Below are 72,089 nucleotides of genomic sequence, written 5' to 3' on the forward strand. Positions count from 1 at the left end.
GTGCAAATATATATATATATATACACATGTACATAAAATATACACTAATATAATAATAGTTATAATAATACTAGCAATAGTAATAATTTGTAATAATAATATATACACAATATGGTATTTAAAATATATATATATATATATATATATATATATATAATAGTATTTAAGAATATATACATAAGAAATATATAACTAATGATATTAAAAATATATACATAATATATATAAAATACCTAAAAAAGAAGGGAAAGAAGAGAGAAGGAGGGGGAAGGAAATCCGCCAAGGGGGCGGTCATCGGTTGATCGTCGGTCACTGCCAAGTCAATCGACCACCATGACCACCGCCTCTGATGGCGGAAAAATAAATTTTTTAACAATATATGTATATATAAAGAAAGAAAAAACAACATAAAAAAAAGAAAAAATTCAAAGAAGAGGAAAAAGAAAAGATGCAACCTTTTATTGATGTTTCTTTTGTGTTCAAAATTTGAAGGATTTTTGTGTTTTTTCAATCTTTGTAAAATCCCCTCCTCTCTTTTTACATGATTTTTGAATGGCTTTTATAGCCATTTTTTACATGATTTTCTATTATTTTTTTTCTATTTTGTAGGTGGTGGTGGTAGACAATGGGAGGAAAAATAGGGCAAGTGGGAAAGTGGTTAGGTGGCTAGGTTTTTTTATTTTTATTTTTTGGTTAGGTTTTTCTTTTTTCTTCTTTTTTTTTTTGGTTAGGTTTTTCTTTTTTTTTTTTTTGGATTAGGTTTTTTTTTGGGGGCTTAATGGGCTTTTGAATTGGGTTTAATGTTTAGGTTTTGTAATGGGTTTGGGTAGATGTAAATGGGTCATGAGTTAAGGGTTTTAGTGGGTTTAGAGGTTTGGTTGGGTTTTGATGAAATCGGTCCGCAATTTGGGCTTCTACAATGCCCTCTTTGCTCATTGTCGTACAACAGGAATAGAGCAAAGACTTTCAAGGAAGACAAATTTGCCCGGTCTTGCTAGGTCTTGACTTGCTTTAGAACTCTTCTTATTTAGTTAGTCCCTTTTCAGTCCACCGCATCTTGTAGCTTTGGTTCACTCCACGCATCTTGTGATATCGCCTTGTAGCTTCAATTTATTCGATGTAACTTTAAGGATATGAAATGTATGGCTTGATCTACTTACTGTAACCCGGAAAGGTGAGATCTACAACTTCAATCTACTCTTCTATCGCTTCAAGGAGATAAGGTCTGTGGTCTTTTCTTCTACGACTTCAGAAAGGCAAGATCTTATATCCTCGATCAGCTTCACTGCAACTTCAGGGAGATCAAACTTGCAGCTTTGACCTGCTTCACTGCACTTCAGGGTATCTAAATCTGGTGTCTTCCATCAGCTCCAATCTTTATTCTTTGCTTGGCATGTGCTCTCTGAGCTCAACTCATTTTCGCAATATGAATTGACTCTCTAAAATAGACATTGAAAATAGCTCATTAGCGTGAGCCAAGGCTCAACTCACCTCTCATAATATGAGTTGATTTTTGAAACTTAACTTGAAAAGCAAATTTTGAAAATACCTCAATAAGTGACTCAAGGCTCAACTCACCTCTCGCAATATGAGTTGATTTTTGAAAAATATAAATTGAAAAAAAAAATACCTCAGTGTGTGATCTGAAGTTCAACTCATTTTCGCAATATGAATTGACTCTCTAAAAATAGACATTAAAAATAGACATTGAAAATAGCTCAGCGCGTGAGCCAAGGCTCAACTCACCTCTCGCAATATGAGTTTATTTTTGAAACTTAACTTGAAAAACAGATTTTGAAAATACCTCGATATGTAACTCAAGGCTCAACTCACCTCTCGCAATATGAGTTTATTTTTGAAACTTAACTTGAAAAACAGATTTTGAAAATACCTCGATATGTAACTCAAGGCTCAACTCACCTCTCGCAATATGAGTTGAAATTAAAACACAAAAATTGAAAATACCTCAGCGTGACCTGAGGCTCGACTCACCTCTAGCAATATGAGTTGATTTTGAAAAACAAAAATAAAAAGGCTTAACTCACCTCTCGCAATATGAGTCAATTTAAAACTAAAAATACCTCAGCGTGCCCCGAGGCTCAACTCACTTCTCGCAATATGAGTTGATTTTGAAAAAGTAGAAATTAAAAGGTTCAACCCACCTCTCGCAATATGAGTTGATTCTTGACAAACAGAAATTGAAATTACCTCATCGTGTCCTGAGGCTCAACTCACCTCTCGCAATATGAGTTAAAATTAAAACACAAAAATTGAAAATACCTCAGCGTGCCCCGAGGCTCAACTCATTTCTCGCAATATGAGTTGATTTTTTTAAAGACAAAAATTGAAAATACCTCAGCATGTCTTGAGGCTCAACTCATTTCTCGCAATATGAGTTGATTTTTTTAAAACAGAAATTGAAATTACCTCAGCATGTCCCGAGGCTCAACTCACCTCTCGCAATATGAGTTGAAATTAAAACACAAAAATTGAAAATACCTCAGCGTGCCCCGAGGCTCAACTCAACTCTAGCAATATGAGTTGATTTTTTGAAAGACAAAAATTGAAAATACCTCAGCATGTCTTGAGGCTCAACTCATTTCTCGCAATATGAGTTGATTTTTGAAAACAGAAATTGAAATTACCTCAGCGTGTCCCGAGGCTCAACTCACGTCTCGCAATATGAGTTGATTTTTTTAAAAAACAAAAATTGAAAAACGGAAATTGAAAATACCTCGGCGTGTGACCTGAGGCTCAACTCGCCGCTTCATAATCTGAGTTGATTTTTTTGACAACAGAAATTGAAATTACCTCGGCGTGTCACGAGGCTCAACTCACCTCTCGCAATATGAGTTGATTTTTTTTGAAAAACAGAATTAAAAGGCTCAACTCACCTCTCATAATATGAGTTGAATTTTTGAAAAAAAGCAAATTGAAAATACCTCAACGTGTCTTGAGGCTCAACTCATTTCTCGCAATATGAGTTGAGTTTCCTTGAAAAGCATGAATTAAAAACATCAAAATACCAAAACCATCCTTTGGTAGAATTCGTGTCTTTTCCTTTGATTCAAGTCGACTCTCATTCAAGATTTCTTGCTCTGTTGGAGTACTGTATATGCCATGTATGATGTTATCATGATATGCACATGTTTGTCTTAAATGCTTTTATGCCTACATGATTATCTGGTCGCCTTATATGCATGTTTGTCGTATGTCCCTTTCCGTCATGATTTTTGATGATCTGTGTTCATTGCTTTGACTCTTGACTTTCTCTTGAGCCCATGCAGATCCTCTAGCTTCACGAGTAATCTGCGTTTCTCGATTATCGCTCTCTTGCCCTGGTTGAACTTTGTCCTTGCGTTGAGGCTCTTGTACTTATCAAATTCTCATCCGGGTAATGCTCAACATTTCTTTTGTTTGGAACATGTCATTTCAAAATACTCTAGATCTTCAACGCATGAACTCTTCCACATTTCTTAATCAAGAATCTTTTGAGTTTGTCTTTTTGCGTATAAATTTTGAGTCTGAAAATCTTTCAAATCTGTAGTCTTGCTTTGCTTGACTCACTTCTTGAATCTTTTTACTCATTGGGCCCAAACCTGCTTCATTAGGACGCCCTTTCGGGTTTTCATCCTAATTTTTGTTTATCAAGACGCCCTTTTCAGGTTTTCATCTCGATCTTCTTCTTTTTTTTTAAGGCGTCATCACTCATTGCCCATCAGGGCTCTATTACTGACGTAGTACGCTGCCCTAATGCTCGGTTGGTATTTTGACCCAAAATCCGAAGAAATAATCGCGTTTTGCTCAACCAGTTTGCCCCACCATAACTTCAAGGTCCATTCCACTGTAATTTGGGGACACAAGGTTGGCACTATCCTTAAACCATTTCACTGCAATTCCTGGCTATAGGATCTGTATCCTACTGTAACTCAAGGGTGTATGATCTGTAACTTGTTCCATCGACTGATATTTTTTTGACAGAAAATCTGAGGAGATAAACTCAATTTGAGCTCAAATATTTCCAACCCTTACACTTGGTAAGCTCTTGAACAACCGACTGGTTTCAGGTTCCTGTACTATTTAGAAGCTTTCAGAGTGATATGCAAAATTCTTTTTATAAAAGTATGATTAGTCCATTAATCATTATTTCAATGCGAAATGCTTGAAAAGGATCGAACTAATGGACAAGAAGAAAATCGGTTAAGAGCATAGCTCGAAACAAACAAGTTGAACAATGAGAGTAAATGCAAGTTTATTGGAAGCTTATTTTGAAAAGAATAAGATAATCAAAGATAAATTTAGAAATGGGTAAAATGGAAAGCTAAGTGCCCCAAATATCGCCGCCTGAGCTTCTCTGTACAAACTCCTTTTGAGATAATTTTGAGTTCAACATGTGTTTAGGGATTGATTACTTTGTCAATGCCCCAAGACGTAGCATACTTCTCCTTGTCAATTCAAGTATAGCAAGACTACCATATGCCCCACCTTTGAACAAGATTTGAGCTGCCTTTTTCAGGTTTTCAACTCAAAACCCCTTTGGTCTCAAGGTGCCCTTTGCGGGTTTTCACCTTGACCTCTCCATTTTCTTTTCTTTTTCTTTTTTGCTTTTGAATGAATGAAGGTCACAAGGCGCCTTTGCGGTTTTCACCTTGGCCAATCCTTTTCAAGTATTTTTGGACTGAATCCGAATTTAGAATTGGATCAGTATTCTTTCGGGGAAAGCCTCCTTTACCTCATAAAGTTCTTAAGCATCCATTTCCCTTTGAAATCCTTTCGTATAGAAAGGACCTTCTGCAATACCAAGTTCCTACTATGAAATTCCTTTGGGTGAACCATTTTCGTCATAACTCAGCATCATACGCGTTTGACCTTCAAACCCTTTTCTGCAGTCAAGTTTAATGAAGACATTTTACTTCATCCAATTCTTGATTCAATCAAAGCTTGGAGAAAAAGAATCTTAATTTCCATGCAAAGAACCACCTCTAATACCCCAGTGAAGGTCCTGGTCAACTTTAATAAGCACAAAGAGTAAAAGGTAGCTTCTTATGCCAATATTTACAAGTCTCGGTCACCTTCTATAACTTTTCTTGATTTTTGTATCTTTCTTTTGGCAGCCTTTGTTGCATTGTGATACGACATTGTACAGTTACGCATTAAAACATGATTCTTTCTGGCATTTGATTTCTTTTTTTTTTCTTGTCCTTTTTTTTTCTTTTGTTTTTTTGTTTTTTTTTCTTTTCATGACTGTCGACTTTATAATATTGGCATATGAAGCTACATTCATCTTCTTAGTGAAGCAATTGACGGCCACGACGATGATGTCGACTGGAAGCTTTTGACGAGATCATCCCCAGAACATCTATGCCCCACGTATTGAAAAGTTTGTGAAGAGATGAAAGAAGCACGTGAGTCTTGACGTCATAACTGATGCTATTCCCTTCCCATGGTGGACCAACAACATCCGATCCTCATTGATTAGCTTGGCTATTGCAGAACCATTGTCATGTGTTCTCTAGACACCCTTATGAACCTCTTTCCAGATGTTCCTAAATGCGTCTTAATATGATCGTGCAAAAACATCCTTAAATTCTTAGAAATAACTTGATAGTCTTGCCTTATTTTTGCGGTGAGCTAGGTTTCGATCTTCATCACTTTCCCAAGCTCACAATGTCAGCTGACCCTTTGTAAGTTAGGGTCTGTTTTTCATCTCATTCTGTTATCCTTCATGAATCAGAAGATGGACACAGTCTCTGTCATCTTCGAAGTCTTGAGATTCCTTTAGACACACATCTTGCTCCAAAGGGAGTTAGTAACAGCGTCGCTCGTGACATTGATATCTAGGGACCTACTGTGGGTATGAAGGAAAATTCTAAAGAATAAATGATTCTAAGGATGATTATTTGTATAGGATGATCATGAATGTAAAATAAAAGAATGAAAGTCCAAATAATAAAAGAATCTATAGAAGAAAATTTACTCAGAAAGATGCATTTCATTGAAATAAAAATCTTGGACCGAAACCTATTTCTCAAAAGAAATCTTATCACCTCTAGGTCTTAAGGCAATAAGTATGTTTTGAATATTACTCTAGATTAGCTTTAAAAGTACACGGATCTCTTCCACTGTCCCATTGTTCAAAACAATCCCAAGTATGTGAAATTCGGAGGTGGGTGATATCGAGGTCTTGGTTGAGTTGGGTACGAATTAGAAGCGTAGTGGCTTCCTATTCCCACCACATGGGTTTCTGGCTATTTTTTCTTCATGGGTGCTGCCCTTTTGAGCTCTCAGGGCATTCTATCCTTCCATTTTTGATGGCATTCTCTATAAGTTCCCCGGATATCACAATGTTCGCAAAGTCTTTCGTAGCACTTCCTACCAACTTGTCATAGAATGGTGCTCTCAGAGTATTGATGAAAAGGACTGTTATCTCAGTCTTAGTCAATGGTGGTTCCACTTGAGCCGAGATATCTCTCCACCTTTGAGCATATTGCCTAAAGGTTTCTGCTGGTTTCTTTTCCATCCTTTGTAGAGTCATTCGATCAGGCACCATGTTAGACACATGCTTGTACTGTTCGCAAAATGCTGATGCTAAGTCTTTCCATGATCGGATCCTTTCTCTACTAAGTTGATTATACCATCGAAGAGCCGATCCGACCAAGTCATCTTGGAAACGATGTATTAGCAACTTATCTTTATTCACGTGACTCGTCATTTTTCGGCAAAACATGACAAGATGCGTTCTTGGACATCTCGTTCCGTCGTATTTTTCAAAATCTGGTGCTTTAAACTTCGGAGGCAGAACTAGATCAGGCACCAGACTGAGCTCCTTGGCACTTAATGCAGAGAAGACTTCAGCGCCTTCGATTGCCTTGAGCCTTTCTTCAAAACTCCTATACTTGCCCCAAACATCATGATCGTCTAATTTCAACTTGGCTATTTCTGCTGGATCGTCCAAATCTGGAACAATTGGATTGGCAGGATTAGCCCCAGAATTTGATATGAATATTCCTTGCCCTAAATGAGTACGTGGTACCGGCCGTTGCTCTGGGTCTGTGGGTTCTCCTTGGTGTACCCTCTTTGTCTTCTTATTGGCGTGTGGTGGAGTGAATCTGGGGGGATAGAGCGGATCTTGATTGTGATTAGCTCTTGATCGAGATTCCTCGATGTCAGGGCTCTGCATGGGTCCCTTTCCTTTAACTAAAGCTGACATCATCTCCATCATCTTGGCCATTTGATCCTTCTGTTCGAGCGATTCTTCTCGTGATTTCACCATTAAGTCTCTCTTCTCTTGCTGTGACCTAGCCAATTGTTCTTGCAATTCTCTTTGGGCCTTTTCCATTCTTTCAATTCTCTCATTGAATTCGGCTTCCATAGTTCTAGCTCTTATCCGCGTCTTATCTGAATGGCGTGATTCCGGACTCAGTAGCGTCTGGCCGTAGATCATACGGTTTCACCTCGATGAATGATTAAGGGACATGTATATGCAATGAATGGATGAATGAATAAATGGCAGATGAATGTCAGTCATGAATGAATATGCAAAAATTTGGTGTTAATTTCAAGATAGCCCCTATTTAGGCATTTCCTTAATCAAAAGAGTCTATTACACAACATTTCAGTCACTCGTATAATTGACTCCTCCATCAGAAACCCGTTTTTTGGCAACCAATCTCTAATCAACACCTTCCTAACAAGATGCCTATAATGCATGATGTAAAATAAGAATAAAAACAAACAAACTTGGTTAGCACAACACATATGAACAGAGAAAAATTGTAGAGAATCTAACAAATTAAGCTACTTGGTCCAATGGACTCGATTCCCTTGCATAAAAAGTGTAAATGTAAAAGAAAGAAGGTAAGATGTGTTTTCCCATGTACTTATTTCGGTGACCATAACAGACGGAGGTTCGCACGACTCTAGTTGGATGGCTCGTATGGTTTACTATATGCGGTTTTGGTTCTAGATGGGTACTCAAATTATCATCTTGTCATCTACTAAGATTAGTCTGAGCCTCGGTCATGGCCCATCATAGGCTTACGAGATCAATTCGAGGATTACATTTACTTATGCCTATGCGGAGGGGCGAGTTAACTCACGAAAGCATAAGTCATATGTAACCCGAAAGTATTCACTAGCTTTGTGCGGAGGGACGAGTTAACTCACGAAGCGTGGCGTTTACTTTCACTTAAGCGGACGGAGCCCGGTAGAGAGCTCATGTTATGCAACAAAATGCACGTGCGGTGTGTGGGGAGAAACTTGCAAACCTTTACGTTTTACTTAAAGAAACTAAACCAAAATTAAAACCATAAAATTGAAAACGAAAAACAACCAAATAACAAGTTAGAAGAAATATTTACAACACGATACAAATGCATGAATTTTGAAAGCGAGATTTTCGGATCACGACCAAATATTTACTTTGAACAAGGAAATTTGAAAATTTTGACAAAACGTGTTTAATTCAACTCGACTCGCAAGTTTTGTCCCAAATTAGGAGTCGCCACCGTAGCGACTTAAAAAAAAATAGTTTAAGCTTGGTCGCTAATTGTGGCGATTTATTAAACATTTGAAAACCAACTTTCGATTTTATTAAGAAAGGAGTCGCCACCGATCCTTTTTATAGGTGTGATCGGACACCTAATAAAATTATTTTAAAACAAAAAGAAGGCCAAATTTAGGTCTACGTGAAAGTCCGGAGAAAAATTGGGGTTCGAGTCGATTCTGTGAGGAAGGTATTAGCACCTCATGACGCCCAAAATTGGTATCTCATAAACATTTGTTGACTTGATTTTCAAAAATACGAGTTCAATATAATATTTAATCGTGATCCGATTGAAAATGAGAATTTTAGTTTTCGATTTTTTTTAGAAAGGGTGTCCTGTTTTTAACACAAGTGATTTAATTTCACCCAACATAGCGATGAAATCGATGGCTTAATATTAAATCGGTACATTACCTTATTTATGAAATTAATTAAAACATGAGAAAAATATTCCTAAAGTGAGAAATTAAAAATAGATAAAGGACTTAAAAAAATGATATCATTAATGAAAAATATTAATATGGAATACTAGAATATTAGAATAACAATAATAATGATATTTACAAAATAAAAACAAATCATGTACTAATAATAAAATAGGAAAAATGATATATTTGGTAATAATAATATAAAATAATAATATGTACATAAAATACATATATATATATATATATGCATATAATAAAAGTATGTAATAATAATAATAATAATATTTACAATAAAAGAAAATATTAGGAAACGTACCTAAAAAATATATACATAAAAATTTACAACAATAATATAAAATAATGATATGTGCAAATATATATATATATATATATATATATATATACATAAAATATACACTAATATAATAATAGTTATAATAATACTAGCAATAGTAATAATTTGTAATAAAATATATACACAATATGGTATTTAAAATATATATATATATATATATATATATATATATATATATATATAATAGTATTTAAGAATATATACATAAGAAATATATAACTAATGACATTAAAAATATATACATAATATATATAAAATACCTAAAAAAGAAGGGGAAAGAAGAGAGAGAGGAGGGGGAAAGGAAATCCGGCCAAGGGGGGCGGTCATGGTTGATCGTCGGTCGCCGCCGTCGTCAACCACCACCACCGCCTCTGTGGCAGAAAAGGTAAATTTTTTAACAATATATGTATATATAAAGAAAGAAAAAAACAACACAAAAAAAGAAAAAAATTGAAAGAAGAGGAAAAAAGAAAAGATGCAACCTTTTGTTGATTTTTTTGTGTTCAAAATTTGAAGGATTTTGTGTTTTTTCAATCTTTGTAAAATCCCCCTCCTCTCTTTTTACATGATTTTTGAATGGCTTTTTATAGCCATTTTTTACATGATTTTCTATTATTTTTTTTCTATTTTGTAGGTGGTGGTGGTAGACAATGGGAGGAAAAATGGGGCAAGTGGGAAAGTGGTTAGGTGGCTAGGTTTTTTTATTTTTATTTTTTGGTTAGGTTTTTCTTTTTTCTTCTTTTTTTTTTTTTGGTTAGGTTTTTTTTTTTTTTTTTTTGGATTAGGTTTTTTTTTGGGGGCTTAATGGGCTTTTGAATTGGGTTTAATGTTTAGGTTTTGTAATGGGTTTGGGTAGATGTAAATGGGTCATGAGTTAAGGGTTTTAGTGGGTTTTGATGAAATCGGGTCCGGGCAATTTGGGCTTCTACAAACTCTATCAGAAGTCATCACCATAACCTAAAGCTTCCTTCAAACTTCTCTAGTAAAATGAAGTTCCAACCAAACCTACTCCATGCATGTTTAATTATCATTATTATTTAATATTAGATAGTTTTACTATTATTTTAATTTAATAATATTTGTATTTGTTGGTAAATATTATCTTAAAGACAATGTAATATTAAAGTAATGATTTCTTGTAGATAAAATTTTGACTTATATTTGAATGATAAATTATTTTATTTAATTATTTAATATTTTATTATAAGTTATTTCTAATAGTTTATTCTCTAAATCATTTTATAAAATTAATAAACTTTTACTATAAATTAGATTAATTCTTATTTATTTTTAAAAATTATAAAAATATATTATTTAATAGATTTTAAAGTAAATATGTAAAATTATGTGTAACCCACATAATACAAAAAATAATTTCATATAAAGATTTTTTATCACTTTATCTTGGACTTGATCATAGGCCGAACCGTCTGAAAAGTGAAAGAGTTTGGATAAAAATTTAAGTCCAAAAAATAAATTTGGACAAAAAATGAGGCCCATTTTCAAAATGGACTAAACTTAGGGTACGATTTTTTTGCCCTGGCCAGGGCCCGACTTGGCCTGGATTTGTAATACTGAATATTTAATGTTATTTTTAATTTTTATACTAATTTACTTATACTAACCTCTCGTGTCCCATCTTCTCCCCTTAGCCTTCCCAAATCTCAAATCAATTGCTTCTTCTGTCATTGGCGTTCTTCCACCACACAGTCACGCACCCATTGGTCCATCGTTGTTCATCACAGTCGCAGCAGGACTAAGAACCTGAACCCAACTCAAGTTGGGTTTCTCCCTTTCTCTCTCAATCTTTACATTTATAACTTCAAGCCCATTTTTAACATTTTTGAGGCCCTAGACAAAATAATAAAATGAGGTTTTAAATTCCTTAAAAATTTAAAAAAAAAAAGAATTTTAAGTCCCTTAAAAGTTGATAAAAAAATTTTAGGCCAAAATTAAAATTTTTTTAAACTCCTTAAAAATAAAAAATAATATTTTAGACCCTTTCAACTTTAAACCCTGAAAAATCTCACCTCATGAGCGCAGGGCAGGCATGCATAACTTTTTATGGGATTGGGTTATGTCGTTAGATATTATATTATTTTGTTGTAGTCTTTCTATTGTTGGGTATCAAAACAATGAGTATACTACCCGAGCACCCCCCCCATATTCATTTTCGACAATGCGAATTAGAATAGTGAATTATCTATTTTTATTTTCTTGAGTATTGCCATGTCAGCAGCAATAGCATGACTGAAGACTCGAAGTGCAAAGGCTCCCGATACTGTTGTTGCGCAATTTGACAGGAAGAGAATATTGTTATATGAGAGTGAGGGAGCCATGATTTGAATGTTAGGTTGATGAATTGATTGTAGGCAGTAGCTAGTTTTGGGAGCCAAAATGCTTGTCTAAACAAATAGAAATACGGGTCGGGTCAGATTGACTTCAAAAGTTTAGATATATTTTTAAACTATTTTTTTAGTTAAGTTTGGGTATAAAAATGAAAATTGTGACCTGAGACCTTACCGGATGACCTCAACTCTACCCATAATAATTTGTCAAAATAATTTTATAATGAAAGTAGAAATTTTATGGGTTCATCGTTCCAAGCGAGAAAGGTATCTCTTTGCAGAAAAAACGTGTGGTTTTGATTGAGTATGTGAAAGGTAAGGGTTTAAATTGTTGGTACTGTAATTTTTTTTATGACTTATAAATTCTATACTGAACTTTCTAACAGTTAATTTTTCAATTTTTTAAAAAACACTAAATTTTTTTAGGATAGATAACTAAATATAAAAATTAAGAAAGAAAAAGCTTATGCCCCAACTCTAGAAAAAAAAATTACAATTAAAAATATTACGGACATTTAACATTCATAGTTGTTATGATTTTTCTTAATGATTATAATTATTAATTTTCATGTCTGTTTTTATTTTTATACAATGCCTATAATTATTCATAGTCCCCATTTAACTTATAAATAGGAGGATAATACGCTTCAGCGTACTCGAACATATACTCATACCAATCGAATTAAGACTCAATTGTTATTTATTATTGAATTTTAAGTAGATGGAATAAGAAAAATATTGCTTGAGCAAAAATGAAATTAGACACTGGATTGGTTTGAAGTGTTGGAGCAATGGATATGTTTTGATTATGAGAAATTCAAGTCTAATGATGAGACTTCGTGACACTTGAAATTAACATGTTGTAAACATTGATGATTTAAGATGGTGTGTAGGACTACAATTTGCATGGTATCGTCTCTTATTCCTTTGTACATTATAAAATGTAATGTATATTGTTAATAGAAAGTAGGTTGAAAGGCAAAGATTGAGGTGATTGGTTAAATATAAAACTAGTTCACCAGCTTTGAACCTGAGCCATGATCCTCAAAATTATTCCTTTCTGAACAACTATTTATAAGTTGTTCCATTGCTGCTGCTGCTTTAGATGATCCATCCCCACTGTTGCTCAAATCAAAACATGCATTCCTTGGACTCCTCTTTATGTCCAATGATCTTTGCCACACTTGTATCTTTTTTTCTTACACTTTCTCATTCATTAACGTTACAATCAGACATTGAAGCTCTTCAAGCCTTGAAACTTTCTGTTGATCCAAACATGATTCCACCATCATCGTACCTCACTACTTGGGATTTCTCCGTTGATCCATGCGACAATATAGGTCCCAAATTTCTAGGAATCTTATGTTCTTCCCCTTCAAACAATTCGAAAAGCCGAATAACAACACTTGAACTTGATGGCGCCGGATATGATGGCTTTTTACCACCCAGAATAGGAACCCTCACTGAACTAACCTCCCTTGATCTTAGCAGAAATAGATTCAGAGGGCCATTGCCTGATGCCTTAAAGAATCTCAACAAGCTAACTAAACTTTCTCTTTCAGGCAATTTTTTCACCGGCGGTATCTGGACATGGATATACAGATTGAAGAAGGTTGAAAGGATAGACTTGTCGGAAAACTGCCTCTCCGGCCGGATCCCTGCTCGGATTTCCAAACTACGAAGATTAACTCAGTTAAGCTTGTCAAAAAATGAATTTTCAGAAAGGATTCCCAACATATATGCATTACAAAAGCTCCAGATATTGGACCTTGACTCCAATATGTTGATTGGAAGCTTGCCAAAGCTTCCACCTAGACTAAGAACTTTGAGACTGTCCCACAACAAGCTTACAGGGCATATCACATCATTAGTTAATCTTGATCATCTAATATCCGTAGATGTGAGTGATAACTGGTTTACAGGACCCATTAATAGGGGGGTTCTTGCATTACCTCGATTGAGTCACCTTAATGTGTCCTTCAACCAGTTCACAAAAATGGAGGTGAACAACTATTTCGGAAGTGGATCCCGGCTTCGAACACTAGATGCGCAAAGGAACCACTTGCGAGGTCATTTACCAGTTAAATTAGTGAATTTTGAGAGATTAGAAGTAATTAATTTAGCCCACAATCAATTTACAGGTCAAATCCCCATGGCATATGGGCAGAGATTGGGGAGACCATGGAGAACCCTGTTTTTAGATTATAACTTCTTATCAGGTCGTATTCCACCGGAGTTTGGCCCCGTCGCCGTGAGGATCAGAGGCAGCCTTGCAAATAATTGCTTGAGCTGCCCTTTAAGGATCCCACTTTGTAGGGGACAGCAGAGGCATGCTTCGGCATGCCATGGTGTGACTGATGGATAATTCACAAATAGTGAGATGAGATAAAAAAATACAAAGTGAGTTTTTACTGATTCCTTTATTTCTCTGATTTTAGATGTTACAAATGAATTATTATTTACATAGGATTAATATACTAAACATGTCGATTTTAATTTAAATTTAAAAATTTAATTTGATCAATCTAATTTTATAATGAGAAATTAATAATTTGAACTCGGAACAATCAAAACAAGTAACTTAAAACTTAAATTAAATAAATATTTTTAAAAATTAATAAAAATAATGCTTATAAACTAAATTATTATTTCACTTTAAGTATAACTTGTAAATGTAACTGTCATTGTCTATTATCATAAAATATGCAGTTTCGGCTTCTATCGATTGATAGAAAATTCCAAATAATAAATACGTAATAGAAAATTATATTTTATCTATTTATTTCCAAGTAAAATTAATAAGTGAAGAGAAATTATCAAATTACGATGCAAAGTTTCAAAAAAATTGATATATTTCAAAATCTAAATATCTTTTATTTTTATTTTATTTGGCTATAAAATTGAAATTTATTTTATTCTAATTTATTTAAAATTTATAAAAATATTTTAAAATTTTTTTCTTTTAGTTTGTACATATCTTTTAAATTCTAAAAATCTAATCCCACAAATTTTTAATTAAAATATTGTTATTAACGAAAAAATTAAAATTTGAGATTAAAAATATTATTAACAATAAAATATTTATAACATTTAAAAATAATGTAAATAAAAATAATTATTTTCACCTATCCAAAGATTCAACTTTTATCGTTTTATATATTATGGACTAATTAATTTAAATTTATTATATTTTATTTCAAACTTATTTCTGATAATTATTAATTTTTATAATAAATTTAAATCGATTTAATTTTATTTTAAAATTAACAAATTAAAATTTATCGACTTTAATAATCAAATCTAAATCTTGCAAGTAACTTGATTTTAAACTTATTTGATTTAATGAATCATTGTATTAAATTAAAATTAAATGATTAAACATGAAATGATCATAACCCGAACTTATAATGATCTAATGAGAATTACTCACTCACCACAGTGTTATTACATTTATACATTGGCCTATTCCATTAAATCAAATGATTGTTTGATTAATTGTATGATTTTATTAGTTATAATTCATTAAATTGGATTAATGATTATATAATTAATGTCATAATTATTCAATAACATTAGTAGACGGAAGGGTTTATAATTGATCAATACGGTTAAATTGATCAAAATTTAAAATTAAACATTAGTGGTCCAAAGTTTTGATATATTTTACTATATGATAATAAATTCCACATATGTATGCTCAAAGTTGTGTTTACATTGACCAATTTAATTGGATCAATAATTGTACAATTAGTTATACAATTTATTTAATTGGATCAATGGCTGTACGATTAATGTCATAATTCCTTTGATTACACTAGTATTTAGAGGAATATACAATGGATCAATACCTTTAAAAATACTTATACACTACAATGCCATTAACTTCATAAATAGATTCATTCAATTAGAAAATGATTGTACAATTAATATCATACCTTAAACTACGTTAAAAATTAGAAAATGTAAAATTGATTATTACTTTTCAAGTTACTTGTACATCACAATGTTAGTACATTTGTACATAGATCCGATTCAATTGGTTCAATGTCATAAGCGTTCAATTACATTTGTAGTAAGGAGTGCATAATTGATAAGTACTCTTAAATTGATCAAAAACTTAAAATTAAACATCGATGGTCCAAAATTTTGATATATTTCACTATATGATAATGAATTCCAAAATGTATATTCAATGTTGTGCTTGCATGGACCAATTTAATTGGATCAATCATTGTACGATTAATTATACAATTTATTCAATTAGATCAATAGTTGTACGATTAATGTCACAATTCATTCGATATTATTATTATTATTATTATTATTATTATTATTATTAGTGAAAGGAAACAAAGAAACAACTAATTAATTACGCTCATACAATCAAATAGAAAACCTCTAGATTGGTCCACCTCTAAGAGATTCCGAACCATATCAAGAGGAAAATAAAAAAATTGCAAATCAGCTCTAGAAGATAAAGCTCTTTTTGCCAAGCGATCTGCAATTGCATTTTGCTCCCTAGGATTATAACGCAATAGCCAAAAGTTCCTTTAAGAAAGAATACTCTAGATTCACTTAATCAGAGTAAAAGTTGTCGTAGTTAAAAAACTTCCTTGAATGGCCCGGATAACGTCCAGACTATCCAAAAGGATTATTAAGCAATCATGACCTCTTGGTTGAACGAGCTTTAGTCCTTCTAAAATGCCCCAAAGTTCAGTTTCAAAAATTGAGAGCACTTTCCAAGATATCGATTAAAACCAAATAGCTACTGTCCATTCCTATCTCTCGCAACCCCCCAAGCAAATGCATTTCCAGTGTCCAGTTGTACAGCCCCATCTGTGTTGAGGATGATCTTAGACCCATAAGCTTGTTTTTCCAATAGAGAACCAAGTTCGCCACTGGGAGTAACTCTAGAAGGTGAATACCATTGAGTAGCCCAACACAATGAATTATTGACAATCTCTCTCGAACTCCATGGTTGATCTTGAAAAATGAAAAGATTACGACTCTTCCAAGGTCACTAAATCAATATCCCAAAGAGACCAGCCCAGCTAGTTCCTCCCTTCGGAATCACTGAGACATCCTACACATTCAAAAGAATCCAATCTTGTAAATTAAAAGAGAAAAAAATTGTTAAACGATTACCTGGTATGATTGGGCTCTACACATCCTTAGCTACATTACAATCTCTAAGAATATGAAGAATATTTTCTGTAGGAGAGCCACATATAAAGCATGAATGATCAGCTGCTAAACCTCTTTTAACCCTTTCAACATTGCTGAGGATACGTTGCTTAAGAACCAACCAAATAAAGAACCAAACTCTTTGTGGGCTTAGAGTCTTTTAAACGTACTTTCATTTTTCCTCCTTCGCATTCCACTCATCGCCCTTACAAATCTTGTAAGCACTTTTAGCCTAGAAATTTCCAGATGAAGTATGGCACCAAGTGATTCTGTCTGGCCCCTCAGATGGAAGAGGGGGAGGAATACCCATAATCAACTTGATCACCTCCTATGGAAGCCAAATTCTAAACAAATTAAGGTTCCACGAGCCGTCCTCATTGACCATATCTTTAAGACAGCACCCTGAGTCAAAATTAACACTAGCCGGAGTAAACTTGATCACTGTCCCCACACAAGGAATCCAAACATCTTCCCAACATCGAATTTGACACCTTTTCCCAATAGACCAACATAAATTTTCTCAAAGTAACAACCAAATTTTAGTAAGAGACTTCCAAAGAAAAGAACTCCTATCCCTCCCAATAGAATTAGGAAAGATACCTTCCATACGGTATTTAGCTCTGATAACCCGAACACAAAGAGCATTTTACAAATTTATTTCACATTTCAACCCCTCAATTTACAAATTTCATAATTTAATCCTATTTAAGCATTTTCATCAAAAATCACTTTACAAAACATGATAATCTATCACTTATCTTTCATTTTTCATCATCATCAACCACAAAGCTCAAGCATTCATCAATGTCATTTCACAAAATCATCAATACTTTCAAAAATTAAAGCATGGGCTAGCTAGAATACAAAGCAATGATCACAAAAATGTAGAAATCATAAAAAATTGAGCTAGCAACATACCTCAATCAAGAACAACAAGAGCCGAACCCTAAAATGCTTCCAAAGCTTTATTTTCTTTTGTTATTCGGTTAAGATGAAGAGAAATAAAAATAATATGACTTTTGTTTTGTTAATTTCTTCATTAATAACCAAATTACTATTTTAACCTTATTATAAAACATTTAATATCATTTATTTAATGCCCATTTGTAACAGTCTGGTTTAGACCCTAGTGGAACAGTGGTTTCAGGACCACATATTCGAGTTAGAAAAATATTTAAATAATATTTTTCGTGCTTATGATATGTGAATGAGCATGTGTGAAAATCTCGTATGAAAATTTGAATGTTTGAAAAATGACCTAATCGCGTAAAATATGAAAGTTACTTGCTACTTGTTAAAAGTGCTTAATCGATTTGGATTTATGATTGAGAGGTCTTATGATGCAATTCGACCATTGAACATATGAGTAGACATTTATGACCTTATAAGTTAATGTTTTAAATACTTATAATACAAGGGTAAAATGGTAATTGAAGAATTAATATATGTTTAATAAAATTAAATGCATGAAATTAGCCATTTTATTCATGTTGTTGCCGAATTCATCAAAAGAAAAAGAAAAAAAATAAAAGCTAGGGTTCGGCTTTGATTTTCTTTGATTAAGGTATGGTTTTGACTCAGTTTTTGATAATTTTTACGTTTTTGTAATTGTTGCTTCGTATACTATCAAGCCCATGTCTCAATTTTTGATTTTTATGATGATTTTGAAATGTTCCATAGATGAATTCATGAGATTTATGTTGTTAATTGATGAAATATGAAAGTTTGATGTTGGGTTTATATGTTTTGTCTTTGGATTTTTGATGATTTTGAGTAAAATGGGCTAAATTGTAAAATTTGTAATTTGAGGGACTAAAATGTAAAATAAATGAAATGTGTGAACTTGAATAAGAGCTATGAATATTTGGCCAAACATAAGTATATGCAAATTATGTGTATTTTGTGATTTTGTGAATTAGGGACTAAAATGTCAAAATATGAAAAGGTGAGGGCTAGTTTGCAAATTCCCTAAATATGTATCTATGGATTGTTTTGAATGAATTTGTGATTGAATAAGTTAAATTTAAATTTATATAGATCAAGAATTAAAGAAAACCAGAATTAGATCGGGGGAAGTCGAAAGTTATCGAGTAACCGTTTTCATCCATCCGAATCCGTACGAGGTAAGTCAATATACAATAAACGTGTTTGAATTGAATTATTATTGTTCATATGATATTGAATTATGATGAATGAATATTCAAGCTCAATATGTGCTATTCGAGAAAATATCGACAAAGTTCCGACGTTTGAAAAGTCCCGTATTAACTCTAGGAATAGTTAGGATACATATGTCATGACATAGGATTGCGTTATGTGATTTCCTGTAAAACCACGTCTGGGACATTGGTATCGACTTCTGTTTTAAGTGTAAAACCATATTTGGGACATCGGCATCGTATCTGATTTCGTGTAAGACCCTATTTGGGACAGTGGCATCGATGTTTGATTACATGTAAGACCACGTCTGAGACATTGGCATTGTATATGTTCTCTGAGCTATCTGCGTATCCTTATGTTTCCGAACGGTTCAACGGGCATTCCAAGAAAATGAATGAATAAGTGAACATGTATTCGATTCAGGTACGTTTGAATTGTGTACTATATTTGAAATGAAAGGTAAGTATATGTGCAAATGATGATCTATGATCCAAGTATATGAATATGAGGTTTATGTTGGTAGTTGGATCCAAAGTATAAGTAATTTGATGATGTTTATATGCTTTAAATGATAAGTTTATTTGTATATGGCTTACTAAGATTTTGAAAGCTTACTTTGTGTGTGTTTACATTGTTTTATAGATATCGAAGCTACTGTGAGCTTGGGGATTGTCGAGGATCATCACCACACTATCGAATCTCATTTTGGTACCTTTTGAAAATGTATATAGTAAAGTATGGCATGTATAGGCTAGAAGTACTTTGGATAGGATTTGTAATGTTTATATTTAGATATGTGATATGGCTTGATATAGTTGTGTTTATGTTTTGATTTTGGTATATGAAATGTGATGCAAAATTATATATTTGATGTGTTCATGAATGGCTAAGAGAAATGGTAAGTTTGGCAAGTTTTGGTATGATATTTGGTCATGAGTTTAGAGATTATGAAACCATATGTTTTGATATGATTTAATCTTATGTTTTGGCACAATTGAGTTGAGTTTATAAGCATGTAAATGGTTGAAAATGTTATGGTATGAATGATGTATGGTTTGGTTTAGAAATTGGCTGAAATTGTTGTGTAAATATGCTTGGTTTGGTACTTATAGGTTTGACCCAATTGGGGTGGCAAGTTTGCTATTCAAATAGCCTATTTTTGTCCAAACGGGCAGAGGCACAGGTGTATATCTTAGCCGTGTGTGACACACTGCTATGTTGCACAGCCGTGTGTCCCCTGGGTACCCTACAATGGTAAGTCAGGCTCGAGCATGGTCAAGGCACACGAGCGTGTGGCTAGTCGTGTGGCCTAAGTCAGATTCAACCACGACTAAGGCACACGGGTGTGTCTTGTGGTCGTGTGAGCAAGTCAGTATGTACGCCCTATTTCGACATTGCTTAGAAACACGAGCGTGTCTAATACCGTGTAAGGCACACAGCCTGTTTACACGGGCGTGTGACCTGTACTTTTTTGAAAATGTTTAAGTTTTAGAAAAATTTGTATGTGTTCAATTTAGTCCTGACTCATTTCTGATGTATGTTTAAGGTTTCGATGACCTATATAAAGGACTTTATATTGATATTTGATCTCTGATGCTTTGATGATTATGAAATGTATGTTAATTGTTTCGATTCGTCTGGTAATGCCTTTAACCCTAGTCCAGCGACGGATACGGGTTAAGGGTGATACATTTGATTAGTATTAGAGCTATGGTTTAGTTGGTTCTAGGACTATCATAGTGTATGTGAGTCTAGCTATACATGTCATATTTATGAACTATGATAGTGTGATGAATCCTGACACTGAAATTTGCTTTTATATAGCAAATGGATCCTGATCGAGCTGTAGCGGATGATGTTGAAAGTAATGTGCTTGCTCCTGTGCAAGGGACGGCGCCATCCGATTCTAGACCGGCTACTAGTAGCCGTGATGGTGAGGCTAGACAAGCTTTTTATCAGATGATGAACGATTGGTTTAGCCAATATATTAGAACCAATCTGGCTGTTCAACAACCTCCACCCCCAGTTAATTCGCCACAATCTCCTGTTATGCCATCAGTGAATCCAGTTCAATTAAGGAAGCCTCCGGTAGATAAGATTAGAAAGTATGGGGCTAAAGAGTTCCGAGCTATAACGAATGATGATGCTGAAAAGGCCGAGTTCTGGTTAGAGAACATGATCAGAGTATTTGATGAATTGTCTTTGAATCCTAAGGAATGTGTAAAATGTACCGTTTCACTTCTAAGAGATACAGCGTACCAATGGTGGAAGACTTTGACATTTGTAGTTCCGAGTGAACGGGTTATTTGGGATTTCTTTCAAGCCGAATTTTGGAAGAAATATATCAGTCAGAGATTCATCGATCAAAAATGTAAAGAGTTTATTGAGATGTCTATCACAGAATACGAACGAGAATTCGTAAAATTAAGTCAGTATGCTCATGAATGTGTATCTTCCGAGGCAATAATGTGCAAAAGATTTGAGGATGGCTTAGACGAAGATATTCGTTTGCTGGTTGGGATTCTTGAGATTAAAGAATTTATTGTGCTTGTTGAACGACCATGTAAAGCTAAAGATCTTGGGAATGAGAAAAGAAAAGTTGATTATGAAGCTAGAGAAATGCGAAAGAGATCATCGGGCAAGTCATTTCAACCTGCATCAAAGAAGTTTCGAGATGATAATAGCTGCTCAAAGGCTAACGTGGGATATTCGAATAGAGATCGTGCTAGATCGCATTCAAACTTCAAAACTCTAGCTACATCTGTTGCCAGTGTCGGAAATACTAAATCCAATAGCCCTAAGTGTAAGTATTGTGGTAAAAGACATCTCGGTAATTGTAGACTGTATGATTGGGCTTGTTTCCGATATGAATCCTTAGAACATTTTATTCATGATTTCCCTGAATCTGTCGAGCAAGAAATTGTACAAAATCCGAGGCCAAGTGGCAATGCATCTCGTGGTAGACTTTCCAGAAATACGAGAAATGTGAGTGGCAATCAGAGGGGAACAAAATATGCAGCTATTAGATCCGAGGCTTGTGCACCTGCCAAAGCCTATACAATTCGAGCTCGTGAGGAAGCTTCATCGCCAGATGTGATTACGGGTACATTTATTCTTTATGATACTTCTTTGATTACTTTGATAGATCCTGGATCAACACATTCGTATATATGCATGAACTTAGTGAACAGTAAGACTTTGCTTGTAGAGTCTACTGAATTTGCAATTAGAGTTTCAAACCAGTAGGCAGATGTGTTTTGGTTGATAAAGTCTGCAAAAATTGTCCGTTAATGTTTCGAGACATTTGTTTTCCGGCTAATCTGATGCTGTTACCTTTCGATGAATTTGATATAATTCTGGGTATAGATTGGTTAACTTTATATGATGCCGTTGTGAACTGCAAACGAAAAACTATTGATTTGAGATGCAAGAGTGATGAAATAGTCCAAATTGAATCTAGTGATTTGAATGGATTGCCTGCTGTGATATCTTCGATAAAAGATTTGAGTATTGTGAGAAAGGGTTGTGAAGCCTACTTTATTTATGTAATCGATTCGGAAGTGTCAGAAAAGAAAGTTGAATCAGTACCTGTTATATGTGAGTTTCCTGATGTGTTTCCTGAAGAACTTCAGGGTTTACCTCCTATTAGAGAAGCTGAATTTGGCATTGAATTGGTACCTGGTACTACTCCGATTTCGATAGCTCCATATAGAATGGCTCCGACTGAATTGAAAGAATTAAAGTTTTAGTTGCAAGAATTGATCGATAGAGGGTTTGCTAGACCTAGTTTCTCACCTTGGGGTGCTCCGATTCTATTTTTAAAAAAGAAATACGGTACAACTAGAATGTGTATAGATTATCGTCAGTTGAATAAAGTGACTATCAAGAATAAGTATTCTCTGCCTCAAATTAATGATTTGTTTGATCAGTTGAAAGGAACTGTTGTATTTTCAAAAATAGATTTGAGATCGGGCTATTATCAGTTATGAGTAAAAAAGCTCAGACATTTTGAAAACTACTTTCAGAAGAGGTATGGCCACTATGAATTCTTAGTTATGTCTTTCGGATTAACTAACACACCTACTATCTTTATGGATTTGATGAATAGAATTTTCAGACCGTATCTAGATCAATTTGTTATTGTATTCATTGATGACATATTGATTTATTCACGTGATGAATCCAAACATGCCGAGCATCTGAGATTAGTGCTACAGATTCTACGAGATAAATAGTTATATGCAAAGTTTAGTAAATACAAATTCTGGTTGCGAGAAGTTGGTTTTCTGGGTTATATTGCATCAACATCTGGTATTCGAGTTGATCCGAGCAAGATTTCAGCTATTTTAGATTGGAAACCTCCGAGAAATGTCTCTGAAGTTTGCAGTTTTCTAGGACTTGCCAGTTATTATATAATGTTCATAAAGGCTTTTCTATGATTGCAACTCCGTTAACGAAGCTACTTCAAAAAGATGTGAAGTTTGAATGGCCTGAAAAGTGTCAGAATAGCTTTGATCATTTGAAAACTTTGTTGACTGAAGCTTTGGTATTGATACAACCCGAATCGGGTAAAGAATTTGTGATTTACAGTGATGCTTCGTTGATCGGTTTGGGGTGTGTTTTGATGCAAGAAGGTAAAGTCATTGCTTATGCTTCGAGACAGTTGAAGCCTCATGAAAAGAACTACCCAACGTATGACCTTGAGTTAGCTACGATTATTTTTGATTTAAAGATTTGATGTTATTATCTATTTGGTGAGAAATGTCACGTATATTCTGGTCATAAGAGTTTGAAGTATATGATGACTCAGAAATATTTGAATCTACGATAGAGAAAGTGGCTTAAATTGCTTAAAGACTATGAACTTGTGATAGATTATCATCCGGGAAAAGCAAATGTTGTTGCTGATGCCTTAAGTTGAAAGTCGTTGTTTGCGTTGCATGCGATGAATGTTCATTTGGTTTTGTCCGATGATGTTTCAGTTTTGTCTGAATTGAAAGCAAGACCTTTGTTCTTACAACGGATTATTAAAGCTCAGAAGATTGATAATGAATTTTAGCTAAACGAGCTCAGTGTGATTTATAGTTGATAAACCGTAATTTATACATATTTCTATCCCATGCTTAGCACATTTTATGGATGATTTTTCCTTAAAATTGGTGAATTCGTTGCTCCTAATGCCTTAATTTCATGTTTTATACTTAGTAGAGCATAGGAGAGTGAAAGGAACGAGAAACGGGCCAAAAATGAAGAAAATTAGCCAACGTACGAAATCAACACGGCCTGGACTTCCTCACACTGGTAGACCACACGGCCGTGTCCCTTTGGCAAGGTCAAAGCACGATTTACACGGGTAGATCACACGCCCGTGCCCATTTAACAGCCTTGAACACGACCTTAAGCAATCACACACGGGCGTGTCCCTGCTAAGCCCAAGTTTAGTCCAATTCAGAAAAAGCCAATTTTGAGGGCTCTTAGGCATTCCAAAGCCTATTTAAACACCTGATGAGGCACTTAGATGGGGGACGCAGAGGAGGAAGCAAGGAATTGCTCAAGGAAAGCCGATCGATCCATCTCAGAAGCCAGATTCACCATCAAGATTGAAGATCTCCCTTCAAATTCCCTCAGGAGTTTTGGGTTTTCTTATGTTTTGTTATTTTTATTCTTTTAAGATGTTTTCTTTCATTAGTATGAACTAAAACCCCTAAATACCTAAGGGGAATGAAACCCAAGATGGATCTTGTTATTATTATCTGAATTGTATGATAAATATTTGACTTGTTCTTAATTATGTGTTCTTAATTCTTGTTTTGATATTCCAGGATATTGATTCAAGTTAAGCTCTTATTTAGAGGAGGAATAGACCCTGTCTATGAGTAAATTTGTCATAATTAAGCGGAGTTGATTGCGCGCCTAGAGATAGGGTGACAAGATTTTGCCGGATTAGGGTGAAACCTAATAAGTGGATCCATAGATCGAGTTAATGCAACCCTAGGGCATTAATTAGAAAGAGATTTCAATTATTCACTCTAGGGTTAGACGTTGTTAGTCTTGAGAGAGATAATAATATAACTTAGGGATCTCTACGGAACAAGTTGAATGAATAAATCGTCTGATTCAGAGTCAAAACAAGTGAAGTCTAGGTGGATTTTTCATTAGGTATTGTCTTAATCAATCGAGTTTTCCAAAAAGTATTTTCCCTAAATTTCTTTTTCTGTAATTTCTTAGTTTAATTAATTAGTCAGATAAACAAAACCCTTTTATTTTTTAGGCTAGATAGTAAAAAGAAAGTTGATACTAGTAATTTTAGTTCCTTTGGGTTCGATAATTCGGTTACTAGTAATTTTAGTTCCTTTGGGTTCGATAATTCGGTCTTGCTAAAGCTATACTACTGTTCGATAGGTACACTTGCCTTCATTGTGATAATAGTTAGTTTCAAGAACGATTCATTATAAATATTTAAAACCTGTCACAAATATCACGTATCAAGTTTTTGGTGCCGTTTCCGGGGAGCTAAGATATTAGGAACACTCGATTTTTATTACTTTAGCCATTTTACTTTTATTGCAATTTAAATTTTTATTTTCTTTTCTAATTCTTCATTTATTTTCTTCTGACAGGTTTTTCTAGTTTATAACCAGGAGAAACCCGTAAGGACCATTACTGTTTGATAGTGAGATCGATCGCACAGTTCGCAGAAACCGATGAGAAATAAGGTGAAGCTTACGTTACACAGAAAAGCAAGAGGAAGATAATTCAACCACCACCGAGGAGATGGCTGAAAACCAAGAAAATCTGCTACCTCCTGCGATTGCTGTTAATCCAGTAAATCAGAATCCTGCTCTGCCACTATGTATGATTATGCTAAACCTTCTTTAACAGAAACTGAATCGAGCATAGTTAGACCTGTTGTAGCTGCAAATACTTTTGAACTGAAACCTAACACAATTCAAATGATACAATAATTTGTTCAGTTTGATGGTTTGCAGGACGAAGATCCCAATGCTCACTTAGCAAAATTTTTGGAACTATGCGGTACATTTAAAATTAATGGTGTTTTTGATGATGCCATTCGCCTTCGGTTATTCCCTTTTTCTTTGAGAAACAAAGCTAAATAGTGGTTGAATTCATTACCACGAGGGTCAATCACTACTTGGGAACAAATGATCGAAAAATTCTTATTAAAATACTTTCTGCCAGCTAAAATGGCTAAATTACGTAATGATATCTCTTCTTTTGTGCAGATGGATTTAGAAATACTCTACGATACCTGGGAGAGATATAAGGACCTTTTGCAAAGATGCCCTCGCCATGAGTTACCACCCTGGCTACAGGTTCAAACTTTTCATAATGGCCTGAATCCTTCGACTCGACAAATGGTTGACGCAGCTACTGGCGAAACCATCAATAATAAAATATCTGAAAATGCCTATGAATTTATAGAAGAGATGTCACTGAATAACTATCAGTGGCAAGTCATGAGGATAAAGCCAATGAAAACAGCCGGTGTTTATAATGTCGATTCGGTCACCATGCTCTCTAATTAGGTAGAACTCTTGAATAAGAAAATTGATGGTTTTCTTAGTTCTTCACAGGTTCACCTAGTAATGCAGTGCGAAGCAAATGGAGGTGGATCGAGCAATTCAGAATACCCACCTTATGGCCACAACATGGAGAACGAGCAGTTAAATTACATGGGTAATAATCTTCGATCTCAAAACAATCCATATAGCAACAATTACAATACAGGTTGGAGGAATCACCCAAATTTTTCATCGGGAGGCCAAGGAAATCAAAAACCACTACCCCCTCCAGACTTTCAGCAACAACCATACCAGCAGGAGAAAAAGCCAAACCTTGAGGAGATGCTAACCAAATTCATCTTGGTGTCAGAGACTCATTTTCAAAATACCGATACAACACTCAAAAATCAACAAGTATCGATTCAAAGGCTCGAAACTCAAATTGGATAGTTGGCTAAGATGATTTCAGAAAGAGCACCAGAAAATCTACTTAGTAACACCGAACCCAATCCAAAAGCACATGTGAAAGCAGTTACACTAAGGAGTGGGAAAGTGTTAGCTGAATCGAAAAAGAAGCCACAACAAAAAGCTGACAAAAGCAAAGAAGAGGAGGTAAAACCCGAAAGCAATGATAATCCAATGCCAAAAGAATATAAACCACCAATTCCATACCCAGAAAAGTTGAAGAAAGACTGCATGGATGCACAATTTGGTACATTCCTTGAACTTTTTAAACAACTACATATTAACTTACCTTTTGTTGAATCTATATCGTAGATGCCTACATACGCAAAATTTTTAAATGAGCTCCTAACAAACAAAAGGAAGTTTGAAGACTTATCTACAGTGGAACTTAATGAGGAATGCTCAGCTATACTCCAAAAAAAACTGCCAACCAAACTAAAAGATCCAGAAAGTTTTACTATACCCTGCTTAATTGGTAGTTTTAACATTGATAAGGCACTAGCTGATTTAGGTGCTAGCATTAATTTGATGCCATATAAAATGTTTAAACAACTTGGACTTGGGGATCCTAAACCCATTAGGATGAGTATTCAAGTAGCTGATAGATCTGTTAAATATCCTAGGGGTATTATAGAGGACATACTTGTAAAAATAGATAAATTTATATTCCCTGTTGACTTCGTTGTGCTTGATATGGATGAAGATGTTGAAGTGCCTTTAATCTTAAGGCGTCCATTTTTATCCACCGCTAGGGCTGTTATTGATGTGGGTGATGGTAAAATGGTACTTAGAGTAGGTGACGAAGAAATCATTTTTAAAATTTATGATGCTATGAGATTTTCTAGGAAACAAGATGACTCATGTTATTTTATTGACTCTATTGATCATGTTGCTCAAGATTCTTTTCAAGAAATCATACATAAGGACACGTTGGAACTGTGCCATGCCCAAGGAGAGGAGATAGATGACGATGATTCTGAGATAGGTAAAATAAAAGTTAAACTGAACTTTAATGAATCTTCCCAAAGACAAGTAGAATATGAGGACATTAAAGGGAACGATGATTTTAAGCAAAAACCCTCTATTGAAGAACCTCCCAAACTGGAACTCAAACAATTACCAATCACTTAGAATACGCATTCCTTGGAAATAATTCTACATTACCAGTTATTATTGCGTCTAACTTGCAACCCAAGGAGAAAGAGAAATTAATCCAAGTATTAAAAGAACATAGAAAGGTCATAGCTTGGAAATTTTCTAACATTAAAGGGATCAGCCCTTCTTTTTGCACCCACAAAATTTTAATGGAAGATGAATATAAACCATGTCTGCAAGTTCAAAGACAACTGAACCTCAACATGAAGGAAGTTGTTAGAGTCCAGTGCAGGTTGTTCCTAAGAAAAGAGGCATGACTGTGGTAGCCAATGAGAAGAATGAACTAATTCCAACTAGGACAATCATAGGTTGGAGAGTTTGCATTGACTATAGGAAGCTAAATGATGCCACGAGAAAAGATCACTTCCTCTTGCCATTCATTGACAAATGTTGGAAAGACTATCAAGGCACATGTATTACTGCTTCTTAGACGGACTATCTGGCTATTTTCAAATCCCAATAGCTCCTGAAGATCAGGAATAAATGACATTCACATGTCCATACGGTACATTTGCTTATCGAAGAATGCCCTTTGGATTATGTAATGCTCCTACTACGTTCCACCGCTTCATGATGGCCATCTTTGATGAACTCGTAGAAGATATCATGGAGGTATTTATGGATGTTTTCTAGGTATTGGATAACTCTTTCCATCTTTGCCTTAAAATTTTAAAATGAGTTCTAATAAGATGTGAGGAAACGAACCTTGTACTTAACTGGGAAAAATGTCACTTTATGGTTCAAAAAGGTATTGTGCTAGGACATAAAATTTCTAGTAAAGGGATTAAGGTTGATAAATCTAAAGTTGAAATCATTGAAAATATACCTCCTCCAAGTTTGGTTAAGGCTATTAGAAGTTTTTTAGGACATGTTGGGTTTTATAGAAGATTTATTAAAGAATTTCCTAAAATAGCTAAGCCTTTAACCAAATTACTAGAAAGATATGCTCTTTAATTTTGATCAGGAATGTTTAGAATCATTTAATACTCTAAAGGATAAATTGATTAATGCTCCAATTATAATAGCACCTGATTGGAATTTACCTTTTGAACTAATGTGTGATGCGAGTGACTTTGCAGTAGGTGCAGTTTTGGGACAACGAAGGGACAAGCACTTTCAACCTATTTATTATGCTAGCAAAACATTGACAGCCGCACAGGAGAACTACACCACCAAGGAGAAAGAATTGTTAGTTGCGGTTTTTGCATTCGATAAATTTAGGTCATATCTAATATTGTCTAAAGTTGTCATTTATACTGACCATTCTACCCTTTGTTACCTGTTAACTAAGACTGAGGCAAAACCTCGACTCATTCGATAGATTTTGTTATTGCAGGAATTCGACTTGGAAATTTAAGATAAGAAATGAGCAGAAAATCTCGCAGCTGATCATTTATCCAGGCTTGAAAATTCAAGTACTAAAGAGCTAGATGATGTGGAAATAAATGATTCATTCCCTAAAGAACAATTTTTTGCTATTTCTGACTCGGAGGTACCTTGGTTTGCAGAAATCGCGGATTTTTTAGCCGCTAACGTTATCCCAAAAGGATTGACACATCAGCAAAAGAAACAATTCTTTACTGATGTAAAAAAACAACTTTTGGGAAGATCATTTTCTTTTCTGTATATGTACAGATCAAGTCATTCGGTGATGCGTTACAAGAACAGAAGCATTAAAAATCTTAGAACATTGCCACTCAGGACCAGCTGGAGGACATTACGGTGGAAATAAGACCACACATAAAATACTTGAATTAGGTTTTTATTGGTGCACCTTATTCAAAGATGCCAACAGGTATGTTATTTCTTGTGACAAATGCCAAAGGACAAGCAATATCTCTAACCGTGATGAAATGCCTCAGACATATATGCTTTCATGTGAAATATTTGATGTTTGGGGTATCAATTTCATGGGTCCATTCCCTATTTCATTTGGAAATAAATATATCTTAGTAGCTATCGATTATATGTCTAAATGGTTTGAAGCCCAAGCTCTGCCTACAAATCATGCTAGAGTAGTCGTACGTTTCCTTAAAAAACTTTTCTCTTGATTTGGAACACCTAGATTAATCATCAGCGATAGGGGGACTCATTTTTGTAATGCCCAATTTGAAAAGACCCTCAAGAAATATGGAGTTTACCACCGAACAGCTACCCCTTACCACCTTCAAACTAGTGGCCAAGTCAAAGTGGAAAATCGAGAACTTAAACATATCCTAGAAAAGACGGTAGAATTAATCAGGAAAGATTGGGCAATGAAAGTAGATGATGCATTATGGGCTTATAGAACTACTTGTAAAACCCTTATAGGAACATCACCATACAAACTCGTTTATGGAAAAAGTTTTCATCGACCATTTGAGTTAGAACACAAAGTATTCTGGGCTATAAAATTTCTAAACTCTGATCCCAAACTTGCAGGTGAAAACAGGTTGATGCAGTTAAACGAGTTAAACGAATGACGAACCTATGCATATGAAAATTCAAGACTATATAAGGAAGCAATGAAACGACGCCATGATGCTCGGTTAAAACAAAATAAACAATTTAAAGTTGGAGATCTTGTACTATTATATAACTCGAGACTCAAATTGTTCCCTGGGAAACTTAAATCACGATGGTCAGGTCCATTCGTAGTCAAAACAATTTTCGCATGCGGCACCATAGAAATAAGTCACCAATCGCAATGTACTTTCAAAGCAAATGGACATCACCTCAAACTTTACAATGGTGAGAAATTTAAAGATGATAGGGAGGAGCTACGGCTCCACGAATCTCCTTAAGTATACTCACACGGTAAAGTCTAGCTTAGACTTTAAATAAGCACTTCTCGGGAGGCAACCCGAGCACTAAGAATATTACTTTCTTTAAATTTTAGTTTTTAAAATATAACATACTAACCAAATCATTGAACACAGGCTTTTCAGAACCACACGGACATGCCGTAGGCCGTGCACATACCACGGGATGCAACACGGCCGTGCGATACGGCTGTGTGAAAACAGGGTAAAAATTTTTTCCCCAACACGGGATGCTATAAGTAGTCACGCCTGTCAATTTAACACAGGCGTGCGCCTGCATACACTGGCGTGGGAGAAGCGAACGGAGATAGACACGACCGTGCAACATGGCCGTGCACACCAATGCGCCTAATTTCAAAAATTACGAAACGCACGGGCTAAGCTTAGAGCACACAAGCGTGCCCCACGGCCGTGTACCCTAATTTCTCTATAAACACCTATTATTTATTTTATTGTATTTTTATCTCTATATTTTGAAATTATTTTTTAAGTCCTTTTAATACTATTTTATCTTGAGTTTTTACAATTTTATTCTTTGGCTATTTCGTTACGAGTAATTATGTTTCAGTATACCTCTTAAAGAGTTCCTGATTTTATCACAGTCAGAAAGAGCTCCAAAGCTTATCCTCGCATAGGAACTAAAAACTCCACCGGGAAAGGTTCTCCACGACTACTATGTCTTACTCGACCACGACCATAGCTACCACTAGATATAATATTCTTTTGGCGTAGGACTTATGGACTAATGAACATCTACCACTACCGGAGTATCCTCCTCCACTCTCACACTGATTATCCTCCAAAACTCCAGTTCAAGGAATTCATTCATCATTCAGGAAGTTTCACTTCTCTCTCTATCTTATGATTATGAATCTGTCTTTTTCATTATATCTATCTTTGTACATTGAGGTCAATGTACATCTTAAGTGTGGGGGGTCTTTTATATCATCATTAGAAATCCCTGAATTGTGTCTTATTCTCATGTAAATCATTTATATTACTATTAGAATGAATTTTAATTAATTTATGGTTTTTATTGATATGTCTTGAATTAAAACATAGGCATTTATGCATTGAGTGTTTAAACTTTAAGACATTAGGGAATCAAGCATGATAAGTTGATTTTTGAAGAATTAAAAACTTTTAGGTTGTTTTTCCCAAGTTTAGGTATTATCTTGAGTTGAAATTCACAGGTTTAAACATCAAAAAGCCATAATTTTTGTGAGATTTTGAGCCTTTAAAGCATCTATCATTTCTTTCATGCTCACTTTTATTGTTACTTTGAGTGCGTCAGTATTGAATTGTTATTCTAGAACTTGCTTGATTATGCATGTGAAGACAACACCATTTGAGTTGATAGGTCAAAATGATAAAGGCACTTAGGTTTAACCCACTCACTCCACAAAAACCTACCTTCATAATTAACCCTTAGTGAACCCCTTTGAGCCTAACAAGCCATTAATTGATTTACCCTCAATATTAACCCATAAACCATTATTGTTGAAATCCCCTAATTTGATCCATATTTTTTCGAGATTTGATTTGAACTAATTGCTTAGCTATGTTTTGCTCTCCTATGTAGCTGACTTGTTCTTAAAAAAAAATCATACTTACATATTAGTAGTAATTCGGTATTGTTGAGCCGCAGTATCTAAATTCCATCTTCTGAGAAGAAGCTCACTTTTACTCAATTGATGTTTAATTACTTTTTCTAGTTAGGCAATTTTTCAATTCAATCTCGATTCTAACCTTTTCTTTTAGCTTGTGACTACACCCTCTAACCAAAGCCACATTACAACCCTTTAAAGACCTTTTGATTGATGTTTATCTCAATATATAGTGGTGGAGATTTGATTTTCATGTAAGCTCGAAGGTAATTACTTAGATGAGGGGATACACCTATGCTTTCATGATAAAATACTCAACATGGAATGTTTGAAACTTTGATGTTCTTTCAGTTGAATTTTCAATGTATGATTACCTATGGATTATTTTAAAATATTATCTATAGAAATTATAAGTTGAGAAGAATTTATTTTGATTATGAGTTGAAGGTTTTGCTTAAGGACAAGCAAATGCTTAAGTGTGAGGGTATTTGATAAACCATAATTTATACATATTTCTATCACATGCTTAACACATTTTATGGATGATTTTTCTTTAAAATTGGTGAATTCAATGCTCCTAATGCCTTAATTTCATGTTTTATACTTAGGTGAGTATAGGAGAGTGAAAGGAACGAGAAACGAGCCAAAAACGAAGAAAATGGGCCAACGTACGAAATCAACACGGCCTGGACTTCCTCACACGGGCAGACCACATGGCTGTGTCCCTTTGGCAAGGTCAAAACATGATTTACATGGGTAGATCACACGCCCTTGCCCATTTAACAGCCTTGACCACGGCCTTAAGTAATCGCACACGGGTGTCAAGTTTAGTCCAATTCGAAAAAGGCCAATTTGAGGGCTCTTAGGCATTCCAAAGCCTATTTAAACACCTGATGAGGCATTTAGATGGGGGACGTAGAGGAGGGAGCAAGGAATTGCTCAAGGAAAGTCGATCGATCCATCTCAGAAGCTAGATTCACCATCAAGACTGAAGATCTCCCTTCAAATTCCCTTAGGAGTTTTGGGTTTTCTTATGTTTTGTTATTTTTATTCTTTTGAGATGTTTTCTTTCATTAGTATGAACTAAAACCCCTAAATACCTAAGGGGAATGAAATCCAAGACGGATCTTGTTATTATTATTTGAATTGTATGATAAATATTTGACTTGTTCTTAATTATTTGTTCTTAATTCTTGTTTTGATATTCCAGGATATTGATTCAAGTTAAGCTCTTACTCAGAAGAGGAATAGACCCTGTCTAAGAGTAAATTTGTCATAATTAAGCGGAGTTGATTGCGCGCCTAGAGATAGGGTGACAAGATTTTGCTAGATTAGGGTGAAACCTAATAAGTGGATCCATAGATTGAGTTAATGCAACCCTAGAACATTAATTAGAAAGAGATTTCAATTATTCAATCTAGGGTTAGACGTTGCTAGTCTCGAGAGAGATAATAATATAACTTAGGGATCTCTACGAAACAAGTTGAATGAATAAATTGTTCGATTCAGAGTCAAATAACAAGTGAAGTCTTGGTGGATTTTTCCTTAGGTATTGTCTTAATCAATCGAGTTTTCCAAAAAGTATTTTCCCTAAATTTCTTTTTCTGTAATTTCTTAGTTTAATTAATTAGTCAGATAAACAAAACCCTTTTATTTTTAGGCTAGATAATAAAAAGAAAGTTGATACTAGTACTTTTAGTTCCTTTGGGTTCGATAATTCGGTCTTGCTAAAGCTATACTACAGTTTGATAGGTACACTTGCCTTCATCGTGATAATAGTTAGTTTCAAGAACGATTCATTATAAATATTTAAAACCTATCACGAGTATCACGTATCAATAGTCTAATTCAAAATTCAGAATTGATAAAGATGATTGTCTGAGATTCTGAGATAGAATTTGTGTTTCAAGAAATCCAGAGTTAATTCAGATGATTTTGAGTGAAGCTCATAACAGTCGATTATTTGTGCATCCGAGTAGTACGAAAATGTGTAATGATCTGAAACAACATTATTGGTGGTCTGGAATGAAAAGAGATATCTTTGACTTTGTTTCGAGATGTTTGATCTGTCAGCAAGTTAAAGTTAAACATCAGGTGTCATTTGGTTTGTTACGACCGATTATGGTTTTGAAGTGGAAATAGGATCGAGTAACAATGGATTTTATTTCAGGTTTGCCCCTATCCCCGAAAAATAAAGATGCTATTTTGGTCGTAGTAGATCAACTGACAAAATCAGCTCATTTTATTCCTGTTCGATCTGATTACTCACTAGATAAGTTGGCTGAGTTATACATTTCTAATATTGTGAGATTACATGGTGTGCCATTGTCCACAGTGTTAGACAGAGATCCGAGATTCACATCACGATTCTGGAAGAAATTTCAAGATGCTTTGAGTACTAAATTGCACTTTAGTACTGCTTTTCACCCACAAATGGATGGTCAATCCGAGCGGATTTTTCAGATACTCAAGGATATGTTGAGATGCATTAGATACTCAAGGATATGTTGAGATGCATTCTTGAGTTTGAAGGTACGTGGGAACAATATTTGCCCTTCATTGAATTCGCTTATAATAATAGTTTTCAGTCTAGCATTAAAAGGGCACCATACGAAGCTTTATATGGTCGTAAATGCCGTACACCTTTGTATTGGACTGAGCTCAGTGAAAATAAGATTCACAAAATTGATTTGATAAAAGAAACCGAACAGAAAGTAAAAGTGATCCGAGATAGTTTGAAAGTAGCTTCTGATCGTCAGAAATCTTATACGGATCTGAAAAGAAAATATATTCACTTTGAGATCGGTAACAGAGTGTTTTTGAAGGTGTCTCCATGGAATAAATTTCTTCGGTTCAGTAGAAAAGGCAAATTGAGTCCGAGGTTTATTGGGCCGTATAAGATTACCGAGTGTATTAGGTCGGTAGCATATAGAATATTGTTGCCACCAGAGTTAGAAAAGATTCATGATGTGTTTCATGTATCGATGCTTTGATGATACAGATTAGATCCTTCGCATGTGATTCCTCCGTCTGAGATTGAAATTCAGTCTGATATGACTTACGAAGAAAAGTTGATCCGTATCTTAGCTCGAGAGGTTAAAGAGCTGCGTAATAAGAAAATTTTGTTAGTAAAAGTGATGTGGAATCGACACTATATTGAAGAGGCCACGTGGGAGCCTGAATATGCTATAAGATGACAATATCTGAATCTGTTTAACAATAAGATTTTCAAAGACGAATATCCCTAAATGGGGGAAAATTATAACAGTCCAGTTTAGACCCTAGTCGAAAAGTAGTTTCGGGACCACATATCCGAGTTTGAAAAATATTTAAATAATATTTTCTGTGCTTATGATATGTGAATGAGCATGTGTGAAAATCTCGTATCAAAATTTGAATGTTTGTGTGCTTAAGTTTGAAAAAAGGATATAATCACGTAAAATGTGAAAGTTGCTTGCTACTTGTTAAAAGTGCTTAATCAATTTAGCTTTATGATTGAGAGGTCCTTATGATGCAATTCGACCATTGAACATATGAGTGGACATTTATGACCTTATAAGTTAATGTTTTAAATAATTATAATGCAAGGGTAAAATAGTAATTGAAGAATTAATATATGTTTAATAAAATTAAAAGCATGAAATTAGCTAGGGTTCGGCTTTGATTTCCTTTGATTAAGGTATGGTTTTGACTTGGTTTTTAATAGTTTCTACGTTTTTGTAATTGTTGCTTCGTATACTATCAAGCCCATATCTCAATTTCTGATTTTTATGATGATTTTGAAATGTTCCATGGATGAATTCATGAGCTTTATGTTGTTAATTGATGAAATATGAAAGTTTGATGTTGGGTTTATATGTTTTGTCTTTGAATTTTTAATGATTTTGAGTAAAATGGGCTAAATTGTAAAATTTGTAATTTGAGGGACTAAAATATGAAATAAATGAAATGTGTGGACTTGAATAAGAGCTATGAATATTCAGCCAAACATAAGTATGTGCAAATTATGTGTATTTTGTGATTTTGTGAATTAGGGACTAAAGTGTTAAAATGTGAAAAGGTGAGGCTAGTTTGCAAATTACCCTAAATATGTATCTATGGATTGTTTTGAATGAATTTTTGATTGAATAAGTTAAATTTGAATTTATATAGATCAAGAATTAAAGAAAATCGAAATTAGATCGGGGGAAGTCGAAAGTTGTCGAGTAACCGTTTTCATCTATCCGAATCCGTACAAGGTAAGTCAATATACAATAAACATGCTTGAATTGAATTATTATTGTTCATATGATATTGAATTGTGATGAATGAATATTCAAGCTCAATATGTGCTATTCGAGTAAGTATCGACAAAGTTCCGACGTCTGAAAAGCTCCGTATTAACTCTAGGAATAGTTAGGATACATATGTCATGACATAGGACTGCGTTATGTGATTTCGTGTAAGACAACGTCTGGGACATTGGCATCGACTTCTGTTTTACCTGTAAAACCATATTTAGGAATTAGCATCGTATCTGATTTCGTGTAAGACCCTATTTGGGACAGTGGCATCGATGTTTGATTACATGTAAGACCACGTCTGAGACATTGGCATTGTATATGTTCTCTGAGCTATCTACAAATTCTTACGTTTCTGAACGGTTCAACGGGCATTCCGAGAAAATGAATGAATAAGTGAACATGTATTCGATTCAGGTACATTTGAATTGTGTACTATATTTGAAATGAAAGGTAAGTATATGTGCAAATGATGATCTATGATCCAAGTATATGAATATGAGGTTTGGTATTTGGATCCAAAGTATAAGTAATTTGATGATGTTTATATGCTTTAAATGATAAGTTTATTTTTATATGGCTTACTAAGCTTTTGAAAGCTTACTTTGTGTGTGTTTACATTGTTTTATAGATATCGAAGCTACTGTGAGCTCGGGGATTGTCGAGGATCGTCACCACACTATCGAATCTCATTTTGATACCTTTTGAAAATGTATATAGTAAAGTATGGCATGTATAGGCTAGAAGTACTTTGGATAGGATTTGTAATGTTTATATTTAGATATATGATATGGCTTGATATGGTTGTGTTTATGTTTTGATTTTGGTATATGAAATGTGATGCAAAATTATCTATTTGATGTGTTCATGAATAGCTAAGAGAAATGGTAAGTTTGGCAAGTTTTGGTATGAGATTTGGTCGTGAGTTTAGAGATTATGAAACCATATGTTTTGATATGATTTGATCTTATGTTTTGGCACAATTGAGTTGAGTTTATAAGCATGTAAATGGTTGATAATGTTATGGCATGAATGTTGTATGGTTTGGTTTAGAAATTGGTTGAAATTGTTGTGTAAATATGCTTGGTTTGGTGCTTATAGGTTTGACCCAATTGGGGTGGCAAGTTGGCTATAAAAATAACCTATTTTTGTCTACACGGCCAGAGACACGGGCGTGTGTCTCAGCCGTGTGCGACACACAGCTGTGTTGCACGGCCGTGTGTCCCCTGGATTACCCTACAATTGTAAGTCAGGCTCGAGCATGGGCAAGGCACACGGACATGTGGCTAGCCATGTGGCCCAAGTCAGATTCGACCACGGCCAAGGCACACAGGCGTGTCTTGTGGCTGTGTGAGCAAGTCAGTATGTACGCCATGTTTTGACACGGCCTAGGCACATAGGCGTGTCTAATGCTGTGTAAGGCACATGGCCTGTTTACACGAGCGTGTGACCTCTACTTCTTTGAAAATATTTAAGTTTTGGAAAAATTTGTATGTGTTCAATTTTGTCCCGACTCCTTTCTGATGTATGTTTAAGGTCTCGATGGCCTATATAAGGGACTTTATATTGATATTTGGTCTTTGATGCTTTGATGATTATGAAATGTATGTTAATTGTTTCGATTCGTCTGGTAATGCCTTTAACCCTAGTCCGGCGATGAATATGGGTTAGGGGTGTTACACCATTTATGTCAAATTCCACTATCAATGGTCTAATTTCATTATAAGGACTTCCAGATTTAAATTTCATAGCCAATAGACACTTTTAACAAGTAGAATGCAACTTTTGCATTTTACGCGATTTAGTCATTCTTCTCAAATTGAGCTATTAAATGATAAAATTAGCTCACGAAATTTTCACACATATATAATCACATGCTGTAAACACATAAAATAATATGAAAAATAAGTTTTTGACCTCAGATTTGTGGTTCCGAAATCACTGTTCCGATTCAATTAAAATCGGGCTATTACAAGATTAAACAGAATTGTCCCCATAGTATGCGTTAATATATGATTTTGCTCTATTAAAGATCCTGCGGGCTTTGCTCCCAAAAGACCCGCCTCCAAAATAATATCAACTGCATATTTCTTTTGACAAATAAATAACCCCAAATAGCTACGAGCTACCTCTATCCCCAAAGAACTGAGATACTCCTTAAAAGTTTTAAAAGCACTGGAATCATTCCCAAAAATAAGCAAATCATCAACATAAACTAGAACATTAAAGCGTATAAATTCCTTAGTGTATGTAAAGAGAGAATAATCAGATATTATTAAATAAATCCATAACCTTTCAGTGCAGAAACAAACTTCACAAACCAACATTGAGGAGCATGTTTCAACTCATACAAAGACTTGCGTAAATGGCAAACCATTTCAGGCTTACCAAGAGAAAAACTTGGAGGAAGCTTCATGTAAACCTCTTCATCAAGATCACTATGTAGGAAGGCATTATGGACATCCATCTGATGTAACTCCCAATTTTTGAAGCTATAATAGCTAAGGAAACCGAACAGTCACCATTTTCTCCATAGGTATGAAAGTTTCATTATAGTCAATACCTTCCACCTAGTCATTACCAAAAACAACAAGTAGAGTTTTAAGTCTTTCAATACTTCCATGGGAGTCATATTTAATCTTGTACACCTACTTATTACCCAGTGCTCTTTTTCCAGGAGGAAGTATTTTCATAGACCAAGTGTCATTATCCTCCAGAGCACAAATCTCATTTTGCATAGCATCATGCCATCTTGTATCCTTCACATCCTCTTTAAAAGACTGTGATTTGACCCCTGCAGTAATAGCTGCAAGAAAATTTCGATGTTTCATAGTAAATTTGTCACAATTAACATATGCAATATACGAAATGAAGTACCTGAGGAAGGCTCTAAAACAGGTATGAGTGATAAAATCTCAAAGCTTCATAAAGGAAAATTTCTCCTTATGCCATCGTCATAATTCGGACACATCATTACCCAAAGCCCTCTATACAACCATGTCATCGGAGGAAAAAGAAGATATCATAGGAGCCGGAGAACTCACAGGTGGCGAACTCAAAGGCTGCAGAGTAGCAAGCGGATGAATTGTCATGGGTTCTAACACCTCTGATTCACCAAAATATGTATAAAAAATTATGTCTCCCATATGACAAAGCAACATTGTCAGGCTCAATTGTTGCAACATTCTTATTCAAATATGGAAAAATATCCTAAAAGAATTTCCATCGCGGGATACAAAGAAGTTCTTAGAATTTAGATCATATAAATAATTGTTAAGTTTAGATTTTAACTTGGAAAAAAAATGTTAAATCACTATTTGAAGCCTGAATTTAACAATTATTCTCATATTGGGGCTTGAACTTTTTTATTATTCAAACTAGAGACTAAACTTAATAATCGCCTAATGCTGTGAAGTTTAGAACTTAACTTAGATAAAAAAATTTAACTCCAATACGAGAACAATTACTAAATTTAAATCCTAATTTTGATTAAAAAATTTGATACCCTAATGTGAAAAAATTAGGGAGCTAAAAAATATTTAACTCGTAAAAAATTTATACCTATTGCCAAGTTCATTTAATCATATTTTAATCAAACACTTTCCGATAAGAAACTTTCCTTGGAATCACAAATTCTAACGTTTGAAGAATCATAACAAGCGAAAGAAGCGGTTGTGCTTTATATGACAAATCGTACTTTGTCACTATTCTTAATGTAAAAGGATACAATACAAGTCTCTTGAAAAGGTTTGAGGTTTGTGATGGAAGGTGCTGAAGCAGAGGAAACCTTGAAGGTGTTGGACGCCTCTCTCTCTCACATCAAATGGCGTCTTAAATCTTCTTCAAAGCGTCGTCTCCAAATAGGTCCTTTTTTCGCTTCTCTTCTTTCTTTCTGAGTTATTTCCAATATTTCCCTTTCTGGGTTTTCTCTACTTTTCCTTTTCGCTCTGTTTTCTTTTTTGGGTATTTTGTTTTCTTAAATAACTGAAGGCTGAAATAAGCTAAACTTCTAATTTTTGTATAGCTGAAAGGCATAGTAGTTTTAGTTTACTCGGTTTGTGGGTGAAAAGCATGAATTTTATTGTTCTTTGTTTCAATTCCTTTGCAAAATCAAGGTTTGACAATTTAATTTACTCTCAGTCGAGGTAAGTATAGGATATGGGTACATGTTCGACATGAGTATACTCAATTTTCCAATGTGTATTTGATACTTCAGCAAAAATGAACATGATTTTGCTTTTGTATGGATCAAATAGATTAAATGTCTGCAAAATACTTTGTTCAATTTTGATGAAGTCTGATTTTGATTTTTGTTGTTGCCTAGATGCAAAAGCAACAATCAAATGGAATTTGTTGTAGCTTGGCAATGTTTTGACATGTAGTGCAAAAACTAGAATGTCCTAACCCATCTATTGTATCCATGAACTGCCCTATTGCATATTGAAATCGAAAGAAGTATGGTATCTCTAGAAGTTGATCTTTTGTTATGTAAAATTGAATTATTCCAATCATAACTTGGTACTAATGCTTTGGCAGATGTTCTGGCTGTCTGCACGAGAATGAGGCCAGTTGTGATGATTGACTATGGTGGGAAGATGCCTGAACTGCAAGAAAATCTTTGTGCATTTCTTGAGCACTGTCGAAAGGTCTTACTCCACATTGATTTAATAGATTATTTGAGGAATAGAATTTGAATTTATATATCCTTACAACCTTTCTTTTTATTGCTTGTTCTGGTTTTCTTGCATTTAGAGTTGTGGAATCCGCTTTTCAACGAGCTAATGTTTTTTAATTGATGTTTATATCACACTACATCTCATTCTGTGCCTTGTTTGATCCGTACGTAGCTATATCATTGAACTGCATAGCGATATGAAGAACATATGTAGGCATTTTTGGATATGTAAATCGTTTTTGTCCTCAGTTTTATGTTTTACAAACTATGGGATTGAAACCTTTCCATCAAATTATTTGTAGAAATTTACTTAATTTAATCCTTTTCATATCTAAGTGGTAAGATCCTTTTTCAAACTTTTTACACTAATCAAGTCACTTTTTTTTTAACCTGGAATAGTATCATCTTTATCAATGATTTATAATAATATTTTGGATATCAACCATCAAAAACGCCTTGCAAGTATACTGATTTAAACCCTACTATTTTGTGGCTGCAGACAGAATATTTTTGGTTATTGTAAGCTAAAATCCCATAGGCATAGTCAAATATCAGTAACATTGCATCATATAAATAGTCTTGCTAGTTACAATCATAACTATTTGTCGAATAGGCGATTCTAGTTGTAGTGGACCATCTACTTTTGTGTTCATACCGGTTTCATATTGAAAATGTCTGTGCTAGATGCCCTACACAATTGTTACATCTTTTGATAATGGTTGTTATTGCCTTTTCTCCTAATATAATTTCATTCAGGAGTCAACCATTTTTGAACCGCTAAGAGTAATGGTTATAGAAGATATGATATATTTGATACACGTAAAAGAAATGGCTGAGTATGTGAGTTCAAGCTTGAGTTTGGAAGTGGAACGGCTATTTGTGGATCTAGAACAGGATCCACCTAAGGTAAAACTGTCCTAAGTGCTTTAACTTTCCATAAATTTTTTCTGTCCTGTCTAAAGGATTCATCTTTTACCTTCTGAACCTAGAACTTCACATTTTTGTTCCAGATGAGAACACTAGACGACAAAAGTTTACTAGGGATGCAGCTTATATCAATTCAGAAGTTATTCTCTTTATATTTTCCTCTTGAAGGAATGAGAAATGATCTCTTGCCACCTGACAGGGCAGAACCCATGGCAGATTCCAAATCCTTAAGCGAGCAGATTGGTTCTCAGTCCTCTGTACTTATGGATCTCAGCAGCTGCATGCATGACACCGAGGTCACTGTGCCAACTGTAAATGGGTATCTTTTAATATCATTACATATTTGTATAATTTATACCTATAGTATATCATGTCTCTATACCAACACATACTTTGTTAAACACATGCAGCTTTTTGAGAAAAATACATGTTATTTGGACTTGGGTCTGAGTGTTAAATAAGGATATGTTTTCCAATACGGATATATTCAATTTTTTCTAAGTTTTTCCATTTATTTGAGGAATCTTGGAGGATCATATCCTGATGCCTGTATCTGAATATGCATCAGATGTGGATGCCAACCACTGTACAAACTTTTGATAATATGCTACCTAAATGTGCTCCAAAATGGTTTGTCCACATTGAGAAGTCAGTGGCATCGTCTAATTTGGGCAATTTTCTCTGTTCCTAAGTTCTTACATAAGCGACTTGCCATTGTATCCCTGGCATATAAGTTGGCTGACTATATAATATCTCGAAAACCATGTTGATTTGCTGCAGGTGGTTTCTACATTTGTGGTACCTTACATATGACTTTGATTTCTGTCCTGGTGCAGATGGCTTCTTGGTTATCCAATAGTGTACTTGTTTAGCAAGGATCATATTGAAGATGCTATATATAACCTTTCCACAAAATTTCTTCGCATCTACAAAATTTTGGTATCAAGGTTTGATTTTCCGATTCTTGTCTTTAGAATTTTTAACTTTAAAATATAAATGAAGGTCCAGCAGTCACTAGAATGATAAGAAATTCCACTATGTCTGAGTACATGCTGGAAATTTTATTGTTTCTCAGTTACATATCCTAGCTATGTTCCTAGGAAATTGCCTAAGAAGGTTGATCTGGTCTGAAAAATCCAAATTTTGAAGCTTACAATGAAAGAAAGTGAAGTAATTAGTATAATATGGAGGAATTGGATTGGAGTAAATATATTCCTCAGTATCTGAATGAATCTGTTAAAATGTATGGTATATAGGTTCAACTTTTGAGGATCACCATGAGTTTCTTTCCCAACTTGTGTCCTCAAGAATGCAGATTCCTTATCTGATATATTGCTATAAACGACATAAAGCTAATAGTTTGTTCATGTTAAAATTTTGAATTATTTCAGGACGCTAATAGTTTGTCATGTTAAATTTTGAATTATTGCAGGACAAGTGCCCCCAATAAAGGATCCCAACCAGAAGAATTAATGAGGTAAGTTCCTTGTAGTAATTTGTAAGAGTCTCCAGGTAAGTTTTAATTACATTCTTTGAGAGAGCAAGAAGAGAAACACCATTACATTTTGCCATGCTCCCTGGGGTGGCACAAGGGCTCTGGAGCGACAAACTTGTGATTCTCTAGCGATTGCCAGTCCCAAATTCGACTGTTACAATTGAAAGCTTGGATATTATACGTAGATATTACTCAGTTGTAGACTTTAATGATTGGAAACTAGTTTCTGCAGAAGCTGCATTCTTTGTTGCAGCCACAACGACACACACACATATATGCATCATGCTAGAACTTATCTTTTATATTCAAGATTACATCAATGCATTTTTACGCAGTTTTTCAGTTCCCTATGAACTGAGCATGAGAGGGAGCAATGAGCCATGGGTGGAGACATTCTTGGCTTGCTTGCAGTCGAAATGGGGAAGATGCAAACAAACTTGGAGCTCCTTGGAAATGGAGGTTAGCGAATGCTACCCACAAGCAATTGCCTTATAGCAAAGGCTACCTCTCTAATGCCAATCAAACCCTAGTTCCTTGCTTATTCAGAAAAAGGAAAAACCCTAGCTCCTTCCTGCCCCCGTTTCAGTGTGCATGGTCAATATTTACATTATCCAGCACTGTATTCAAATCTAGATGAAAGATAATGGTAATGTAACGAACGATATAATAGGATCCAGATTTTAGTTTTGTTTGTATCTATGCTACTGCTGTTTTTCAATTTCTTTTAGTAGTTTTAACGCCTCTGTTGCAAGTAAAAGATATGTTTTAAATAATAATATTATTAATAATATTGAATAAAAATGATCATTTTTTAATAAGAAAAAATTATCAATTCAAGGGTTAAATTTTCTATATTCAAATAATTAATTGCTCAAAAATAAAAATTGACATATAATAATTTAATTGATATATAAGATTCATTATATAATAATGTGTGAAAATTGTAGAATTGTAAAATGTATAAATTTTAATAAATAAGAGAGAAAATTGTAGTGCAAAAGAATATAATTAAAGCTTTAGCTTAAGGATAAAAGAAAAGAGTTGTAAATGTTTGGATTCTAATACCACAAATTTTGGATATAATCTCTTAAAACATAAACCTCTGAATCTAATAAATTAAGCGTAAAGTTCTATTATTAAATATTTAGCATTAAAAAATTATTTTTGATCTATACTATAATTAAAGAATCTACTCATTATTTAAAAAAAAAAAACTCCATGAATTTATATATCATGATATGAATTTAATAAAATAGTATCTAAAAAAAAAACCATCAATTCACACGCTATTCTTTTAGATTACAGTCATACATTGATGAAAGAAAAAAATGAAAAAAATTGTTTTTGAAAAGTGATATATTACTGATTTTCATATTTAATAAGATGTGCAACTTATTTTAAAATATAAATTTTTGTACATTTAAAATTTAGTTTTTCTTTTTAATTTAAAAATATAAATTTAATTGTTTACATTGTTAATATTTTTCTGTTAAATTCATGTCTATTATAATGAAATATCATTGGTTATATTCTAATAAATCTATCAAAACAATTTGACTGTACTTATAATTGGAATTGAATTTTTTAAATTCAAAAATAAAAGAATTAAATTTTAAAAATAAAAGTAGAGGAATAAATTCTAAATATGTGAAAAATACAAGGAGTTGAGTATATTTTAATCCAATTTAAACTTAGAGTTAGTAAATACATTTTAAAAAAAAGTTGTAAGACTGGAGATAACAGAATACCGACATAAAAACTAACACAACTGATACCAACGAAGCGGTGGTAAGTTGAGCAAAGAAGTTAGCCAACTTTGTTTAAGAAAGTGGCCTCCATAAGATGTAATTTAGGGAGGATAGGATATCATTAACATTAATACAGATAGGTTGATGCTTGCCTTTTGGTAGTATGTAGTTTGTGAATTTAATGAGGATGTGTTTTATTGATTAAAGTTTCGATTTTGTTACCTCAAGTTTTGGGTTTTATTTTATTTTATTTTATTTTATATATATATATATATATATATGGTGTTTTAATCAATAAAATTTGTTATGTTTACACAAATTAAATCGTAGGTAATCAACAAAAATTCTCATCATGCGATGAATATATTTGATCTCGCTATACTAATTTGTATCTTTGCCTCATTATGTACAATAAAGAAACATATATCACAAATTTCATACCTCAATTGATTTATTCTTTTAAATAAATTCCACAGAAATAATTATCTCTCTCAGATCCATTGAGATAAGCTCAATTTACAAATCCTCTTTATATAAATTTCCTTCCTTTTGTTCAAATATCATTTATAGTTTTTAATACCTTTATCACAAAATTTATATACATTTTCTATGCGCACATATCTTTTGTTCATCTAAATTCACACAATATAGACACATAGAACATCATAATTTTAAAAATTTTCTAAACTCAAGTTATTTTAATGACAACTAAGTCGCACATAGCACTTTTCAAATTTATTATAAACATGATTTTTACCTCAACTAATAATTAAATCTTCTAAGCCTACCAATTATTGCAAAAATAAAAAATAAAATCGAAATTCATTCATCAACTCAAAACTTTGTATATTATTTTTCCATTATTTATCCAGCAAATATGGAAAAGAAAAATCACCCTCATAAAAATTGTAACTTAATTTCATTATTTATATCTTTAATGTTGATTGAAAAAATATATATATTTTCGCAATTCAAGATTAAAACATTAAATTTGAAAAAAGTTAGGCATAAACTTTAGTTAGATTGTTTATGATTAATTGATGATCCTAATTTGTGAAAGTTTTGATGAGTTCTCTTGTTTGTGTTTTTGCATGGTATTGGTATTCTCATACAATTTTAATATTTGAATCAATAAGAGACCACACTTTTGTTAAATGATGCTTAACAAAAACAAGTAAAAAACAATTGAAATATACTTAACATATATATATATACATATATTACTATCACTGCTGCATCATATGTCGCTCTATCACATATCATTATTTTCATGTTATCATCCCATCCAAAACCACTTTCAGCCCGAATTATGCATATAATCTGCCACTGGTTTTTTACAGTCCTCAAATGATTTTCCACATGCTTTGTATCTTATTGGACTCGAAATCTTTTAGAAATAGTTACGACAACTCGATTAATAGAAACTGCTTTGAAAGTGTACAAGCCCAAAACTGCCCGGGCCCATACAAAACCAATGATAAACATAAATAAAAGTCCAAATTTATTAACAGTCTAAATGTCCAAAACAACAGGCCCAAAATACAATAAAACCTATGGCCCAACAAATTATCAGCCCAAAAATTTAAAACCCTAGAGCCCAAAACCTAAGCTAATTTTTTAGCAAAAAAGGGCAAAAACCCTAGCTGCTAGCCGCCGTCACTCCTTCTCGTGCCTCCATATCCACACGCCACCTATGACCTCCGTACCTACAAAAAATGACAAAAAAGGGACAACAGCAAGATAGTAAGGAAAAAAACGATAGAAAAAAACTTTGTATTTTTCTTTCGGCTATAAAGGCTAAAGAGAATGGATGTATTTTTTTACACACACACAACACAGAAATAAAAAAATAGCAATCAAAAGAGAACAAAAAATTTCTAAAGGTGGTTCTTTTTTCTTTCTTTATTTTTAACTTCATTTTTCTTAAATAAAACATAAAGTAAAAAGAAATCGGAACTTACCCCTTGTTTTCTTTGATTCTACAAAAAAAATTTGACTTTTGACCTTTCGGCCGCTGTGAACTGCAGCGCCATCATTGGCGATCGGTGGCCAACGTGGCAGGCGATGGTCGGATTCTTGGCTTGGAATCGGGAGGGGAGGGAGAGAATTTGAGAGAATTTTGAAAGTTTTTTTTGGAGAAACAAGGAAAAATGAATTTTTTTTTCTAATTTTTTTGACTTATATAGGCCATCCAAACGACGTCGTTTTGGGCTTAAATCACTGACGCCAAAATAGCGTCGTTTTGCTTATGACCCGATTTCGACGCGACCCAGAGCCCAGGATCTACATGTTTTTTAAAATGGAAGGGCTAATTGCACCTTTGGCCCTTCCGCTTTTTTTATTGTTTTACAATTAAGCTCTTTTCATTTTTAAATTTTGGCCCTATAATTTATTCCGACTCGTAATTTGGTCTGCCTTAAAACTGTGCATTTTGGAGGATGGGATTATTGCCCATTTTGGTACCTTATTGTTATTCTCGCGTTCAAATCGGTCAACTTCCTTTTGCTTATTTCTGATTTACCCCAAAATTTTGTTTTAAGGTTCGATTTTGTCATTTTTTTTGTTATTTTTTGCTATTTTGTTGTTAAATTAACTAATTTAATATATTATTACTACTATTATATTTCTATTTATATTTAATTATCTAACTTTTCTTAAAAATACATTTATTTTATTATATCTTCTCATCATTTATTTATTTATATCCTTTTAACTATGAATTATTCATTATTTATGTTAATCTTATTATCATTATTTTTTAATACACATATCTTATTTTATCCTCACTTTTGTTATTATCAGTTTTATTATTTATTTAGTTATATCTTTTATATAAATTTTAAATATTAGATTTTTTCATTATATTATTACTAATATCATCTTCATTATTGTTAATATTATTATTAAATTGTTTTACGTAATATTTATTCATTCTATTTGTTTAATATTATTTATATCGTGTTATCTATTTATTTAGTTTATTTATTTATTATTCTAGCACTCTTTTTTTATAATTGTTTAATCTCTCATTTGTGTAAAATTTGTTTATTATCATCATTTTATTTAAAATTTTTCTTTGTTATTTATTTATTTCCTTTCAATACTTTCATGTTCACCTTTCATTTTTTATCATGTGTATTATGTTCTTGTTACTTCAAATACAAGTTGCATTATTATTTTTAGCCAAGTATGACCCTTTCCGCATTTTAAATGTTTTTCAACGTAATCAAATAAAATACGCACATGTCATTTTAAACCTTTTATTATTATTTTAATTCATAAACGAAATTTTGAAAATAAGCGATATTTCATATTTTGGGAATTCGGGAAATCTTACCCTAACTTATGGAGTTTCAATTTTCTTGTCAAATCTAAATAGCCAAATATCTTTTTAAATTTTAAAATATATGAATTCTAAATAAAAATAAAGGTAATATTCGACGTTTAGAAACTCGAGAAGGTCGTGCCCTAACTTATAGGGTTTCGATTCTTTTTCTCGTTGAATTTAAATAACCAAATATCCTTTTTTTTTTTTAAATCGAAGTACAATTTTTAAAATAAAACAATTAAAAGGCAAGCTTATTTTCGAGGGTTCAAATGATGTGTCCTAACTTACGGGATGTGACATTTTGTTATCTCGAGACGAGAGGACCTTTAATGTCCGTTTTAATTTATTCAAGCGTTTTCTCTTTTAAATAATATTAATACAAAAGGATCATATTTTAAATTCTTTTCGAGTTTTCAACTTTCGACATTAAGACATCAATTAATCAATTAGGTACCAATTTTGGGCGTTACGAGGGTGCTAATCCTTCCTCGTACATAACCGACTCCAGAATCTGTTTTCTCGAATTACGAAGGCCTAGATTGTTGTTTTACTAAGTCAAAACGCTTTATTAAAACGATTAATTACAAGGTGACCCAATCGCACCTCATAAAAAAAGGTTGGTGGCGACTCTTGTTTTCGTTTTTAAAATAAAAGTCGACCCTCTTTAAAAAAAAAAGATGTTTCGACAGCTTGGCGACTTCGCTGGGGACAAATAAGAGAGTTAAGCCGCAAATTGATTATTTTTTGTCTTTTTATCGAAAATTGGAAATTTGGTTTAAAATTACGATCCTGTCATTGCATTTCATTTGTCATTTTTTTTTTTATTTTTGCTTTATCAGTTCAAGTCTTGGAATGTTTTCGCATATTGCATTGCATATCCGTTCGATCTTACCCTTTTAAGTGAGAGTGAGAAGCTAGTCCTTCGTGAGGTCTTCACCTCCGTATAGAATAGTGGATCGCTGTCGGGATACATCCGTACCTATGTCTTCGTGAGATTTTCATCTCAGTATAGCCATAGGAAAATGTATTCCTTTGAATTGAACTCGGTCCTTATGAGCATATAATGGGTGAGGATCGAGGAATCTGCCGGTTCGGGTACCTTTTCTCTAGAACCAAACCACATATAGCGAGCCTTAAGAGCTCACCCTAGGTAGAGCCACTCCAAACCTTAGTGGTCACCCAAATAGGTGCTCTGTCTGTCATTTATGTTTTTTTGTACTGACATGTTTCTTTTGTTCTGGTTATGATTGCATTGCATTTTCATCATAGAAAAGAGGTGTTGATTCACGTTCAGTTGCTAAATAGAGAGCTTGTCATGGAAAATAGATTTCTTGATAAAGTGGAAGACAATTCAGCCGTTCGAATATGGTCTGAGAAAACATGAGAGATGGGTGATAGTTTGATGGAGGAGTATACGACTTTGCTTCGTTGCCCAAAAATTCAAGCTGACAAAGATTATTCAAGAGCCGTTGACATCTTGACTTCTTTTTAAAGAAGCTAACGAGCCTCATGGGGATGAGTGAGCAATGAGTCGTAGCCCGGATCAAGCAAAAATGAGCTAATAGAGGCATCCATTGGAAAGCTCGCGAGATTTGATCTTAATATCGAGATATGAAGAAAAGCATCGATGTCTTTGCTTGAAAAAGGCCGTATATGTATCCATTTTATATAAAGAAATTTATTTTCTAGAAAAGTTGTTCTAGTAGGATTGAATCAGAATCAATGTCTCTTTTTGCATTCATCCCATACATTTGCATTACATTGCATCATATGCATTAAATTTCACGAAGAGACCCTAATTAAAACAAAATTATTTCAGTTAATCTGGAAACTAACAAGAGCCAACCAATCGAATATCGTTACGATACACAAGAAAAGACTAAAGCAATGGATCAAAGGTTGGAGAGATTAGAGCAAATGCAGATACAGATGCAAGAGCAGTTGGCCAAAATTCTACAAGATATGAGAGATCAGATGTTAGAACCCCAAAGAAATATGATGAGCCAGTTAACTCAGTTGTTGGCTGGAGGGTTAGAAAAAGGAAAGAGCTCTATGATCAATACTGGGGACAATAACGAGGACCCTACTTATCCTCCAGGCTTTACCCCAACAAACACCTAAGCACAACCAAACGCGTATCCACAAAGGGTGTCCGTTAACTTCAGACCCCAATGCCAGACCGGTACCTCGGTACTGGTAAACTTCCCTACAGATTTAGGTTCTAACCCGAAGGTAATTTAACCAATCCTGTTGTCCTTGATCTGGATGATATAGCAGAAATAGAAAAGGCGAGAGTGAAGCTCCCAAAACAATTTGAAGATCGTTACAAATGGAAAAGGCGAGAGTGGAACTCCCAAATCAATACTTTAATGGCAAAGAAGAGGAAAAATAAGGTGAATAATACGAGTATGTATAACAAAGGCTATTTAGAGCCGATTACTGTAAGCCAACCAAGGATGGCAACTACTAGACATCAGATCTCCCCAAGGCAAGAACCTAATCCGAAATCGAACTCAGAAAAAATTCGGTTCACACCCATCCCAATCATGTATAGGGAGTTGTACCAAAGTTTGTTTGATGCACATATAGTATCCCCTTTCTACCTAAAATTTATGTAGCCCCCATACCCCAAATGATACGACGCGAACGCCTAATACAAGTACCACGCAGGGATCACAGGAGACTCGATCGAGATTTGCACTGCTTTCAAAAAGATAATCAAAAGACTCATTAAAATGGGTATTGTGAAATTTGATGATCCATCTGGTGTAGAAAATCCGTTATCCAACTATTCTGATAAAGGGGTAAACGCAATAATCAAGAGTGTAGGGAAGAGAATCAAGATAGATGTAGCAGAAGTAAAAACCTCGCTGAGGGAGGTTTGGAAGAAAATGGTAGAAGGAGGATTAATCAAACAGGATTTAGGGGAGAAACCTGGAGAAGCAATGAACTACTGTGAGTTCCATGATGAAGAGGGTCACGAGATTCAAAAGTGCAATGAATTCAGAGCCTTAGTGTAAGGCCTGATGGATAATAATGAACTAGAATTCTTTGAATATATTGAAGGCCCAGAAGGAATGTTTCGAAATTGGAACCTCAATGCTATATCCGAAGAAGGAATTGGAAGAGAAAATTTATAAGGCATTTGCCCTTATAAGCTTGGAAGTGTTCTGAACAATTGGATTGCGGAAGAGGTTCATGTAGTTTTTAAAGCTAATTCAAAGTAATTTCAAAACATGCTTGTTGCTTTAAGCCTAGAAACAATAAGAATCCTTTTGTGAAATAGACTTATGTTTAACATCTTTATTTTCAATGAAAAATGTATTTTTATGTCTCACTTTGAGCAACATTGAGCAAATATTCTTTTATTCATTCATTTCATTCATTATCATACCACATAAATAATGGTTCTTAGATTCATTTATTCTTTTGAATATTCCTTCGCACCTACAACAGATCTCCAGATATCAACGATATGAGTGGCGCTGCTACTGACCCAAAATCTCCTTTTGAGAGAGATATGTGTCTAGAGGGATCTCAGAACTTTGAAGATAATAGAGATTGTGACCTATCTCCTGATTTGTTAAGAATGGTAGAACAAGATGAAAAATAGATCCTACCTTACAAAGATTTAATGGACATTATGAGCTTAAGAGAAGAGAAAGAGGTGAAAATCGGAGCCTGTATCACCACAATGACAAAGCGAGACGTCATCTTAAGAATTTCAAGATGTTTTCGCACAATCGTATCAAGATATGCCTGGGTTACTAAAATGTGTGGACGCTGTTAAGGCTAAGAAAATCTTGAAAAAAGTCCATAAGGGCGTCTGAGGAACACATGCTAATGATTTTACATGGCCAGGCAAATCGTGAGATTCGAGTACTACTGGTCCACCATGGAAGGGGATTGCATCAGTTATGCCAAGAAACATCATAAGTGCCAAATTTATGGAGATAAGATTCATGTGCCTCCTTCATCTCTTTATGTTATGACTTCTCTATAGACTTTCTCTATGTGGGGCATGGACGTCAGTGGGCCGATCTCGCCAAAATCTTTTAGCAGGCATCGATTCATCTTTGTAATCGTCGATTACTTCACTAAATGGGTGGAAGCTACTTCATATGCCAATGTCACAAAGTCAACAGTCAGCAGGTTCTTAAAAAATAAAAAAAAATAAAAAGAAGAAGAAGAAGAATAAGTCATATGTCGGTATGGAATGCTAAAAAGGATCATATATGACAATGCACTAAATTTAAGTTTGCGGTCTATTCAAGATCAAACACCATATCATCCCAAAATGAAAGGTGCAATGGAGGCAAAAAAATAAATAAATAAATAAATAAATAAATAAAATAATAATAATAGATTGTGGGGGAAATGATCGAGACTTGTAAAGATTGGCATGAGAAGTTACCATCTACCCTCTATGCTTATTGAATGTCTGCGAGGACCTTCGCCAGGTAACACCTTTCTCATTAGTTTATAGAATGGAAGCGATTTTGCCCATTGAAGTTAAGATTCCTTCTTTTCGAGTTTTGGCTGAGCTAAAGTTAGATGAAGTAGAATGGATCCGATTTCGATATGATCAAGTGAACCTGATTGAAGAAAAAAGGTTGAAGGTCATCCGTCATGGTTAGATGTACCAAAAACAAATGATGCGAGTTTACAATAAAAAGGTTCGCCCCAAAGAACTCCACGAGGGAGACTTAGTATTGAAAAAGATCTTTCCCATATAAAAGGGACTTCAGAGGAAAGTGGATGCCAAACTAAGAGGGACCTTATGTGGTAAAGAATGCCTTCTTTGGAGGGGCGTCGATGCTGACCAAGACAGATGGCAAGAACCTGCCTAATCCTGTGAATTTCGATTCAATCAAGAAATATTTCACCTTAAAAAAATAAAAAAAAAAGAAAAACAAAAAAATAAAAAAAAAAGAAAACAAAAATGAAAAAAAAAAAGAAAAAAAAAAGAAGAGGCCAAAGCGAAAACTCGCAAAGGGCACATTGAGACTAAAGGGGTTTTGAGTTTAAAATCCGAAAAAGGACAACTTAAATTTTAATCGAAGATGGGGCATGTGGTAGTCTTGTCCTCTCAGAATTAATAAAAATGAGGAACTTTACATCTTGGGGCATTAACAAAGTACTCTAGGTCTCCTAGACACATCTCAAACTCAAAATAGTCCTCAAGAAGTTTGTGCATAGAAGCTTATGTTGCGATATTTGGGGCACATGTTTTCATCTTACTCATTTTGAATTTTAGCAAAGTTTGCTATCTTTGATTAATTTTTTCGTTTCGAGCTATACTCTCAATCAATTTATTTCTTATTGTGTTTTCCATCTTTGATTAACTTATTCATCTCGAGCTATGCCCTCAGTCAATTTCCTTCTTGTCCATCATTATGATATTTTTCAAGCATTTTGCATTGAAATAACGATTAATGGGCTAATAATACTTTCACAAAAGGAGTTCTGCATATTACTCTGAAAGCTTTTAAATAGTACAAGAACTTGAAACAGGATTATTACATAAAATTCACCAAGCCTAAGGGTTGGAAATATTTGAGAAAGAAGAGTCTAAATTGTGACTATTTCTTTGGGTTTTCTGTCAAAGGTATTAACTGAACAAGAAGATAGTATATTGCGTCAGTGATAGAACCTTGATGAACAATGAGTAATGACAACCCAAACATTAAGAAGGGATCATTCTTATGACATTCTGCATTCATGTAAATATTATTCATACACATCTAGTTAGGAGCATTTAATTCATTCTGATCATGACATCCTAATCATTTGGCATAAGCATAGGCCCATGAAATTGATTCTACGAGTCATGTCCCCCAGAGGACGATGTAGCAAGATTGGTGAATCCACAAATCTCATCTTCCTGAAGTAGCAGTGGAGCAGATTGAAGTTGTAGATCTTATTTTCTTAAAGTTACAGTGGAGTAGATCGAAGATGGCGGATCTTATCTTCTTGAAGTTGCAGTGAAGCAGATTAAAGCCACTAGCTTGATCTCCCTGAAGTTGTAGCGGAGTAGACTGAAGATAGCGAATCTTATTTCCCTGACGTTGTAGTGGAACAGATTAAAGCTTCAAATTGTGGCGGATCTTATCTTCCTGAAGTTGCAGTGGAGCAGATTGAAGCCACCAGTCTTATCTCCCTGAAGTTACAGCGGAGCATACTGAAGATAGCGAATCTCATTTCCCTAAATTTACTGTGGAGTAGATTGAAGCTACAGGCTGTGAGTCTTATCTCCTTGAAGTTGCAGTAGGAGTAGACTGAAGATAGCAGATCTTCTTTCCCTGAAGTTGCAGTGGAGTAGATTGAAGCTAAAAGTTGCGAGTCTTATCTCACTAAAGTTTCAGTAGAAGCAGACTGAAGATAGCAAATATTATTTCCTTGAAGTTGCAGTGGAGCAGATTGAAGCTACAAGTTACGGATCTTATTTCCTTGAAGTTACAGTGGAACAGCTTAAGGCCATTAACCTTATCTCCCTGAAGATTGCAATAGAACAGATTAAAGATAGTGGATCTTATTTCCCTGAAGTTGCAATGGAACAAATTTAAGCTACAAATTACAAATCTCATACCCCTGAAGTTGCAATTGGTTGGAACGAGGCTACCTGGAGGAAAATGAGCACAAAAGAAGTCGAAATTCAGAGACCAGACAAGATTGGTCCTTTTCAAAGGTCTTTGCTTCATACCCGGTACACGACAATCAGTAAAGAGGGGCTGCTGTTCAAGCCCAAATCTGCCCAGGCCCATACAAACCAATGATAAACACAAATAAAATTCCAAATTTATTAACAGTCCAAATGTCCAAAACAACAGGCCCAAAATACAATAAAACCTATGACCCAAAATACAAACAAATTATCAGCCTAAAAATTAAAAACCCTAGAGCCCAAACAGCCCAAAACCTAAGCTAATTTTTTAGCAAAAAAGGGCAGAAACCTTAGTTGCTAGCCACCGCTACTCTTCCTCATGCCTCCACGTCCACACTCCACCTACGGCCTCGTACCTACGAAAAAGGACAAAAAAAGGGACAACAGCAAGATAGCAAGGAAAAAAACGATAAAAAAAACCTTGTATTTTTCTTTCGGCTATAAAGGCCAAAGAGAATGGATGTACTTTTTTACATACACACAACAGAGAAATAAAAAAACAGCAATCAAAAGAGAACAAAAAATTTCTAAAGGTGGTTCTTTTTTCTTTGCTCTATTTTTTTCTTTCTTTATTTTTATCTTCATTTTTCTTAAAAAAAACATAAAGTAAAAAGAAATCAGAACTTACCCCTTGTTTTCTTTGATTCCACCAAAAAATTTGACTTTTGGCCTTTCGGTCGCTGTGAACGGTAGGACCGTCATCGACGACTGGTGGCCGACGTGGCAGGCGATGGCTGGATTCTTGGCTTGGAATCTGGAGGGGAGGGAGAGAATTTGAGAGGGTTTTTGAAGTTTTTTTTTGGAGAAACAAGGAAAAATTATTTTTTTTTCTAATTTTTTTGACTTATATAGCCCATTCAAACGACGTCGTTTTGGGCTTAAGTCACTGACGCCAAAACGACGTCGTTTTGCTTATGACCCGATTTCGACCCGACCCAGAGCCTAGAATCCTCATGTTTTTTAAAATAGAATGGCTAATTGTACATTTGGCCTTTCCGCTTTTTTTTATTGTTTTACAATTAAGCTCTTTTCATTTTTAAATTTTGGCCCTATATTTTATTCCAACTCGCAATTTAGTCCGCCTTAAAACTGTGCATTTTGAAGGGTGGGATTAATGCCCATTTTAGCCCCTCATTGTTATTCGCGCGTTCAAATCGGTCCACTTCCTTTTGCTTATTTTTTATTTACCCCAAAATTTTGTTTTAAGGTTCGATTTAGTCCTTTTTTGTTATTTTTTGCTATTTTGTTATTAAATTAACTAATTTAATATATTATTACTACTATTATATTTCTATTTATATTTAATTATCTAACTTTTCTTAAAAATACATTTATTTTATTATATCTTCTCATTATTTATTTATTGTTATCCTTTTAACTATTAATTATTCATTATTTATGTTAATCTTATTATCATTATTTTTTAATACACATATCTTATTTTATCCTCACTTTTGTTATTATCAGTTTTATTATTTATTTAGTTATATCTTTTATATAAATTTTAAATCTTATATTTTTTCATTATATTATTATTAATATCATCTTCATTATTGTTAATATTATTATTAAATTGTTTTACGTAATATTTATTCATTTTTTAATTGCCTAAGTTTTTGTTTTATATCCATTTTTTAATACTTAAATTTCATGTTACTGATTTATTTATATTCTTTTACTTTTAAAATACTTCAATCTACTATTACATATATATGATTTATTTATTCATTTATATGTTTATTTATTCCTTTATTTGTTTACTATTATGTGCATGTTCTAAAAATATATAATTGTTTATAATCTCTCATTTGCGTAAAATTTGTTTATTATCATCATTTTATTTAAAATTTTTCTTTGTTATTTATTCATCTCCTTTCAATACTTTCATGTTCATCTTTCATTTTTTTTTTATCATGTGTATTATGTTCTTATTACTTCAAATACATGTTGCATTATCATTTTTTGCCACGTATGACCCTTTTCGTGTTTTAAATGTTTTTCAACGTAATCAAATAAAATACGCACGTCATTTTAAACCTTTTCTTATTATTTTTAATTCATAAACGAAATTTTGAAAATAAGCGATATTTTGTATTTTGGGAATTCGAAAAATCGTACCCTAACTTATGGGGTTTCAATTTTCTCGTCAAACCTAAATAGCCAAATATCCTTTTTAAATTTTAAAATATATGAATTCTAAATAAAAATAAATGCAATATTCCGCATTTAGAAACTCTAGAAGGTCGTGCCTTAACTTACGGGGATTTGATTTTTTTTCTCGTTGGATTTAAACAACCGAATACCTTTTTTTTTTTTAAATTGAAGTATAATTTTTAAAATAAAACAATTAAAAGGCAAGCTTATTTTCGAGGGTTCAAATGATGTGTCCTAACTTACGGGATGTGACATTTTGTTATCTCGAGACGAGAGGACCTTTAATGCCCGTTTTAACTTATTCAAGTGTTTTCTCTTTTAAATATTATTAATACAAAAGGATCATATTTTAAATTCTTTTCAAGTTTTTAACTTTCGACTTTAAGACATCAATTAATCAATTAGGTACCAATTTTGGGCGTTACGAGGGTGCTAATCCTTCCTCATACGTAACTGACTCCCGAATCCGTTTTCTCGAATTATGAAGGCGATCAATTACAAGGTGACCCGATCGCACCTTATAAAAAAAGGTTGGTGGCGACTCCTATTTTCATTTTCAAAATAAAAGTCGACCCTCTTTCAAAAAAAAAGAAAAAGGTTTCAAGAGAAAGTGTTAGAAGGCTTATTTCCTTTTTGGGCTCCTCTGCTAGAATTTCAAGAAAAAGATGTTCTATCAGTTTTGTCCGCCTGAATTTCTTGGAGGTCCCTTCTTTGTTACCCTTACCCATTCTACATTAATAATTGTCATTGTCAATCATTTCAATATCCAACAAGCTTAAAACATAATAAATTCAATATCTAACAAATTCAAGACATAATAATTTCAAAATCCAACAAACTAAAATTTCAATATCATTGCAACCAATACTACCAAAAAGAAAAAACAATTTTAATACTAAAATATACATAACATAGAAACAATAACCCTAAGCCCTAAACCTACCTAATATTTCTAGCCATATAATCAGTCCATATAGTTTGTCCAATTTCATCTCTCTTAGCAAATCATTCTCTTGTTTCTTCTCTTTCTTCTCGCTCCGTAAGAGTTGGTATTATCAAATCAGACTCAGGCTCCTCGTATAATCCTTGATTAAGTAAATCATTAGGATCAAATCCTATTATATGATTATGAATGATACAACAAGCGAAAACTATATCTACTTGAGTTTGAAAATTCCAAAATGGTTCAGCTTCTAATACACGAAACCGTTTCTTCAAAATCCCCAAAACACGTTCAATAGTGATTTGCAATGATGAATGGCAAAGATTAAAGAGTTCCTTTGTATTTTCAGGCCCCTAAGCACTAAAATCTTGATATCGGACACCACGATATGGGGTAACATATCCATTTGGGATGCCATATCTAGCATCAACAAGATAATATTTACCTACAATTTTACAAAACATAATTATTACTAATAAAATATGAGCTTACTAGAACTATTTGGTATTTATAATGTTAATTCTTACCTTCCAAAATTCTTAATCCTATTGGGCGTGAAAGTGCATCACTTAAAATACGAGAATCATGTGCACAACCTTTCCAACCAACTAGAACATAGAAAAATTTCAAATTAAATGTAATGATAGCAAATACATTTTGTGTCGTCCCCCCTTTACGGTTACGAAATCTTCCTTGAATACGACGTGGAACGGATGCACGAACATGAGTTCCATCTAATGCTCCAATATAATCTTTAAAATAAGGATAAAACCTAGGATTGTTTCTGATTTCACTAGGAGTTGACTCATCAAGTAATCTAATAACTAGTTTATACAATTTCAAAATAGCTCTCAATACAACCCTAAAGTAACGGTGAATTGTCTCAATTGATCTATAATATTTAGATCCAATCACTCGAAGCCTTACATTATGACCAATTATATGTAAAAATATAACTACTTGCTCCCTAATATTCACCGATTTAGTTGATTGTAACAAATTATTCCTACTAAGAATATCACACAAGTTTAAAAAGGCAATCATTCTCATCTTTATCACATCAATATAATGCTGGTTACCACTATATAAAATACTATTAATATAATTTTCTCTTTCATAATCTCGATTCACACGAGGATGAGAAGTAATTTCCTTCCTAGTTTTTAATTTTTTTTAATTCAAAGAGCCCCAAAATCTAAAACTGAAGCCACGACTCCGACAATTGCATTTTGATCTTGATTATAATCCATCTATACAAAATAATGCCACACTAATATTTGATCACTACAAAAAAGATGCAAGCTTTTCATAATATCACATATATGACTAAAGTTACCATGACTAAAGTGTGTACATACATATATGAAAGTTTCTCAAGCAATGATAAGATAATAATTGCTAAAAATCTTTATTGATTTTGCAAAGAGACAATCAGAAAAGTCATATCAGATTAATAATGGGAGAAAAATCTTTTAAAGTTTCTCAAGCAATAATAAGATAATTAATTGCTAAAGACAAGTCATGCTAAAGGCAAGATCAACTACTCAACAAAAGGAGCTACTAGTGAACTGAGATATGCATATCAAGAAGGTCACCAATGTAATAGGTAGATTCAACAAAAACTATATTAATTGACTATATTAATTAAGTTTTAATTAAAAATAGACAATAATAGGTTGACTAGTCATTGGTCTAATACACTAGTAGCTCATGAAGATATCTGATTTTCTTGGCATACATACTGAATTGGTAATTGGTGGTTTCAAAGATATAAACTTGGCTTTTTGTTTTATTTGAGCTTGCCACATACTCTTAAGTTGTATATATCTTTTATCTTGGTTTTACGATCCATAAAGATTCTAATTAAAAGAACTTACAGAGAATTCCCATAACAGGGTCTGGAAGTTACCATTTAGACCAGATTCTTTTTCTATCTTAGATTTTTTTTATCATCCTAAATCCCTATAGGGACAAATACAACAATTTGGTTCCATTGCAATAGGCACAGAAACCTTCTATAGTTACCAAGCAATTCTACCTAGGAAAAGTAAAAAGGAATGGAGTTCAATTTACAATTGTTTACTAAAAGTGTGATAAATTCTACAAATCAGTTTGAACATACATCCACAAGAATTATAGATACAATCATGTAACCAAGCTATTCAAATTGTTTTTGGTAACCATATCAAATTGGACACCTGAGCACATGACTGCTTTGGACAGTTATTTTATATATTTAATATCACTCTCTCCATTCCTCTAGTTAATCGGAGTTTAATGGTTGGATGTACTATCTGTGTTTTAAAACATGCTGCATAACCTATATATCAATCATCCTTAAAAAAAATCCTATATAGCTATAACGCCATAGTAGAGAAAGTAAGGTTTCATTACCAAATTGGTGGTACATTGGGGTTTCCTTTCTAGAAAATGGTACCTCTAGAACTAATGCTATTTGGTGCATCATTTAATATTTTAGATACTGATGAAAAAGATAGATCAAGCTAACATCAAACAAATTAGGGACTTCTACATTTTCATCTATAGTTGCATGCAACTGATTCAAAGCACAATCATAAAGAAAAGACAAAAGTAGATAGAGGAACCAAAGCATGAAACCAGAAAAGCTAACAATCTCTACTTGGATCTAAATTCAGACGCAATCATCTTTTTAAGTAGCACAGACTAAAATAAAACTCGCAAATTTCAATCATGGCAATCAAAACAACTGCAATTAAGAGAAAAATTAAATAAATACAATGCAGCTGTTTCAATGAAAAAAGAAAATTCATTCTAATTAAAAAGAATCAAGTGTACTTGATAGGATTTTCAGTTGCTACCTCACTCCCAGTTCCCTCATTAGAACTGATGTACAAAATAGAGAAAAGTTTCACCCCAGTCAAGCGAATGACAGTAGGTATTATGACAAGGTAACTATGCATTTCTATTGATAGATCTATAATCTAACTTTTAGGTTTAAGCACTAAATCTTTCTTGTTCTTCCAGTTGGAGAAAATAAAGAAAGAAGCAGTTGAAAGATGCAAAATCCAAATAGATTAAACAAACAGATGCAAAATCCAAACATGAAATATAGATTAAAAAGCATAAAAAAGTTACATGAATGAAAAAGGAAAAGGAAGATGAAGAACGGAAGAAGGAGGAAAGAATTTGGTAAGAGTTTTGGAAGATGGAAAATGTCTGATAGAAATAAAATCGGTAAGACATTTTCCCTAAAACCCATTTCATTTTACTTATGTTTTAAAAAACGTTTTCCAAATGTAATTTGTTTTCAATCACACAAACACCGTAAAACCAAGAAAACATTTTCCGAAAAATGTTTTCCTAGCAAACAAACGGACCCTTAATCACTTAACAGAAAAAAAAATACAATTTGATCACTAAATTATACATTTTCCTGGCAAACAAATAGACCTTAATCACTTAACCAAAAAAAATTACAATTTGATCACTAAATTATTAAAAAGTTTCTATTTAAGTCATTAGCTGTTTAACTCAATGCTATATGACTCTTTTTGCACTGCTTGACCAATTGAAAACTCTCTTTCCCTTTTTCTTTTACAATTCACTTTTTTTATGAAACAACTTTAGTTGTCACAAATCTACTAACCAAAATTCAATTTTTTTTCTCCAATCTTTATCATTGACCATTAGGTCGACTTGGATCTAAGGTATATTCTCCAAAGTATAATTTAGTAACTAATAATGTAGTTTACTCTTATGTTTATTTTCATTCTCTAAGGGTTTGTTAATGACCTTATTGATTGTGCTGACAGCCAAAGAATTTGGGCTCACAATAATAATAAAAAGCTTCTAAATTATCATAGTCAATACTGATATACTAAGCTCTCCTTTATCTCTATTAATTATTTCACTTATAATTGTTTCTTGACAAATACCTCCATATAGATCCTTAGCATCATCTCTTCTATCAATGCATACCTGATTGCACTCAATGTGATGCTATCTTAATTCATTGTTATGTTCGGCAATTAAAATCCACAAAAGTCAATTCATTTAATGCTTATCGTTTGCTCTTTCATTATCTCCATCTCTAACATGAATATTTTTCTCTACCCTTCTCAGTTATTTTTACTAGAACAATAAAACCACTTGATTCACTATTCGATGGAATTGGAGATATGAATTTGTTGAGCTCAAATTACACCAAGAATAGGGTGAATTAGTATTTAACATTAAGGAAATGAAAATTTTGACATAGATTTTAAAGTGGTTCGGCACCAATTGCCTACCTTCACTATCTTAGCTTGAAACAATTAAGGATTTTCCTTAATCCATTAATTGGTACCTTTTTAGGACAATTTATAACCTTTGCACAACCTCTATCTTTTAAATTGATAAGATAACACCATTACCATAGTATTAAATTGTGGTTGTAGATTCCATCGCAGATGTGATTACAGCAATATTTTTTAAACCAGATCGGTGGTTGAACTAGTCAAGCCACCGATTCACCTGTCCGGTTAAAAAATTATTAAAAATTCAAAAAAATAAAAAAACTCGGTTTAATCGTCAGTTCAATCGGTTTTTAGTTGATTCAATCATCAATTCAATCAGTTTTTAGCTTGTTCAATTGTCGGTTCTTGGTCTAATCGGTTCAAAGCCACTCACCGGACTAGTACCCTAGCCAGTTCCCTATTCAACTGGTCCAATTGATAGGTCCAGTTCAAACAACATCGGATTGCGGTATTATGGTTACAGATACTATGGACGTTACATAACACATAACGGTTGTCGTAGACGTGATTTTTTTCTTTTTGAAAATCATAATTTTTTTTTAAAACACTATATTTATCCCTTTTGTTGTTAGTTCAACCGGCCCGATCAATTAGTCAGATTCAAACAACATTGGGTTGTGGTGTTGCGGTTGCGAATACGGTGGATGTTACGTAATGCATAACGGTTGTCGCAGATGTGATTTTTTTCTTTTCGAAAATAACAATTTTTTTTAAAACACTATATTTATACATTTTGTTGTTGTATTTTATTATTCTAATATTGATACTTTTTTATAAGTTTTTTTCATTTAAAAAATAAAAATCATTTAAAACGAATATAAAGATTATAATATACATACATTATCATATTAAATCATGGATAATAACAATCATAATTTTAATAAATTGAATCTAAATAATATCATACATTAAAAAAAGAGTTAATTTACATCAATTTAAATAAAAATATGCACGCATACAAATATAAAAACTCTAATTCTTATAAATTATCACCAAAACTCTAATTTAATAAAGATTTCAATTTAAATGGAAAATAAAAATAATCAATAATTTACTTAATAAAAAACCATATAATAGTTTATTTATTGGTTGTTAGTTAAATTTTAAAAGAATATACTGATAAATAATTTAAAATTTATTAACAATAATTTATTTTATCAATGTAAATATAAAAATAATAGGAACTTTCCTTTAATAAGGATTTCAATGTTAATGGTAATAAAATCATTAATATTTTATTTTTATGGTATCTTTCATTTCTGTTTTATAATTTATGTTTAGAGTTTATGATTGTACCTCCCAACAATATCGTCTCTAAAATTTGAACTTATATTTTTTTTTAAAGTACAATATATTTTACCACTGGAGCATTCAAAAGCCTGATTTATTAGGATTATCACCCTCGTGAGTATTGATCCAAAATTTTATCTTGGGATTGAATATTGGTAGAGTGGGTAGGAGTAGATAATGTTTGAAAGCACATGATTCATGGTTACTTTGATTTTACATCTTCCTTTTTTTTTTTTTTTAGGGGGTGTTTCAGCATAAGATCTTGTGCAAATGGAGAAAGTTGTTTGTTAAACCTCAATAGATCCAAAAATCCATTTTAAATTTGCATAAAATGGGCAAGCTAGCTTTACTTAAAACAAAACTTTGGTACAGGTTTTAAATAGTAATTTTTTATTCAACTTGAGTAACTTGTAATTGTGTCTTTACCTCATTGTTTGCTTGCGTACATGATATGAAATGTTTTTGCTTAATTATTTTTAACCTCATTGTTGATATATATTTAATTTTTAAGTTTTTGAAAATATATAAATTCAGTAAATAATTAAACTCAAACTCAAACATGAAATTTATGATTGGTAAAAGAAGAAAAAAAAAAGGTTTATTTTTATTCCTACTCCCCTTGAAAGCACAAAGCCTAACAATATTACACAGGGAGGGATGGAGGAAAAACGAGGGAAAAAGGAAAACAAAAGAGGGGAAGAAAAAATTGATACCTTTCAAAACCCTCTCTCTGAAATGTAAGAAATTAAAAAAAGAAAATCCAAAAAAAAAAAAAAAGATGAGCATAGATTATTGAAGTTTGCTGCTAATAATCCTAAGCTCCATTGATTAAGGCAAGGACTTCAGCCTCGGTTGGCAGGGCTGGGATTGCTCCCTTCTTGGTTGTGGTTATGGCTCCACATGCATTTGCGAATTTCAGTACCTCCCTCAATTTCGATTCATTCTGATTTGATTTTATAAAATAAAATAAAAAAACCCATTTAGAACAACAATGTTAATCACAATTTTAAGCAATAAATAATATACAAAATGGGTTACCTCAAGTATGGTTGGGTCTTCCACGATCTTGCATAGTAAAGCACCAACAAAAGAGTCCCCCGCGCCAGTTGTATCCACTGTATTCACATGGAATGCATCCACTGACCCATGGAAGTACTGCCCACACAGAGGTATCACCGCAACAATACGTAAATTATTATCAGAAGCTTTAAATTATTACACACCTAAATAGTGAAAACGTCAAAACAAGACCCTTGGACCCCTTATTTTTTTTAGCCTAGGTCCCTGCCTAATAATATTAACAAAATACGACAACTTGAAGACTTGGGGCCCAAAGCTGACTAGACTACTATTATACTATACCATATTAATTGTTTTTAGCCCTTGGCACCACCCGACGGACAAAATTTGCAATGGGATGGACCAAATATAATTTTCCTATCAGTAAATATATGCTTACCGAGTGTTTTTTTATATAATACATATACAAATAAAGGCATCACCAACCATAAATTTGCTAAAAGTGAAGAAGCATTCAACTAAGAGCAGTCCAAGAGGCTAAATTTAGCATACCTTGGTATAATACATGCTACCCTTTTCACCGAGGGTGATCAAGAGTAGTGTCAAGTTGGGGCGCCAAAGTTTCATAGCAGTTTCATCGTCGATTTTGTTGCTACCAGTGAGGAACTCTAGCTCAACATCGCTGACCTTGATAATATCGGCCTTATCCCAGATGGATAATATCTGTTTCCTGGCCTCATCGGCTGAAGGCCAAAGTGGCAGCCGAAGGTTTGGATCATATGACAACAAAGCACCTGATTCTTTGGCCACTTCCATTGCCTTTAAGTGAGCCGATCTGCATGGCTCTACGATCAAACTTATTGATCCGTAGTGGAATACTTTGGCCTGCACAAAACAAACAGTTTAAAAGACAAAAAATACACCCAAAACAAATTAGTTTTGTTGAGAAAATTACAAGACAAGCAAATTTCCAACAAAAACGATACATCATGCAATGTTGTTCGGTAGGTAGGCCAATCATTTGATCCATAAGCTAACGAACAAAGACAAATCATGCAACTTCTCACCGAAAAAGTATTCAATTTTCAATGTTGAAGTCCAATATATACGTAATGATTTATACATTCCTTCACCTCACTCTCCCTCCCATCTACCATATCTACCCACGCATCAAATAAGTCCAGATGCAGTCGTTGTGGATAAACTAACATTGTTGAGTAAAGGTTAAGGAAAGTCATAAACCAATACTTATCACCAGAAACAAATACTAAATGCATCAAACCGATACGAAGAGTACGTTATTTAAGTAGCAATTTGCTAGGTAGATGGAACATGGCATCACTATAAGTAAAATCGAACTGGATCTACCCTTGATCAACAACAATTTCCCTATTAGCTGTCGCATGGGATTTCTTACCACAAGGCTACAACTTAAGTTTATGTCCATCCATCGTTTTCTTTAAAATATCCAAATTCAAACCAAACATACATATTAAAAGGTCTAATTATGCCCCCAGTCCCTGTACTCTTCAGATTATTTAAATTTAAAATTTGAATAGGGGTTATCTATTGGACTTCAATTTTTAATCGTCACAGAATTAACAAGTACCTAGAAGATTAAATTTTCAAAATCTAAAGAATACAGGGAGTAAGGGCATAAATATACGGAATTATAATAAAATAACATAAAAGGTCAAAAGAGACAGAAAAAGCAAAATGAAGATCCAGCGCGTTTTGCCATTGATGTTCAGGGTTGGTGTGACCAAGCGAAGCACGTGAAATCACGTGAGAGACGGGGTTTAACGTTAGTTGATGGATTTTGGTCCCATCGTGGACGCAATCATATAATGTCATAGTGGCGATCCATATAAAGCAATCCCGCAAAACACGGCAAATTTCACCCATTCCTTTTAGTAAGAGTTAGGTCACAGTGGATGTGAAGTTAGCACTTCCCACACCAAATGTTGATAGTCAAATTAATATATCCAGAGATCCAGATTAGGTCCCAATAATAAGCATACTGTTACGTCGGACAAACCTCACCGATAGGTGACAACATCAATGCCCGCAGTTTTGACAATTTACGGTGCCTAGATACTCAGCGTGGGTCCTCTATAGAACTATGGATCATAATAATATTGGCTAATATGGCTGACATGTCAGTCTTATTAAAACTCTACTCTCACATTACGGCGCGTGAGTATCAGTTTTCTTCTTGTTTTTTTTCCTACAGTCTTTTTGGTTCTTTAAAGTCAAGATCGAAGAAAGAACAGACGAAAGTTGCACTAAAACGAAAAAAAGAAAAGAAATGAAGGTAAAAAGATGTCACTTACGGATCTTATAAGATCAAGATTCAATTCCTCCGGCGTCAACAGCATGTCAGCACTGGGATTCCTATAAAACATGAACTCACGCTCTCCGTCGGCGCGTAGAGTTACGAAGGCAAGAGCGGTCCTAGCACCTTGGTCAAATAAGATCCCGTCACCAGAGACTCCGTTTTGCTTGAGAATATCGGCAAGCATGTGACCGAACTCATCGTCGCCGAGTTTTCCGACGAAGGATGCTTTACCGCCTAGTCTTGAGACGGCAATCGCCACGTTGGCTGGGGCTCCACCGGGGGCTTTGAGGAAGCCTGGAGCTTCAGCTAAAGAAACACCGGAGACGGTGGGGACGAAGTCGATGAGCATCTCACCGAAACTCACGATTAAACTCTTGTCGGAAACGACCCCGTTAGGTGCCATGGCGTCGATAAGAAAGCAAAAGATAAACGATCTTTTTTTTCTTTTTTCTAAGGTAAGAAATTAGAAGTAAGAGAGACGAAGAGGACGGTGTTTATTATATAGGAAAATTACGGAATATTGATTTTTTTCATATAATTAAATTTATTAATGATTTTCATTTGAATGGATTTTGGAAACTGTGTTCTATGTTGGATATTTTTACAAATGTGGGCCCGCTGTTTTTCTATTTGGATTTTGGATTATTATGACCTAAATAAAAATAAAGGAATTATTTTCTAAAACTCATATTATTTTTATATCATATATCTGACTTATTTTAAAAAAGGTAGGAGTTCGAATGCCACCAAAGGTAAAATGCTTTCATCGCCTTTTAGTGACTGGTCATACGTCTATGCATGGTCAAAACATTATCCTCCGTGAAGGGGAGACAAAACTCTCCTTAAGAGATACTATCTTCTATTACTATCTTCTATTGTTAAGGGGTTAGACCGACGTCTTTAAAGACAACACAACTTCTTTCGAAAGAGTCGATCCTTCTATAATTATTAATCAAATTTTAAAATTTAATTAAAGGTTTGAAAAGGTTTCTTAAATATATATTGCAACATGTATATAATTTATATATATAAGCTGTTGAGCATAGTTACGTACTTATAAATCATATTAATGTCCAAAAATTAATTAGTCATTAATGATTGTACCAATAACTTATCTCAACTTATTTTGTTCATTTAGTTTGTCAATAGCTTGACAAATCTCTCATTCTTGGTATAGTCACTAAACAAATTGTGGGAATTAAAATAGGACACAACTTCTTGATATTAGTGGGTTATGCTTATATCTCCTTACTGTAAAACAAGCAATTCGAAAAGTAATCAAATTAAAGAATTTGATTTTATTATTTTAATTCAATTTATTTTTTAATTTAATCGAATTAAATAATATTCGAGTCAAATAAACTTGTTAAAATTAAATTAAAAAAAAAACTAACCAACCACATTAAAATATCATTGATAATATGACTAAATTCTAAGTTAAAGAACATAAATGTCACGTATATTTGAAAACTCTTTTAAAACAAAATAAAAGAAAAAAAATATAATTACGCTTCGTTTGGTAGGAATTTTTTACGCATGTTTTAGTATATGAGTTAATAATAAACTAATTCAATTGGTAATATTTAGTCACTCTAATGACTTAGTTTTAGTAAATAGAAGGAAATTTTTTGCTTAATTTGAAAATGTCTTTTTTTTACAAGAATTATTGCATATCTTTTAATTTCAAATTTAAATTTGTACTAACTATTCTTTATTTTATATCTAGCTATTGCAATACATACGTAATAAATAAGATTTTTCCTCATATTATTACACTAGTAACCAAACTAGGCATTAGTATGATAAACTTGATTTGATAATTTATTTGTTTAAAGCCTTAAATTTATCATTTTAGATTTTTAATATATATATATATATTTAATTTTTAATTTTTGAATATTTATGTATAAAATTTTGGAAGATAATTTTGAATTTTTTAAGAGAGACTAATTTATACATTTTCAAACTGTTAGGACTCGAATATTTACATCAATTTGTTAATTCAATTATTTGAATTTTTCGAGCTATAAAATTTAACTCGATTCGAACTCGAAAAACTAGATACTTATTTAAATTAATTAAAATACTGAATAACTCAATTTAATTAACTAAAAATGTTAAATAATTCAAATTGTTTTATAAAAAAATAAAAAATTGGTATTATTATTAATTATAAATATTTATACAAAAGGAGACAACCATTGTTTTGGAATTTGGCTTTCCTTTCATAGGTCATACTCTCCCATTGATTTTTTAAGCTTTAAAAAGAAAATTAAAATACATGGATACACAAACTAATTGCAAATGAGTTAAGTTTGGAAGTTGATCAAAGTGGGACTATCTGTAACACTCCTAACCCGTATCCATTGCCGTAGCAGGTTTGAGCATTACTACCATTTGCAGATCACTTAAAAAAATTAAAATACTTACCGATTCAATGCATCATATAAAATAAATATATTACCATTCAATCAACAGTTTGACACTTGTATAAGCATCAAACAACAACATTGTTAGTGTACTTGCACATATCTCATATAAATTCAACATTGATATATCTATTTTCTCGACATGTCGCACTTGAGTTTAATAATAGTCTCAATTACATAATTTCCTTGTATCAACATATCAAAGATAATCATATATGTACATGTCATGAAACATATCATGCTCTTACCGCTTTCTTCACAAGCATATATCATTCATTTCATTATATCAATATTTTATGCTTCATCATTTCCATATATTTTATGTATATTTATTATGGTAATAGCTTATATCAAACTTAACATAAATTATATTCCATGTACTTATACTTATTTCATTTATCCATTTTCATAATTATTTCATACAACGCTTTTGTACATATATTTCCATATGACCAGTTCTTGTAAACATTTCACACAACCATTTCATATAACCATTCGTCATCTGATACATTTTACCCGAATATCAATTGTTCAACAGATGTTATAGCGTCTCCCATCCACTGTCTTATTTATCTTTGACGTGATGCCATAGTGTCTTTCAACAATGGTCTTACTCATTTTCTGTCATGTTGCCATGGTATCTTTCAACCATGGTCTTATTCTTTTCATGTCACGTTGCCATGGTATCTTTCAACCATGGTCTTACACATCTCATATCAGGTTGCCATGGTATCTTTCAACCATGGTCTTACACATTTCATATCAGGTTGCCATGGTATCTTTCAACCATGGTCTTACACACTGAGTTGCCATGGTATCTTTCAACCATGGTCTTACACATTTCATATCAGGTTGCCATGGTATCTTTCAACCATGGTCTTGCACACAAGTTGCCATGGTATCTTTCAACCATGGTCTTACACATTTCATATCGAGAGCACACTCCCTTGAACCTCATCCTTACAGATGGGATTACCAAGACAAAGCTAAATCCTATAATATAAACTCATAGAGTATTGTCGGGATTACCACCCAGGCTAAATCCTCGCAACGACAATTACTCTAATGAGCTTGGATCCGAATTACAGTCAGGCTAAATTCGACCCTAATTCGGATTACTGTCCGGGCTAAATTGCTTTTACACATATTCTTCGGGAGGGCTATATCAGGATAGGATCACCCGTCCGAGCTAGATCCTTTTTACCGTCAATTCCTTTTCAGAGATCCATCGAATTTTCCTTTCATTCAACCGGGATTTCTTCTCCTTTTATCAAATTTATCAATGTTTCATAAATTTTCATACAATGACCATTCAAATCATATTCACATAAATAACATACAATCTCAAGCATTTAAGAATATAATTCAAGTTACACGAACTTACCTCATTGCTTGTTTGTGTTTATAATTTCATTAATCTGATATCTTTTCTTTTCCACGATCAAGTCTCATATTTGAGTCGTCCGGATCTTTATAAATAAATTTGATCATCATTTTCATTCATTTCATATTCTAATACATTTAATTAATGCTCTAGGCAAAATTACCATTTTGCCCCTAAACTTTTAATTAATGACGATTTCATCCTTAAGGCCAGGAAAATAAAATTCTTGCAATTTAATCCTTATTTCCAGCTATTATTCTCATAAATATTGATAACAATCCATGAATTCTATAAAATATCAGAATTTTTCATAATTTCAATAATTTTCAATTTAATCCCTAAAACATATTTTCCCGATCTTGAACTAAATTAATAATTTCATTCAATTTTGTAATTTAAATAATAAAATAATCCATTTCATGCAATTTGGTCATTTCTGACATGTTTACAAAATTTTCCATAAAGTTTTACTTTTATTCAATTTAGTCCCTGAGCCTAAAATATGCAAATTAGCCATGCTAGATGAATATTCATACATATTTTTCCTCCTCCTCCTCTCCATTCCA

General features: G+C 33.4%; 3 protein-coding genes and 1 non-coding gene across 4 annotated transcripts; 2 read left to right on the top strand and 2 right to left on the bottom strand.

Annotated features, from left to right (window-relative positions):
- The first annotated feature begins 12,814 nt into the window (after positions 1–12,814).
- Positions 12,815–14,041, top strand: LOC108487908 (leucine-rich repeat receptor-like serine/threonine-protein kinase BAM2). Its single transcript, XM_017792244.1, has one exon. The coding sequence runs from the start codon at positions 12,815–12,817 to the stop codon at positions 14,039–14,041; it is 1,227 nt and encodes a 408-aa protein (XP_017647733.1).
- Positions 14,042–26,231: 12,190 nt separating this feature from the next.
- LOC128282717 (small nucleolar RNA R71) lies at positions 26,232–26,338 on the bottom strand. The gene has a single exon (XR_008273072.1). It is a non-coding gene; the product is annotated as a small nucleolar RNA R71 (small nucleolar RNA).
- Positions 26,339–40,393: 14,055 nt separating this feature from the next.
- On the top strand, positions 40,394–44,705 carry LOC108487051 (uncharacterized). Its single transcript, XM_017791267.2, has 7 exons — positions 40,394–40,715; positions 41,388–41,497; positions 42,283–42,432; positions 42,537–42,772; positions 43,290–43,400; positions 43,886–43,930; positions 44,284–44,705. The coding sequence occupies exons 1-7, from the start codon at positions 40,613–40,615 to the stop codon at positions 44,441–44,443; spliced, it is 915 nt and encodes a 304-aa protein (XP_017646756.1). The 5' UTR covers positions 40,394–40,612; the 3' UTR covers positions 44,444–44,705.
- A 20,188-nt stretch (positions 44,706–64,893) lies between these two features.
- On the bottom strand, positions 64,894–68,243 carry LOC108487117 (probable fructokinase-4). The gene is made up of 4 exons (XM_017791359.2): positions 67,706–68,243; positions 65,925–66,257; positions 65,391–65,507; positions 64,894–65,295 (listed from the first exon to the last, which is right to left on the bottom strand). The coding sequence occupies exons 1-4, from the start codon at positions 68,111–68,113 to the stop codon at positions 65,167–65,169; spliced, it is 987 nt and encodes a 328-aa protein (XP_017646848.1). The 5' UTR covers positions 68,114–68,243; the 3' UTR covers positions 64,894–65,166.
- Positions 68,244–72,089: the final 3,846 nt, after the last annotated feature.

The sequence above is a fragment of the Gossypium arboreum genome, chromosome 10 (genome assembly GCF_025698485.1).
Source record: "Gossypium arboreum isolate Shixiya-1 chromosome 10, ASM2569848v2, whole genome shotgun sequence".
NCBI lineage: Eukaryota > Viridiplantae > Streptophyta > Magnoliopsida > Malvales > Malvaceae > Gossypium > Gossypium arboreum.

Coding starts and splice junctions, on each gene's coding strand:
- LOC108487908 (XM_017792244.1), top strand. CDS start 12,815: ATGCATTCCTTGGACTCCTCTTTATGTCCAATGATCTTTGCCACACTT.
- LOC108487051 (XM_017791267.2), top strand. CDS start 40,613: ATGGAAGGTGCTGAAGCAGAGGAAACCTTGAAGGTGTTGGACGCCTCT. Junction 40,716..41,387: donor AAAGCGTCGTCTCCAAATAG/GTCCTTTTTTCG, acceptor ATGCTTTGGCAG/ATGTTCTGGCTGTCTGCACG. Junction 43,401..43,885: donor TACAAAATTTTGGTATCAAG/GTTTGATTTTCC, acceptor GAATTATTGCAG/GACAAGTGCCCCCAATAAAG.
- LOC108487117 (XM_017791359.2), bottom strand. CDS start 68,113: ATGGCACCTAACGGGGTCGTTTCCGACAAGAGTTTAATCGTGAGTTTC. Junction 66,258..67,705: donor ATCTTGATCTTATAAGATCC/GTAAGTGACATC, acceptor TGTTTTGTGCAG/GCCAAAGTATTCCACTACGG. Junction 65,508..65,924: donor GTAGCATGTATTATACCAAG/GTATGCTAAATT, acceptor CTGTGTGGGCAG/TACTTCCATGGGTCAGTGGA.